This window comes from Trematomus bernacchii, unplaced genomic scaffold, assembly GCF_902827165.1.
Source record: "Trematomus bernacchii unplaced genomic scaffold, fTreBer1.1, whole genome shotgun sequence".
NCBI classification, from domain to species: Eukaryota; Metazoa; Chordata; class Actinopteri; order Perciformes; family Nototheniidae; genus Trematomus; species Trematomus bernacchii.
Window position 1 is genome coordinate 458,544 of NW_022987669.1, and position 72,089 is coordinate 530,632.

General features: G+C 42.9%; 2 protein-coding genes across 2 annotated transcripts in view; both read left to right on the top strand.

The window, feature by feature from the left end:
* The first annotated feature begins 1,069 nt into the window (after positions 1-1,069).
* On the top strand, positions 1,070-55,979 carry lrrc6 (leucine rich repeat containing 6). Its single transcript, XM_034135990.1, has 12 exons — positions 1,070-1,101; positions 2,109-2,276; positions 2,552-2,629; positions 3,171-3,343; positions 3,615-3,820; positions 4,313-4,477; positions 23,132-23,209; positions 27,333-27,398; positions 28,916-28,985; positions 33,259-33,354; positions 35,575-35,666; positions 55,637-55,979. The coding sequence occupies exons 1-12, from the start codon at positions 1,092-1,094 to the stop codon at positions 55,767-55,769; spliced, it is 1,335 nt and encodes a 444-aa protein (XP_033991881.1). The 5' UTR covers positions 1,070-1,091; the 3' UTR covers positions 55,770-55,979.
* Positions 55,980-70,376: 14,397 nt separating this feature from the next.
* LOC117487292 overlaps positions 70,377-72,089 on the top strand; it is a 14,486-nt gene continuing 12,773 nt past the window's right edge. Inside the window, exon 1 of the mRNA XM_034135982.1 lies at positions 70,377-70,398. The gene's annotated coding sequence lies outside the window, so the exon portion shown is untranslated. The remainder of the gene's footprint in view (positions 70,399-72,089) is intronic.

The following is a 72,089-nucleotide window of genomic DNA, read 5'->3' on the forward strand; positions in this document are numbered from 1 at the left end:
TAAATTGAGAGATAGAGGGGAAGACATTGCCTGAAAACGTCTGCAGGCTCGGGTTTCGAACCCACCTACTAGCTACTGTAGTGACAACTCCTGTCATTTATTGCATCTCTGCGTGAATGATTAGATCATTTTACCTGAATTAAATCAAATTAAATGATGTTGATGGTTAAATTAGCTTCACATGTAGGCCTACTGAGTTCTGAACTTGCCATTTAGATCTATAAAGGCCTTGGGGCTATGTTGTTTGATTTAATTAAACACAATATATGCACTCCACTATGCTGTTGTAGTATTTACTGTATCTGAAGCTCTTAATATGATTGCTCAGGGGGCGTGTGGCGTAGTGGGTTATCCGTAGGTGTTCGGATCAGGTCACAGGTTCAAACCCCACTGCAGTCAGCATGTCGTTGTGTCCCTGAGACACTTCATTCCAAATTGCTCCTGTGGGGATTGCCCACAGTATTGAGTATGTAAATTGCTTTGGATAAAAGTATGTAACATGTAATATTTCAAGCCATCTTTTTCCCGGCCCCTTGCTTTGGATCATTTTCATCAACCGGCCCCCATTCCAAACTAATTGAATAGCCCTGGTGTACAGTATACAGTTACAGTATTGTACACCTAGGCCTACACACACCTGTAACCCACACACACACCCACACACACACACACACACACACACACACACACACACACACACACACACACACACACACACACACACACACACATATATATATATATTCTATAAAGAAAACTAAATTCTATAAAAAGTCAAAATTCTATAAAGAAAACTAAATTCTATAAAAATAAAAAAATTATATAAAAAAAAACAATTCTACATAAAGTCGAAATTCTATAAAACAAACTAAATGTTATTACAAGAAAACTAAATTCTTGTATGAAGAACTTTTATTTTGATATCCGGTCCACACTCCAGCACAGTAGGGGGCAGTAATGCACCTTACACTTAGTAATGCGCCTGCCATGAAATCTGAAGAAGAAGAAGGAGTTGTTGTATTTCCCACCGTACCCGAACGCAGCACCAGTTCGGTTTCCAAGGCAACGCCAGACAACAGACAGAGCGCAAGATGGTTCACAGTGAGTTAAAACATATAATATATATATATATAGATATATATATCAACAAATTAAAACAGCATTTAACTTTTAAACTGCATTTAAACGTTTGTATATATGATTTGTAGATGATACGTGTTACTTTATATGTGTTTATAGCGAGATAGCAGTGTAGTTTTGAAAGTTAGTGACGATGAGAACACAGTTAATGTCAATTATGAGTCTTTTTTTAGATAGCTTCATGCTAACAGTCACAGATAATGTTAATGTTGGGTCACTAATGATCTTAATTTCAATCCAACATCAGTCATAGTTTATATGTATTATTTAAGGAAGCTCTTTTTAGAAGTAGTAGCAGTTATTAAAGATACAGTTTGTAGCTAAGTCCAGCTAACAACACAGGAGCTACTGCTACAAACACTTAGCATGCTAGTTTGAATGAGTTTATAATTTGTATTTTCATTATTTATTTATATCACGTGTATTTGTATTTAGTGGAAAAAGAGGTGGGAGAAGTACTCAGATCTGGTACTTGAGTAAAAGTAGAAGTACTCAGGTCTTGTTCTTGAGTAAAAGTGGAAGTACTCAGATCTTATACTTGAGTAAAAGTAGAAGTACTCAGATCTTATACTTGAGTGAAAGTAGAAGTACTCAGATCTTGTACTTGAGTAAAAGTAGAAGTACCAGAGTGTAGGAATACTCTGTTACAGTAAAAGTCCTGCATTCAAAATGTCGCTCAAGTGAAAGTAGAAAAGTATTATCATCAAAATATAGTGAAAGTAGCGACAGTAAAAGTAGTCATTGTGCAGATTGGTCCATTTCAGAATAATATATATGATATGTTTTATAATGATTGATCATGAAAGTGTTGGACTATCAAATAAACACCATGAAGGGCTACAGCTAACACAATTGAAGTATATATGATGCTAATATAGAACCACAGTGACTCCTCTGTCCCTGCTGGTGTTCTGTTGAGTTTTATTCTAGTTTTTATAAACGTTTATTATACATTTTGTGTCCGTCAGTCACAGAGGATCTGATTCGCCGCCGGGCCGAACACAACGAGTGTGAGATCTTCTCTCTGGAGGAAGTGACTCTCCACCAGCAGCACCTGGAGAGGATCGAACACATCGAGCGCTGGTGCAAAGAGCTGAAGATCCTCTACCTGCAGAACAACCTCATCCCCACGATCGGTGAGTCTCTTTCTAGACATCTGGGTTGGAAACGTGCTCCAAATGTTTAAAAAGAGATGCATGACAATGAAAGATAGTCCCGAACGTCTACATAGAGGTTCAAGGTGTTAGAAAAGAGAGGAGATTGGGTTCAAATGTAAGTATTTCAGTTCAAATATTGACGTTTCTGATAAATAACCTATCCGTGTTAACAGGGAATTCTACAAATCCCACGGTCATGTTTGTATCTTGTTATCTTTTCAATATCTTACTTAACATCTTATTTTTTCCTCTAGAGAATGTGGGTCGCCTGAAGAAACTGGAGTACTTGAATCTGGCCTTGAACAACATTGAAGTCATTGAAAACCTTGAAGGTCAGTTTGTTGTGTTTTTGTGTGTATTTGATAATACGTTAAAGCTATAAACTCTGTTTTGTGTGTGTGTGTGTGTGTGTGTGTGTGTGTGTTGTTTTTAATTGCACAATATCTCCTGTAGTGTTAGTTATTAATTATACCCTAATTTGCACCGTCTGTACCTGTGTGTGTGTGTGTGTGTGTGTGTGTGTGTGTGTGTGTGTGTGTGTGTGTGTGTGTGTGTGTGTGTGTGTGTGTGTGTGTGTGTGTGTGTGTGTGTGTGTGTGTGTGTGACCTTCAGGGCCACCGTAGGAATACTAATATACCAATAATACTTTCCACGTTGTGACATGTTGTGCTTACTGTGTGTGAGACACTGTATATAATTGTGTGTGTGTGTGTGTGTGTGTGTGTGTGTGTGTGTGTGTGTGTGTGTGTGTGTGTGTGTGTGTGTGTGTGTGTGTGTGTGTGTGTGTGTGTGTGTGTGTGTGTGTGTGTGTGTGTGTGTGTGTGTGTGTGTGTGTGTGTGTGTGTGTGTGTGTGTGTGTGTGTGTGTGTGTAGGCTGTGAGAGCCTCCAGAAGCTGGACCTGACGGTGAACTTCGTGGGTCTCCTGAGCAGCGTGGAGTCTCTGAAACACAACGTTCACCTGGCTGACCTCTACCTGGTGGGAAACCCCTGCTCAGAGTTCCAGGGGTACAGGAAGTACGTGGTGGCAACTCTACCCCAACTACAGGTGATCTATCTATCTATCTATCTATCTATCTATCTATCTATCTATCTATCTATCTATCTATCTATCTATCTATCTATCTATCTATCTATCTATCCGTCTATCTATCTATCCGTCTATCTATCTCTCTCTCTCTCTATCTATCTATATATCTATCTCTCTATCTAATATATATAACATACATCAGACAGTATATAAATAAACATCACTTGATTCTGGATCTAGTTTCCAGACTGAAGTATCGTTTAATGTAAGTATTCATTCGTCCTTTCAGCGTCTGGACGGGACGGAGATCAGCCGCTCGGAGAGGATTCGATCCCTTCAGGGTCTGGAGGAGGTGAGGAAGGAGGTGAGGAAGCAGGAGACAGAGTACCTGAAGAGGAGAGCCAAGGAGAGGGAGGAGGCAGGAGAGGAGGCAGGGAACAAGGAGAGGAAACCAGGCTTCGACGGACGCTGGTACACCGACATCAACAACACAGAGTGAGCAACAATCAAACATCATCAGCTCGGTAGAACATTTTAAAGGGATGAAGAGAGAGGAGGGTTGCATTCTGGGAAACGTAGGATCCAGGGACTAAATATCAGCAAATTATAAATAAGAGTTATTTTACTATTAACGCCCAATGTCACATATGTGTCACTTTTTAGATCTTTGATACTAGGGGGGGTTTACTTGACAGAAATGTGTTCTAGGTTATTCTATTTCTATTTAGTCTAAATTATGTTCCCCTTAATTTCCCCAAAAGTAGAAAGGGGTCCGGGTTCTTATGGGTTGATTTATGGAAGTAACAACAAGTAAAACTGCTGTATTTAATATAGAAACTAAGGGGAAGTTGGGAGAACCTCATATCTTTTGAAATCATTTGAAAAGAGAAAAGCTATAGAAGCAAATTTATAAAATAAGTCTCAACATCCAATACGTTCGTATAATCTCTGTGTTTAGGTTTCTAAATAGGTTCCTTCTCTCTGTAGTCTGATTTTGGAGGAGAACCAGGAGAACCAGGAGAACCAGGAGAACCAGGAGGTGGATGAGGAGCAGCAGGAGAATGATTTCTGGAACAAGCCGTGTTCCTTCACCCCTGAATCTCGCCTGCAGGCTCACCGCCACCTGGAAGACAAGAAGAGGGCAAAGGAGAAGTGAGTGTTCTCCTTATCAGATGCTTTCATCTTTAAATGTAATGAGTTTGGACACTCTCACAAAACACAGCCTATGAAATACCATCAGTCTGTTATTTTAATTCAACAGAATGACCTCAAGCCTCAGATACTAAATTCCTGGCACTGCAGTTCATCTTTTGGCCACTAGATGTCGCTGCAACATCACAATGAGAGGCTCAGTTTCAACCGAACAGACTGATGAGTGTTTTAGGAGAGTTACAGTTAGTTTGCACGATGTGTAAAATAATAATATCTAGAGAGAAAATCTGCATCAAAGTGAGAAACCACCGGGCTCTGTTTGAAGTTATTCATTATATATCATATTGGAAAGTCACAAAGAGAGACAAGATGACTACAAAGAGACAACATAAATATCAAATAGAGATCATAGAGAGACGCAAAACGTTTATACAAGGACAAAAAGACCACGAAGAGACACAATAATATCAAAAAAGAAGCACAAGAGCTGCAAAATGTTTAAAAAGTGATGCAAAAACAACCACAACCAGAAATACAAGATGTTTACAAGTAGGAGCTAAATGGAAAAAAGACCACGAAAATAACATGAAAGTACATAAAATGACCACAAGAGATGCAACACGTCTACATTTAAACATCAAAATGTTGAAAAAGAGACATTAATTCACCAAAGGAGATGCAAGACGACCAAAACCTTCTACCAGAAGATGCAAAATGTTTAAAAAGAGACTTCAAATGACCACAAGAGCTGCAACACGTCTACAGTTACGGTGCGTCCACACGGCAGCGTCGCGTGCTTCAACGGAGACGCTTCCCGTTCACTTTGGGGTGACGTCACGCTTTACCCAACTGCATTGTGGTTCCGTCGCATTGCTTTGCCTCCGTTGCTCGCTTCGAAAGTTGAGAAAAGTCGACGGAAGCACCAGCCAATCAAATCATATGCCAGTACAAGCGCTAGCCAATCAAACCGCGTGCTTGTGTGTCCGGGGCGGGAGATTGATGTGATTGGTTGTTGGTCGCACGCCAGACACGCCCACCGGCAAGCTTCAACGCGACGCTGCCGTGTGGACGTACCGTCAGATGCAAAACGACCAAAGACTTCTACAAGAAGACGGGAAACAGCTTCAGATGATAAGCGTTGAATCCATACTGTTATCATTAAAGTAGGTCTTTATCAAATCAGCAGTGACGTTTGAAGCTTTAACGCCATCAGTCCAACTCAACGACTGCTCTGACGTCTGCTCTTATGAGGTCATAAAAGCAGTACGTCAATTCCTCCTGACGCTGTGATTGGCTGAAGCTAAAACGTGTGCCTCCTTCTCCACCAATCACAGAGCAGACTCATCCGTGTCCCCTGGTCTCCCAGCTGTGTGCGTCACTCTTTAGTATCCCCTGGTCTCCCAGCTGTGTGCGTCACTCTTTAGTGTCCCCTGGTCTCCCAGCTGTGTGTGTCACTCTTTAGTGTCCCCTGGTCTCCCAGCTGTGTGCGTCACTCTTTAGTGTCCCCTGGTCTCCCAGCTGTGTGCGTCACTCTTTAGTGTCCCCTGGTCACCCAGCTGTGTGCGTCACTCTTTAGTGTCCCCTGATCTCCCAGCTGTGTGCGTCACTCTTTAGTGTCCCCTGGTCTCCCAGCTGTGTGCATCACTCTTTAGTGTCCCCTGGTCTCCCAGCTGTGTGCGTCACTCTTTAGTGTCCCCTGGTCTCCCAGCTGTGTGCGTCACTCTTTAGTGTCCCCTGGTCACCCAGCTGTGTGCGTCACTCTTTAGTGTCCCCTGGTCTCCCAGCTGTGTGCGTCACTCTTTAGTGTCCCCTGGTCTCCCAGCTGTGTGCATCACTCTTTAGTGTCCCCTGGTCTCCCAGCTGTGTGCGTCACTCTTTAGTGTCCCCTGGTCTCCAGCTGTGTGCGTCACTCTTTAGTGTCCCCTGGTCTCCCAGCTGTGTGCGTCACTCTTTAGTGTCCCCTGGTCTCCCAGCTGTGTGCGTCACTCTTTAGTGTCCCCTGGTCTCCCAGCTGTGTGCGTCACTCTTTAGTGTCCCCTGGTCTCCCAGCTGTGTGCGTCACTCTTTAGTGTCCCCTGGTCTCGCAGCTGTGTGCGTCACTCTTTAGTGTCCCCTGGTCTCCCAGCTGTGTGCGTCACTCTTTAGTGTCCCCTGCTCTCCCAGCTGTGTGCGTAACTCTTTCGTGTCCCCTGGTCTCCCAGCTGTGTGCGTCACTCTTTTTCTCCCCTGGTCTCCCAGCTATGTGCGTCACTCTTTAGTGTCCCCTGGTCTCCCAGCTGTGTGCGTCACTCTTTAGTGTCCCCTGGTCTCCCAGCTGTGTGCGTCACTCTTTAGTGTCCCCTGGTCTCCCAGCTGTGTGCGTCACTCTTTTTCTCCCCTGGTCTCCCAGCTGTGTGCGTCACTCTTTAGTGTCCCCTGGTCTCCCAGCTGTGTGCGTCACTCTTTAGTGTCCCCTGGTCTCCCAGCTGTGTGCGTCACTCTTTAGTGTCCCCTGGTCTCCCAGCTGTGTGCGTCACTCTTTAGTGTCCCCTGGTCTCCCAGCTGTGTGCGTCACTCTTTAGTGTCCCCTGGTCTCCCAGCTGTGTGCGTCACTCTTTAGTGTCCCCTTGTCTCCCAGCTGTGTGCGTCACTCTTTAGTGTCCCCTGGTCTCCCAGCTGTGTGCGTCACTCTTTAGTGTCCCCTGGTCTCCCAGCTGTGTGCGTCACTCTTTAGTGTCCCCTTGTCTCCCAGCTGTGTGCGTCACTCTTTAGTGTCCCCTGGTCTCCCAGCTGTGTGCGTCACTCTTTAGTGTCCCCTGGTCTCTGTTGTGTTTTGAGCTTCTTGCAGTGTTTGGTTTCTGCAGCTTTTAGTAAACGCTGCGCATGTCTCCTCAAGTTGCTGAATGTTCTCTAAAAGCTCCACGTGTCGTCAAGTTGCTGGAGATGTTTCTTCATGTGGAACCTTTGTGTTTTTATATCTGCATCCTTTCTGAAGCTGCAGCACGTTTCTCCTGATGGAAGAGGTTAGCTCCCGTTGGACACCGTATAAATCATCCGATATAAATATCCATATTGGATCTTTTCTCAAGTGTCTTCGCTGATGGTGTTCAGACCTGTGAGTGAACGTACACATGGAAGAAGTAATACAAACATCAATATAGACTTCATCCTAACACAACTGGTACATATAACTGTAAAGGTTGAATCAATGACACTCACGAGACATGAACGCAGCGTTTTCAGAGGAAGTGTTACGGGGCAGAAACGTTGCTGACGTGTCTCTCTGTTACGCGGCGTGAGAGTTTGTTGTCATTTTAATTCTCCTTAAACACGTCTGGCCGAAGGAGTCAAGGAGCATTATGTCTGATTCGACAGATATGAAGCTGTGCATTTCATTTTAGATTTGTTTCTACACTGACTGAGGTTTGCTGTGTGAAGTGAATCGTTGATATCCTGTCATTCTGTGGGTCCTCGGTGCTTTGGTATTTAAAGAGTCCTCTCCTGCTGATGTTCAGGTGTATATCAGTATGTAGTGTCTCTACTTTAAAGAGTCCTCTCCTGCTGATGTTCAGGTGTGTATCAGTATGTAGTGTCTCTACTTTAAAGAGTCCTCTCCTGTTGATGTTCAGGTGTATATCAGTATGTAGTGTCTCTACTTTAAAGAGTCCTCTCCTGCTGATGTTCAGGTGTATATCAGTATGTAGTGTCTCTACTTTAAAGAGTCCTCTCCTGCTGATGTGCAGGTGTATATCAGTATGTATTATCTCTACTTTAAAGAGTCCTCTCCTGTTGATGTTCAGGTGTATATCAGTATGTAGTGTCTCTACTTTAAAGAGTCCTCTCCTGCTGATGTTCAGGTGTATATCAGTATGTAGTGTCTCTACTTTAAAGAGTCCTCTCCTGTTGATGTTCAGGTGTATATCAGTATGTAGTGTCTCTACTTTAAAGAGTTCTTCTCCTGTTGATGTTCAGGTGTATATCAGTATGTAGTGTCTCTACTTTAAAGAGTCCTCTCCTGCTGATGTTCGGTGTATATCGTATGTAGTGTCTCTACGTTAAAGAGTCCTCTCCTGTGAGTTCGTAGTGTCTCTACTTTAAAGAGTCCTCTCCTGTTGATGTTCAGGTGTATATCAGTATGTAGTGTCTCTACTTTAAAGAGTCCTCTCCTGCTGATGTTCAGGTGTATATCAGTATGTAGTGTCTCTACTTTAAAGAGTCCTCTCCTGCTGATGTTCAGGTGTATATCAGTATGTAGTGTCTCTACTTTTAAAGAGTCCTCTCCTGCTGATGTTCAGGTGTATATCAGTATGTAGTGTCTCTACTTTAAAGAGTCCTCTCCTGCTGATGTTCAGGTGTATATCAGTATGTAGTGTCTCTACATTTAAAGAGTCCTCTCCTGCTGATGTTCAGGTGTATATCAGTATTAGTGTCTCTACTTTAAAGAGTCCTCTCCTGCTGATGTTCAGGTGTATATCAGTATGTAGTGTCTCTACTTTAAAGAAGTCCTCTCCTGCTGATGTTCAGGTGTATATCAGTATGTAGTGTCTCTACTTTAAAGAGTCCTCTCCTGCTGATGTTCAGGTGTATATCAGTATGTAGTGTCTCTACTTTAAAGAGTCCTCTCCTGTTGATGTTCAGGTGTATATCAGTATGTAGTGTCTCTACTTTAAAGAGTCCTCTACTGCTGATGTTCAGGTGTATATCAGTGTAGTGTCTACTTTAAAGAGACCTCTCCTGTTGAGGTTCAGGTGTATATCCAGCTATTAGTGTCCTCTACTTTAAAGAGTCCTACTGCTGATGTTCAGGTTATATCAGTATGTAGTGTCTCTACTTTAAAGAGTCCTCTCCTGCTGATGTTCAGGTGTATATCAGTATGTAGTGTCTCTACTTTAAAGAGTCCTCTCCTGTTGATGTTCAGTTGTATAGTCAGTATGAGTGCTCTACTTTAAAGAGTCCCTATCCTGTTGATGTTAGTGTATCAGATTAGGTCTCTACTTTAAAGAGTCCTCTCCTGCTGATGTTCAGGTGTATATCAGTATGTAGTGTCTCTACTTTAAAGAGTCCTCTCCTGTTGATGTTCAGGTGTATATCAGTATGTAGTGTCTCTACTTTAAAGAGTCCTCTCCTGCTGATGTTCAGGTGTATATCAGTATGTAGTGTCCTCTACTTTAAAGAGTTCCTCTCCTGCTGATGTTCAGGTGTATATCAGTATGTAGTGTCTCTACTTTAAAGAGTCCTCTCCTGCTGATGTTTCAGGTGTATATCAGTATGTAGTGTCTCTACTTTAAAGAGTCCTCTCCTGCTGATGTTCAGGTGTATATCAGTATGTAGTGTCTCTACTTTAAAGAGTCCTCTCCTGCTCATGTTCAGGTGTATATCAGTATGTAGTGTCTCTACTTTAAGAGTCCTCTCCTGCTGATGTTCAGGTGTATATACAGATGTAGTGTCTTACTTAAAAGTCCTCTCCTGCTGATGTTCAGGTGTATATCAGTATGTAGTGTCTCTACTTTAAGAGTCCTCTCCTGCTGATGTTCAGGTGTATATCAGTATGTATTGTCTCTACTTTAAAGAGTCTCTCCTGCTGATGTTCAGGTGTGTATCAGATGTATTGTCTCTACGTTAAAGAGTCCTCTCCTGCTGATGTCAGGTGTATATCAGTATGTAGTGTATCTACTTTAAAGAGTCCTCTCCTTGCTGATGTTCAGGTGTGTATCAGTATGTATTGTCTCTACTTTAAAGAGTCCTCTCCTGCTGATGTTCAGGTGTATATCAGTATGTAGTGTCTCTACTTTAAAGAGTCCTCTCCTGCTGATGTTCAGGTGTGTATCAGTATGTATTGTCTCTACTTTAAAGAGTCCTTTCCTGCTGATGTTCAGGTGTGTATCAGTATGTATTGTCTCTACTTTAAAGAGTCCTCTCCTGCTGATGTTCAGGTGTATATCAGTATGTAGTGTCGCTACTTTAAAGAGTCCTCTCCTGCTGATGTTCAGGTGTATATCGGTATGTAGTGTCTCTACTTTAAAGAGTCCTCTCCTGCTGATGTTCAGGTGTATATCAGTATGTAGTGTCTCTACTTTAAAGAGTCCTCTCCTGCTGATGTTCAGGTGTATATCGGTATGTAGCGTCTTTACTTTAAAGAGTCCTCTCCTGCTGATGTTCAGGTGTATATCGGTATGTATTGTCTCTACTTTAAAGAGTCCTCTCCTGCTGATGTTCAGGTGTATATCAGTATGTAGTGTCTCTACTTTAAAGAGTCCTCTCCTGCTGATGTTCAGGTGTATATCAGTATGTAGTGTCTCTACTTTAAAGAGTCCTCTCCTTCTGATGTTCAGGTGTGTATCAGTATGTATTGTCTCTACTTTAAAGAGTCCTCTCCTGCTGATGTTCAGGTGTATATCAGTATGTAGTGTCTCTACTTTAAAGAGTCCTCTCCTGCTGATGTTCAGGTGTGTATCAGTATGTATTGTCTCTACTTTAAAGAGTCCTTTCCTGCTGATGTTCAGGTGTGTATCAGTATGTATTGTCTCTACTTTAAAGAGTCCTCTCCTGCTGATGTTCAGGTGTATATCAGTATGTAGTGTCTCTACTTTAAAGAGTCCTCTCCTGCTGATGTTCAGGTGTATATCGGTATGTAGCGTCTTTACTTTAAAGAGTCCTCTCCTGCTGATGTTCAGGTGTATATCAGTATGTAGTGTCTCTACTTTAAAGAGTCCTCTCCTGCTGATGTTCAGGTGTATATCGGTATGTAGCGTCTTTACTTTAAAGAGTCCTCTCCTGCTGATGTTCAGGTGTATATCAGTATGTAGCGTCTTTACTTTAAAGAGTCCTCTCCTGCTGATGTTCAGGTGTATATCGGTATGTAGTGTCTCTACTTTAAAGAGTCCTCTCCTGCTGATGTTCAGGTTTATATCAGTATGTAGTGTCTCTACTTTTAAAGAGTCCTCTCCTGCTGATGTTCAGGTGTATATCGGTATGTAGTGTCTCTACTTTAAAGAGTCCTCTCCTGCTGATGTTCAGGTTTATATCAGTATGTAGTGTCTCTACTTTAAAGAGTCCTCTCCTGCTGATGTTCAGGTGTATATCAGTATGTAGTGTCTCTACTTTAAAGAGTCCTCTCCTGCTGATGTTCAGGTGTATATCAGTATGTAGTGTCTCTACTTTAAAGAGTCCTCTCCTGCTGATGTTCAGGTGTATATCAGTGTGTAGTGTCTCTACTTTAAAGAGTCCTCTCCTGCTGATGTTCAGGTGTATATCGGTATGTAGCGTCTTTACTTTAAAGAGTCCTCTCCTGCTGATGTTCAGGTGTATATCAGTATGTAGTGTCTCTACTTTAAGAGTTCCTCTCCTGCTGATGTTCAGGTGTATATCGGTTATGTAGCGTCTTACTTAAAGAGTCCTCTCCTGCTGATGTTCAGGTGTATATCAGGTATGTAGCGTCTTTACTTTAAAGAGTCCTCTCCTGCTGATGTTCAGGTGTATATCGGTATGTAGTGTACTCTACTTTAAAGAGTCCTCTCCTGCTGATGTTCAGGTTTATATCAGTATGTAGTGTCTCTACTTTAAAGAGTCCTCTCCTGCTGATGTTCAGGTGTATATCGGTATGTAGTGTCTCTACTTTAAAGAGTCCTCTCCTGCTGATGTTCAGGTTTATATCAGTATGTAGTGTCTCTACTTTAAAGAGTCCTCTCCTGCTGATGTTCAGGTGTATATCAGTATGTAGTGTCTCTACTTTAAAGAGTCCTCTCCTGCTGATGTTCAGGTGTATAATCAGTATGTAGTGTCTCTACTTTAAAGAGTCCTCTCCTGCTGATGTTCAGGTGTATATCAGTATGTAGTGTCTCTACTTTAAAGAGTCCTACAATTAGATGGAAAACAGCTGCAAAGAGACAGAAATTACAACAAAGAGACAATTAATCACCATAAAAAAATATTTTAGTAGAGAAATGTTTTCATTGAAGTTAATTTGTTGAAGGGAATCCTGTAAAAAAAAGTTTTATTCAAAATGGCACTTTATCAAAATGCAATTGAGTGCAACTTCAACGTAACTGTATTTTTGGTTCCTATTAGATAAGATGTACTTTATTGATCCCAAATTGGGAAATGTTTGCGTTGCAGCAGCATAAAAAACAAGGCATTGCACATCATTAGAAATTAAAAGAGTAGAAATAAACATTTCAAAAATTTGAAAGATATCAAAATAGAAATTAAAAAGTAGAAAATATGCATTTGACGTGAAGATGAAACATAATAGAACATGTTGCTTACTTCCCATTGGAATTAATAAAGCATTTCGATTGTTTACATTTCTTTATATTATCTAAACACAATAGCGTTTCTAGGCAACAGCATGGTTCCATTCTTACTTCCTGTCAGCTGATGTCCTTCACTCCTTATTTGGAATGGAACCTTCAGAATGATGACATCATCTTTTGCCTTCATCTAGAATTCTGAATTCTGCATTGATCTTCTAGGAGTTTGCAGGACTTGGCTGTGACGGTGAATTCATCAGAGCATCAGAGCATCAGAACACCAGAGCACCAGAGCAGCAGGCAGAAGGAATTTGTCCAGCTAGTGTCAGATCATTGCAGAAATAGGTTTTGTTGCAAGCAAACATTAGGGATACTTGCAGTGTTTTTTAGCGAGATAATCTTCACCAGTGAACTCAACTTTTGTGGGATTTTTGTGACGTTAATTCAGTCGAACAATTACATTTAGTTTGCTAAACAACAGGTCATTTCGTCACAGCAGTAGAGATGGAGATGAACAATAGAGATGAGCTGGCAGTCAAGCTCGAGATTCTGCAAAAAGAAAATCAGGAAATGAAGTTGTTGCTGGAGCAGGAGAGGACTTTAAGGGATAAGCTTGAGATTGAAGGCGCTAAAAAGAAGGAAGCGATGCTCAAAGCATATACAGCAGCTTTGCAGTTTAAGCACAATGTGAAAGTGAAAGCCCAGGAAATTGAGCAGAACATCTTGCGCGTCAACAATGAGGACCTGAACATGAAATACAGAAACCTCCAGAGGTCACACAAGAAGGTCGAAGCCGAGATGGCTGCCTTGAGAAAGGCAAACCAGGAACTCAAACAACTGAAAGAACCCTGTGTTGAGGAGCAAGGTGTAGAGATGGCTGCTTTGCGTGAGACAAATCAGGAACTCCAACAACAGAAGCAGCGTTGTGTGGAGGAGAAGGATAAAGAGATAGCTGCCTTGCTGAAGGAAAACAAAACACTGAAACAAGAGAAGGAGCGTTGTGTTGAGGAGAAAGATGCAAAGACGGCCGCCTTGCAAAAGACTAACCAAGAACTCAAACAACAAAAGGATCATTGTGTTGAGGACAAAGCTGTAAAGATAGCTGATTTGCGTGAGAGAAACCAGGAACTCCAACAACTGAAGGAGCGTTGTGTTAAGGAGGAGGCAAAGATGGCCGCCTTGCAAACAACAAACCAGGAACTCAAACAACAGAAGCAGCGTTGCGTTGAGGAGAAAGATGCAGAGATAGCTGCTTTGCTGAAGGAAAACCAAACACTGAAGCAAGAGAAGGAGCGTTGTGTTGAGGAGAAGGTGGACAAGAAGGAGGATGTGGAGGTGAAAGTGGAAGTGGAACCAGAAGTGAGGCATGATGTTAAAATGAATGCCCTGGAAATTGAGCAGAAAGTATTGCGCTTGAACAATGAGGACCTGAACATGAAATATGGGAAGCTCCTCAAGTTGCATGAGAAGGACAAAGTAGAGATGGCCGCCTTGGAAAAGGCAAACCAGGAATTCGAACAACAAAAGGCACGTTGTGTTGAGGAAAAGGTTGCAGAGATGGCCGCCTTGCTGAAGGAAAACCAAACACTGAAACAAGAGAAGGAACGTTGTGTGGTGGAGGAGGCGAAGGTGGACAAGAAAGAGGTTGTGGAGGTGAAAGTGGAACCAGAAGTGAGGCACAATGTGAAAATGAATGCCCTGGAAATTGAGCAGAAAGTCTTGCACGGAAACAATGAGGAACTGAACATGAAATATGGAAAGCTCCTCAAGATGCACGAGAAGGACAAAGCAGTGATGGCCACCTTGAGAAAGGCAAACCAGGATCTCAAACAACTGAAAGAACCCTGTGTTGAGGAGAAAGATGCAGAGATGGCTGCCTTGCAAAAGACAAACCAGGAACTCAAACAAGAGAAGTTGCGTTGTCTTGAGGTGAAACATTTTGAGATAGTCGTTTTGCATGAGAGAAACCACAAACTGGAACAACAGAAGGAACGTTGTGTGGAGGAGAAGGATGCAGAGATAGTCGCTTTGCATGAGAGAAACCACGAACTGGAACAACAGAAGGAACGTTGTGTGGAGGAGAAGGATGCAGAGATAGTCGCTTTGCATGAGAGAAACCACGAACTGGAACAACAGAAGGAACGTTGTGTGGAGGAGAAGGATGGAGAGATAGTCGCTTTGCATGAGAGAAACCACGAACTGGAACAACAGAAGGAACGTTGTGTGGAGGAGAAGGATGCAGAGATAGTTGCTTTGCATGATAGAAACCACAAACTGGAACAACAGAAGGAACGTTGTGTGGAGGAGAAGGATGCAGAGATAGTTGCTTTGCATGAGAGAAACCACGAACTGGAACAACAGAAGGAACGTTGTGTGGAGGAGAAGGATGCAGAGATAGTCGCTTTGCATGAGAGAAACCACGAACTGGAACAACAGAAGGAACGTTGTGTGGAGGAGAAGGATGCAGAGATAGTTGCTTTGCATGATAGAAACCACAAACTGGAACAACAGAAGGAACGTTGTGTGGAGGAGAAGGATGCAGAGATAGTTGCTTTGCATGAGAGAAACCACGAACTGGAACAACAGAAGGAACGTTGTGTGGAGGAGAAGGATGCAGAGATAGTCGCTTTGCATGAGAGAAACCACGAACTGGAACAACAGAAGGAACGTTGTGTTGAGGAAAAAGATGCAGAGATAGCCGCCTTGCTGAAGAAACAGCTGAAAAAACCACCAAAGGCACTCTGCGTGGTGAATGAGGAGCTTGTGGAGGTAAAGGTGGAGTTGGAGGTGGAACAGGAAGTGAGGGTGGATCCACCTGAGCAAACCAATGAGCCGATCCCAACAACGCAGAGGAGGACAACACCACGGTGGAGAAGATTCATCAATTCCTTTTCTTGTATCCGCCCAAACATCAACGATGACTAAAAAGGAAAACATAAGACTCAAAGGCTGCCCTGACATCGGCTTTAAAAACTTTAAAAAACAAACTCACAACATCAAAAATTAGTAAGACATTAAAACATTTCAAGTACAGTCTAAAGCTCAAAGTGAGTGAGCAACAACATATACTCACAGCCAGTCAGGATATATATTTAAACACTTAACAGTTATTAGATCTGGTTAGACATCAACAAAGGTTCCAGAAGAGACTCACAGTGATGTGCAGTTTTAGCCACTAGGGGCAAAAAAACAACCTTAATTTTAAAATAAATAAACTATTCCTTTGCTTCTAGCACCCCTAAATAAGAGGAACATTTAGTCATTACAAGTTATCAGGTTTATGTTATATCGTCATGTTTGGTTTATAGTGTTCATTTCATATTTAAGTTATATTTTTCATATTTACTTAATAGTTCATTTTTATATTTATGTTATATTTATCATGTTTAGTTAATAGTCAATTTTTATATGTATCTTATATTTTTCATATTTACTTAATAGTACATTTCTATATTTATGTTTAGTCCATTGTTTTCTTGTTAAGTTAAAGTCTTGTCAATCAATACAAAAATAATAATGATAATGATAACAATACTGACACGTTTGATTTATTTCACGTTTGTTTCTCCTGTCTAAGTTTAGCTTCTTGCTTTTAATTTCAAGTCACCAGAGATTTAGTCTGAGAATTCAACTAATAATAACAATCAATACAAAGACATTCAAATTCAAAATAACACTAGAATTCTTTCTCGTTTGTTCCTCCTGTTTTTGTCTAGTTACCTTTGTATTGAGTGACTTTAGCTCACCTGGCTCTGCCCTGATCAATACACTGACTGAAAGCTACTTCAGTACTTACTTTATTACCTTGTTTACAAAGTTTGCATTCAACAATTATCATAATAAATATAAACAAATTAAAAAACAACACTATGTATTTGATTTCTTTCAAGTTTGTTTTAGTCAACTATTTGATTTTAAATAAACAGCACCAGCAAAAGTAGATTTTTTTTACATTTCTGCTGATGTCCAGGTGTACAGTATATCAGTATGTAGTGTCTCTACTTTAAAGAGTACTCTCCTGCTGATGTTCAGGTGTATATCAGTATGTAGTGTCTGTACTTTAAAGAGTCCTCTCCTGCTGATGTTCAGGTGTATTTCAGTATGTAGTGTCTCTACTTTAAAGAGTCCTCTCCTGCTGATGTTCAGGTGTATATCAGTATGTAGTGTCTCTACTTTAAAGAGTCCTCTCCTGCTGATGTTCAGGTGTATATCAGTATGTAGTGTCTCTACTTTAAAGAGTCCTCTCCTGCTGATGTTCAGGTGTATATCAGTATGTAGTGTCTCTACTTTAAAGAGTCCTCTCCTGCTGATGTTCAGGTGTATATCAGTATGTAGTGTCTCTACTTTAAAGAGTCCTCTCCTGCTGATGTTCAGGTGTATATCAGTATGTAGTGTCTCTACTTTAAAGAGTCCTCTCCTGCTGATGTTCAGGTGTATATCAGTATGTAGTGTCTCTACTTTAAAGAGTCCTCTCCTGCTGATGTTCAGGTGTATATCAGTATGTAGTGTCTCTACTTTAAAGAGTCCTCTCCTGCTGATGTTCAGGTGTATTTCAGTATGTAGTGTCTCTACTTTAAAGAGTCCTCTCCTGCTGATGTGCAGGTGTATATCAGGATGTAGTGTCTCTACTTTAAAGAGTCCTCTCCTGCTGATGTTCAGGTGTATATCAGTATGTAGTGTCTCTACTTTAAAGAGTCCTCTCCTGCTGATGTTCAGGTGTATATCAGTATGTAGTGTCTCTACTTTAAAGAGTCCTCTCCTGCTGATGTTCAGGTGTATATCAGTATGTAGTGTCTCTACTTTAAAGAGTCCTCTCCTGCTGATGTTCAGGTGTATATCAGTATGTAGTGTCTCTACTTTAAAGAGTCCTCTCCTGCTGATGTTCAGGTGTATATCACTATGTAGTGTCTCTACTTTAAAGAGTCCTCTCCTGCTGATGTTCAGGTGTATATCAGTATGTAGTGTCTCTACTTTAAAGAGTCCTCTCCTGCTGATGTTCAGGTGTATATCAGTATGTAGTGTCTCTGCTTTAAAGAGTCCTCTCCTGCTGATGTTCAGGTGTATATCAGTATGTAGTGTCTCTACTTTAAAGAGTCCTCTCCTGCTGATGTTCAGGTGTATATCAGTATGTAGCATCTCTACTTTAAAGAGTCCTCTCCTGCTGATGTTCAGGTGTATATCAGTATGTAGTGTCTCTACTTTAAAGAGTCCTCTCCTGCTGATGTTCAGGTGTATATCAGTATGTAGTGTCTCTACTTTAAAGAGTCCTCTCCTGCTGATGTTCAGGTGTATATCAGTATGTAGTGTCTCTATGCAACCCAGTGATAGTCTTCCCAATTCATATTCCAGAGAATATTCCCAGGCTATCCAAGCGTAAAATCAAGGTGATGTGGCGTTGCCGTTTTTATCGTCTCCCTGTCAGACTGCGCTGACGTGATGCGTGCAGTCACTGGATTGTCAGGAAAGATGAATTTCCTTTGATAAGGTCAGCCGGGAGATGCAGTTTTGTTTAATGCAGAGGTGGGAAGTATTGGAGTGCAAATACTTTGTTACTGTACTTAAGTACATTTTTCTGATATCAGTACTTTACTCCACTACTTATTTTTCTGACCACTTTTTACTTTGACTTCTTACATTTTGAACTCAAATACCTGTACTTTCTACTTCTTACATGTTGAACACAAATACCTATACTCAGTGGCGGCGCCAGGGTATGGCTGGGGTAGGCTACAGCCATACCAAGAAATGGCTTAGCCCCACCTTAGCCCCACCATGAAAAGTGATGCAAATTCAATTAAATAATAAGCGAAATGCTAAATGTTGAGAACACGGATTGCGAAAATATACGGGTCGTGTCCACAGCACACAAACTGATCCTGCTGTAACAACAAGTGCACGTTACTGATGCAATATGGTTGAGACCATTCGGGCCTATGCTATAAGAGGGGTGCAAGGAATAGTCTAAGTAGTGGGGGAGTTTTATACACTAAAGGTGTGGAAATTCTCTGGCGTTATAATATCAGCGCGGCCGCGGTCAGATCAAAATGCCTCCGAATGCAATTTGAATAGACCTACAGCCAATCAGAGCAACGAAACGTTGGATCTGCGTTATGCCTTATTGATTGAGATCAATCGAAACCGCCATTCAGTATCCCCATTGGATCTTCAACGTGTACTATCATACGTCACGTTCACAGTGATCCCTTTTTATTTACTTCAAGACAAATGTGCCGTTTTATTTCATACAGTTCCATTTTGATTGAGACAGGGAAATAATCTAAACCTCACGCGTGGCGTTTCACTGTCAAGGGGGGCGATATAGCGTGTATGTAATTACATTGCAAATACTGATTTGAGCCCCACCACAGTATGGGTTAGCCCTACCATAGATTACCCAACAAAAATGCTCTGGCGCCGCCACTGCCTATACTTTCTACTTCTTACATGTTGAACACAAATACCTGTACTTTCTACTTCTTACATTTTGAACTCAAATACCTATACTTTCTACTTCTTACATGTTGAACACAAATACCTGAACTTTCTACTTCTTACATGTTGAACACAAATACCTGTACTTTCTACTTCTTACATGTTGAACACAAATACCTGTACTTTCTACTTCTTACATGTTGAACACAAATACCTGTACTTTCTACTTCTTACATGTTGAACACAAATACCTGTACTTTCTACTTCTTACATGTTGAACACAAATACATGTACTTTCTACTTCTTACATGTTGAACCCAAATACCTGTACTTTCTACTTCTTACATGTTGAACCCAAATACCTGTACTTTCTACTTCTCACATTTCCCAAACAGGCTGGTTCCTTTAGTTTGAATGTGTGTTTGGTGGCGTGATCATTATTATTTAGAGTCATTGCGTGCCTATTGATTTGAACACGATCCGTGTATCCATCATTTCCTGGTCTTCTCTAAAGAAGAGGGACCAATGAAAACGTTGTCATGTTGCCGTTGTTCAGCATGGAAACATTCATTAGCTAACAATGACATTATTGTTCTATTAATATAAAGGGAGGTCAGGTACTCTTTAAAACAGCTGCTAGTTATGGGTACTTTTTACTGAAGTACATTTCAAAGCCCATACTTCTTTACTTTTACTTGAGTAAAGAAGTTTAGTCAGTACTTCTACTTTCACCAGAGTATTTGAGTGAGTATCTGTACTTCTACTTGAGTAAAGGATGTGTGTACTTTTGCCCTCTGGAGCAGCAGACCTGCATAACTGAAACACAGCAGAGGCTTCGAGGTGGAGGAAACTGACAGCTGATAAATGTGTGCCGTTCTTTTACCTGCAGCTATGAGACACCTAAAGTGACATGGTATTAAAACGTGATTGATAGCACTGAATAATGCTAAGCTATTCCATTGGATTTTAGATAACCTAAAGTCATTGTTGAGAAAATACCTTCAATCCTAATATAACATGCTGCTGCAGTCTTACTCTAATCTCATCATTATGTGGGTAAAAAGAGCCTGTTAAATATCATATGATGGAGGATATGGCTCAGTGGCAAAAAACAGCCATTTTTGAAGAGATGAATTCATCTGGAGGGCTGGAGAGCTTCACATATTTAGACGTACCCATTTGTGATTTGCAAACCTAGAGTTTTGGACGTGGTGACGTGAAGTCATGTGACCGTGCTGTAGTTCCTTTATAGCCCAACATTAGCCACCTTTAGCTTAGCGGTGGTGACTTGAAGTCATGTGACCGTGCTGTAGTTCCTTTATAGCCCAACATTAGCCACCTTTAGCTTAGCGGTGGTGACTTGAAGTCATGTGACCGTGCTGTAGTTCCTTTATAGCCCAACATTAGCCACCTTTAGCTTAGCGGTGGTGACGTGAAGTCATGTGACCGTGCTGTAGTTCCTTTATAGCCCAACATTAGCCACCTTTAGCTTAGCGGTGGTGACGTGAAGTCATGTGACCGTGCTGTAGTTCCTTTATAGCCCAACATTAGCCACCTTTAGCTTAGCGGTGGTGACTTGAAGTCATGTGACCGTGCTGTAGTTCCTTTATAGCCCAACATTAGCCACCTTTAGCTTAGCGGTGGTGACGTGAAGTCATGTGACCGTGCTGTAGTTCCTTTATAGCCCAAAATTAGCCGCCTTTAGCTTAGCAGTGGTGACTTGAAGTCATGTGACCGTGCTGTAGTTCCTTTATAGCCCAACATTAGCCACCTTTAGCTTAGCGGTGGTGACGTGAAGTCATGTGACCGTGCTGTAGTTCCTTTATAGCCCAAAATTAGCCGCCTTTAGCTTAGCGGTGGAGACGTGGAGTCATGTGACCGTGCTGTAGTTCCTTTATAGCCCAACATTATCCACCTTTAGCTTAGCGGTGGTGACGTGAAGTCATGTGACCGTGCTGTAGTTCCTTTATAGCCCAACATTAGCCTCCTTTAGCTTAGCGGTGGTGACTTGAAGTCATGTGACCGTGCTGTAGTTCCTTTAAAGCCCAACATTTGCCGCCAGTAATACGAAATCACATGAAAATATCCCATTGCTTTTTGTAGAGGGAACCAGGGAGATTCTAACATGCGAGCAGAGGCTTTGCAGAAAGTCCTCTGTTCAGCAATAGTAGTTTTGTAGATAAACTCGGTGCAGATTTAGACCTCAGAGTCGTACATGGCTAACTGAAAGCTGTCTGAACGGATCGTCCTCAGCTCTGGACTCCACTAAAGCTGTCACTGCTGATGTCTCCATGACTCAGCTGTTTGATAGACGCCCTGTCACTCCCTCTTTGGAGAAAATAAAAAGTTAAAGAAGAAGATTTTATGGAGCAGAGACACACACTGTGACCTTGATAAGACATCAGTGTACAGCTTAGGAAGAGATGGAGGGAAAAGCTCCTGGGAGGCACAGATGATCCTTATGGTGTGGTCTTTTGAAGTGGATACTTGCCCTCTGGCTCACACACACACACACACACACACACACACACACACACACACACACACACACACACACACACACACACACACACACACACACACACACACACACACACACACACACACACTGAAAGTCTTCACATTTCACACATTGAAACCACAAATAACCACCAATTATCTGCCTCACTCGTTCACCATGGTGTTACCTTATTACATGTACAGCACTTTGGCTCGACCAAAAATCGCTTTTAAATGTGCTTTATAAATAAAACTTGATTTGATTTGATTTGATTTGATTACCTACCAATAAACTCCATAAAAGACCATCTTATTCTAAGAATCTTCATTTCTGTATAACGGAAAGTTTCCTCACAATTTCATTATTATTTAATGGTTTGTTTCAGTACATTTCCACCAAACTCTTCCCACACACTGTCACATTCTGTCTGTGATGCACGGTGCTAAACGCCTCGACCCCCAAACTCATTCATCCGCCGTTCAGTGGGCCTAATAGAGGGACATATGTGAAGTGGCATTCCATGCATGTGGCTAATGGAGTGGCTTTATAGCAGACGGTGAAGAGAACGCATTTAATCATTTGTCTGTAGAGCTGCTGGTCTGCAGGAGGATGCTCTGAGTGGCTTCACTTTTAAAATACTCCAACTCTGAGTGATGTAGTTCCACCTGGAGGAGTTTCATAATATATATTTCAGTTGGCTTGAAAACTGAAGTCTTTCCTCTAATGCTGAAAAGAGGACTTTCTGCAAAGCCTCTGTTTTCTGGTGGATAGAGAGAATCAGGGATGGTGTATATTTGAAGGTAGCATCCCCCTGGTTCCCTCCACAAAAAGCCAATGGGATTATTCCGTTAGGCTATAAAGGAACTACAGCACGGTCACATGACTTCACGTCACCACCGCTAAGCTAAAGGTGGCTAATGTTAGGCTATAAAGGAACTACAGCACGGTCACATGACTTCACGTCACCACCGCTAAGCTAATGGAGGCTAATGTTGGGCTATAAAGGAACTACAGCACGGTCACATGACTTCACGTCACCACCGCTAAGCTAAAGGTGGCTAATGTTGGGCTATAAAGGAACTACAGCAAAGGTCACATGACTTCACGTCACCACCGCTAAGCTAAAGGTGGCTAATGTTGGGCTATAAAGGAACTACAGCACGGTCACATGACTTCACGTCACCACCGCTAAGCTAAAGGAGGCTAATGTTGGGCTATATGTGTGTGTGTGTGTCTGTGTCCTACAGCACAATCCTTTATTGCATATGATATGTTGCGTCTCTCATTATGGACGCTCATCGCTCATCTACGAAAGATGGCTCTCTCCTTCACCCCAAAGACCTCATAACTCTCACACACACACACACACACACACACACACACACACACACACACACACACACACACACACACACACACACACACACACACACACACACACACACACACACACACACACACACAGTAACATCATGCTTTGCTGTTTCCCTGCAGGGGGAAAGAGAAGAAGCCGAAGCCCCCGAGGACGTTGATCACCGCTGAAGGACGAGTGATGAACGTCAACGAGCCCAAGTAAACCTTTTCTATCAACATTTGAAGTAGTTAACGATCTCAATGACTTTATTTTGGACTCAATTATAAAGCCACATCACTCTGTAATCATTACTTATTTGCAACAAAACCAAAAACATCAATTATGTTACTTTAATGCATTCGTGATAATCATCTCATGATATAAGACATTACAGTTTTCCTGGTTAAACTTGCATATACTTTGACTTGTAACCGAGTATATAACCAGTGTGTTAGAGAAGCATTAACAACACTAGTAAGATCTCATGTCAGTAGTTTTCACGTAGCAGTGTTGCAGCTGATTGACTGTGTAGAACATGGACCGATCCACTCAGTTAAAGCAGCAAACGCAGCAGAACACATTCAATCAACCGCCTCAATTTTGTTTCCCAAAGAATAAGAAAGGAAACGGCTCCAATCCAGAACGGTTTCCTCTCGCAGTTCTTCAAAACTGTCATGTGTTTTCTTTGAAAGACTCGATTACCTTTTCCATCTGACAGCGAGGCGGGGGAAAACACCAGGTGCTGTGTGATTGCTTTATAGGCGGCCTTGGTTTTTTTGATTGGTTTGCTGTATTTGGGAGTGTTTGTGGGTGTAGGTGTGGAGGGGGGGGTCCTGATAGCTTGGGGCCATCCCAGAATCCCCTCCATCATCCAGGGGTCAAGGCCTTAAACCCAGTCTGATTTAAATCTGAGCCGCAGACACACTGAGGTCAGGAATATATTCAAAGACCCAGTTCCAAACCGCCCCCCCTACACACTACCTCTCCGTTTGCATGTTCTCCAGAGAGGGTACAAGTACACACATCCTTTACTCAAGTAGAAGTACAGATACTCGTGTTTAAAAATACTCTGGTAAAAGTAGAAGTACTGACTAAACTTCTTTACTCAAGTAAAAGTAAAGAGGGCTTTGAAATGTACTTCAGTAAAAAGTACCCATAACTAGCAGCTGTTTTAAAGAGTACCTGACCTCCCTTTATATTAATAGAACAATAATGTCATTGTTAGCTAATGAATGTTTCCATGCTGAACAACGGCAACATGACAACGTTTTCATTGGTCCCTCTTCTTTAGAGAAGACCAGGAAATGATGGATACACGGATCGTGTTCAAATCAATAGGCACGCAATGACTCTAAATAATAATGATCACGCCACCAAACACACATTCAAACTAAAGGAACCAGCCTGTTTGGGAAATGTGAGAAGTAGAAAGTACAGGTATTTGTGTTCAACATGTAAGAAGTAGAAAGTACAGGTATTTGGGTTCAACATGTAAGAAGTAGAAAGTACAGGTATTTGTATTCAACATGTAAGAAGTAGAAAGTACAGGTATTTGTGTTCAACATGTAAGAAGTAGAAAGTACAGGTATTTGTGTTCAACATGTAAGAAGTAGAAAGTACAGGTATTTGTGTTCCAGAAAAATAAGTAGTGGAGTAAAGTACTGATACCAGAAAAATGTACTTAAGTACAGTAACGAAGTATTTGTACTCAACTACTTCCCACACATTAAGGTCTGTTCCAAACCAACGAGTGATGAGGGGGAGTGGGTTATCAAGCCCTAGTTCAAAGGTGTTATCATCATATGCTCAGCAGCTACAGGGTAGAAATGGCAATGAAATTCTTCTGACCTGAGCTCCTCCAACAATGCAACATATATAATAAAATACAAAATAAAAAGTAGTGCAAAAAGTCTATATACATGTCAATAGAATATGATATGTACAAGAACAGAATATGAAATAAAATAATGTACATTAAGACATATCGTCATAGAGATGTAAACAACTTCATGGTAACCTCATATTGTCTTGACTTAGGACCTGTGTTCTAGAGAAAGGTAAATGTGTGCTTTTTATTATAATGATGTGTATATTTACTGACTGTTGCAAAAACTAAGAAACTTATAAACATCAGGTTTACAAAAGGTAAAAAGAGTTCTATTTTATTTGTATTTTTTTTCCAAGAGATGCTGATTTGAAACCGTTGTTACCTGGATTCAAATAACATGCATATAGACTCTCCTTGCACTATTTATATTCTAGTTTATTTTTGTTTACTTCCACTATTTGATCTGTTTTATTGTGTTGCAATGTTGGAGGAGCCTGTGACCTCAGATGTTCATTGTCATAACTACACTATATGTACACATGACAATAAAAGCCTTAAAACTTGAAACTAAAACTTTTGAAAACCTAAAATTACGGCATTTCCTGTTTCTGCCGGAGAGAAGGGAGTTTGTTCCAAAGCTTGCCGCTATTGTATATGTACAGGGTGTATGGAATACATATTTATTACCGGGACACATAAATGAATGAATAATGATTGCCACAATTATAACAGGAGAATAAAATGGTGTTTAGGCCCCAGTAGGATAATCATTCAGGAGGGGGAAGAACCGCTCCGATGAAACCCCCGGGGTCTAAACACTGGTGGTGGTGATAAGTAGGTGGGAACGGACTGCAGGGAGAAGGTTTAGCTTGGTCCTGTAGGAGACGGGAGGCGAAAGGGGTGGAGGAGGGTTGCGTTTTGTCACCTGAAATGACAGCTGGCAGAGGGAAGAGCAGATATAAAGGGATTAGCGGGAGCTATGATCGGCTTGTGAGAATGGAGAGAGGAGTGATTGGTTAGCTGGGGAGTGACGCCCCCGATCACTTAATGAGTGTAATGTAATGTAATGTGGTGACGTGTAATCTGAATGAAGAGCTTGGTCTTCCTGATTGAACTTGCGCTGAGCTTCATTTAGCTGCAAGTGTGACTACAGACGGAGGGGGAGTGGGGAGGATGTGGTTTGGAATTGGGCCTACAGTATATATCAGGTGTGTCAAACTCAATTTCCCCTAAAACCCTAAAAATGACGAATTAACTTTGCATTCAACTTCATAGATCTAGAAATGATACTTCCATGTTGGCCGACTTCTGGTCTGTGATGCAAGGTCATCAGTTCTTCTTCAGATAACACCGTGTGTGCCAAACACACTGAGAACTGAGAACCTAGATCGAAAGTTAGAATTCTGTTTAGTTTTGTTTGTATTTCTTCCTGAACATTTCGGAATTCGGAGAAAACAAATCTGAATTCTGACTTTTTGCTCAAAACGAAAAAATAATAACTTTTGGTCAGATAAAAAAAAAAATCACAAGTCCTCTTCTCTATGCAAGAAACACCATTTATTGAAAAATGTTGTGGTTCATTAAAGTTATTCCAGTTCACCAACTTTCTTCATCACAGACTATAGTACAATGTAATGTTAGAGCTTTTGCTTTTAAGTCCTAACATATTATAAAAACGATACTTCCATGTTGGCCGACTTCTGTTCTGTGATGCAAGGTCATCAGTTCTTCTTCAGATAACACCGTGTGTGCCAAACACACTGAGAACCTAGATTGATTTGTGAAGCCCTTGAGTTTGACATGTGCTTCATATGATGCATCACTTTGCAGCAGAAGGTACAATAAGAGTCAGAACATCATGTCTGTGATGTTGATACTTCTTACCATGAATGCCTTGTGAAGTCTCCTTCTGCAGATTGATGCTACTGGGCAACAATATCTCTTAAAGGAAAGCCATTCTCTGAACTGAAGCTGCAGGTTTTTTATCTGTATGGATGTTTAGTTTGAACTTCCATCTCGTTTTGTATTTATATGTTGGGCAGAAATGCAAGTACAGAAGAAGACTGGGGACACATTAATTTTGAATTCCGAAGTAAATTATTTTCCCGAATTCTGAAAAAAAGCCAGAATTCTGAAAAAGATATAGTTTTTTCTGAGAATGTTCGAATTCAGAGAAAAAAATAGGTCAGAAAATAAAAAAATATATTTTCAAATTTCTTCCTGAAAATGTCAGAATTCAGACTTTTTGCTCAAAACAAAAAAAAGGGCTTGTGAAATATAATGTTAGAGCTTTTGTTTTTAAGTCCTAAAATATTGTGTATGAGTGATAGCCCAAGTCTTTGAGATCAGTGTCATTAAGCCAGGAACGGACACGTGTCATTAAGATGTGAAGTTTAGATGCTAACGATGCTAACGTGTTTTAGCCAGGTTGGTAGTTGAGTTGTGTTAAACTCAAAGACTGTATATACATAAAGGAATAAACTATATTTATATTTCTTTCTGTGCGTTCACAGGCTGGACTTCTCTCTAACTGAAGATGAAGTAAACAACACGATTATCTTAAACCTGGAGGTGTACAGGTACGATGAGCCCACACTGGATATTAATCAGCATGGTTTGATGGTTAATCCCCCGATAGATTATACTATATTAATGTCTATCAATATTTTGATTAATATCTTAAAATTCAAGCCTCTTTGTAGATAAAGTCCAACACATTTTGGGGGTTATTTAGCTGTTTTTATGTCTCAAATCCATATTTTCTTCATATTATTCCCATATTTGCAATTAAGAAAAAAAAACTAATATTTTCCCGATTTCTGAAAAAAAGTCGGAATCTTTTGAAGAAAAGTCGGAATCTTTTGAAGAAAAGTCGGAATGAAAAAGAAAGAATTAAAAAATGTTCCTGATAATTTCAAAATTCTGAAGAAACAATATATATTTTCCTGAAACCAATTTCGAATACTGCAAATAAAGTCGGAACATATTCCTTAGCTGTGTGTGTTTCCTTTCGGTGGGTTAACTCACACTTTTTACCTTAAATCAAAAAGGATCTAAATTAAATATCTCTTCACAACCGTCATTACTTAAAGAATTTAAAGTCCTGACAGAGTTCAAACGACTCAACTTCATGACTTAAGTAGATTACAGGTGTGTACATCTGATTCATGTAAAGCACTACTAAAATAGGATAAGACGTACTTTATTAATCCCAATTTTGGAAGTTTTTGTCTGCACTGTCTCCTTTCCCACGGCATAGGTCTACGGCCTTGGGCATCACTGCTATATCTCTCTTAAGGAGGAGCAGCTTGGGTATCACTGCTATCTCTCTTAAGGAGGAGCAGCTTGGGCATCACTGCTATATCTCTCTTAAGGAGGAGCAGCTTGGGTATCACTGCTATCTCTCTTAAGGAGGAGCAGCTTGGGTATCACTGCTATCTCTCTTAAGGAGGAGCAGCTTGGGGCATTGTTGTTGCCAGTCTATGACAGAGCACAAGCCGCCATGAGGTAGTTTACTGTTCAGGGAGAGTAGGTTCCCTGGCGCACATTCTTTCCTATGGACGAGAGCTCTAGTTAGATTCAGGGTCCATATTTGTTTAGTCTCACTGATAAAGAATGTTGATTATTACACTCTGAACTAGTTAAAACCTGGAACTACAGAAGAGTTCTTCAGAATTGGTTTGGCAACCGCTGTGTCAACTCGTGACACAGCACATGTCTTGTCAATTCTCCGGCCGAAGCTCCAAATAAACCGTCAGTGTTTGCCATCAAAGCTCCAGCTCTCCTCGTGTCTCTCTGAGTCCTGTTTCCAATTGCTTCAGAGGTTTCCCCCACACAGATGACCGTGAAGATAAAAAAATCTAGAAACTGTCTGACAAATAAAAACACTGTTGAAGGCCAGTTTTCTTTGAACACAATATAAGCAGGATGTTATTTACATCAAGTGAGCATGGAATGGAATATTCAATTACATATAAATATAAAATGTACAGTGAGAATGTTTTAAGTCCAGTTCTCTTCCAGCCAGAGGTGATTTGTTATTTAGAGTTATGGCATATTATCATTAAACTCACCTCCACCTCCATTCCTCTCACAGACACATGGACTCCTCTCTGATCGACGTGGATATTCAGACAACGTACGCCAGAGTCAACGTCAAGGGAAAGGTACGCTGTATTTGTATTTATTTAAGATAAGATAAGATAGGACTTTATTTATCCTGAAGGAAATAGTTGTGCAAGTTACAAAAATACATCAAACACAGCAGCATAATAATAAAACTGTACACTAACAGAGCCGTAAAAAGAGCAATTACATATCTACAGGAAACAGACGGTCACATCATTAATGTAAATATGAATTTAATATATATAGTATTTAGTAGTGCAAAAACCATCGTGGTAGTTACGTAACTGCACGTTATTTATTGAACATTATTAATAATAATACTAATATGGTGTGGAAGTTCTCAGTTCCCTTTACTGAAGGGTGAAGAGTTATATAGTTATATATATATATTTAAGAAGAGACAATACCCATTAATGAACATGTTGCTCTTCATGTTAACGTGCACGATGCAGACCGGTTGCATGAAGAGAAAACAAACAAAAGCAGATAAATAAAGATAGAAACGCACGATTAACTTTATGGATGAGACACTTCATTTGATATTCATCCTCAACCCTGAACTTTCCAACAAACATAAAAGCATTCATTCAGGTTTTTTAACATCTCAAAGGGCAGAGACACACATCTTAAAGGGGACCTATTATGCTATATTGGAAAAATATATTGTAGGGCCATACCTATACAAAACATGTCTGTGAAGTGTTTTGCTTCAAACACCAAACAGATGCCCCGTTGTAGCCATGCCTCATACTGCTCAAACCCCTCTTTTGAAGCCCTGTTAGAGAAACGCGGATTTTGGGTCCTTAGCTTGAAAAAAAAAAAAAAAGGAGGCGGAGCTAATGCCTGATCAGAATTCTACCGGAGATAAAGTTAAATTCTGCTGTGATAAAACCCTGTTCTAAACCACATCAAGAATTATTTCTGAAACAGTATGGAGCTCAAATGATTTTTCTCTTGCGGGTTTATCACAAGGTGAGCTCCTTTTTTTATTTCCTGCTATTTAAACACATGGTCTCCAGTACAGGTTAGCTCTGAGTGTTAGCGAGGCTTGCTAATGTAAACAAAGACAAGATTACGTCCAAAACACGTCAGGCATTGTTTCTGATAGCAACTTTCTGTGGGTCCACCATCCGATATTACGTCATATCGGACGCAAATCTGTATCTGCTCGTTGTTCCCCTGTTTTTAAAAGATTTGGGTACGGAGGAAAAGAGAGAGGGTTTTATTTTCTGACGCTGCGTGAGTTCCCCGACACACCGGGGACACATGTTTATGTAGAAAAGACATCACAAAGTGCATTTTGCATGATAGGTCCCCTTTAAGGTTGAAGGTCAGATTGTTGCACAGTAACGTTTTCCTCCATAGAGATATTTACTCTCCGTTTTCTGCTGATTCATTTCCGTTGTACTTTAAACATTAATTTAGATCCTTCAACACAGAGTCGTATCATGTTGAAAGTTCCTCTTACTGTTGACATCCCAATATCAAAGTATTAAAGGGGCCCTATTCTCCTTTTTGTGGTTAGTTCCCTCTCCTGTAGTGTCTTCTATAGGTTTTAATGCATGTAAATGGTCCTTGCTCAAGGGCACTGCGACAATAGTTGGAAAGACAACTTCTTTTTGGGGATTTAAAACAAAGCCCTCTCCTTCACCTGCACAGATTTAAAGGTCACCTACTATGCAAAATCCACTTCTTCATGTCTCTTCTACATCAACATGTGTCCCCTCTTCTTCATGTCTCTTCTACATCAACATGTGTCCCCTCTTCTTCATGTGTCTTCTACATCAACATGTGTCCCCTCTTCTTCATGTCTCTTCTACATCAACATGTGTCCCCTCTTCTTCATGTCTCTTCTACATCAACATGTGTCCCCTCTTCTTCATGTCTCTTCTACATCAACATGTGTCCCCTCTTCTTCATGTCTCTTCTTCATCAACATGTGTCCCCTCTTCTTCATGTCTCTTCTACATCAACATGTGTCCCCTCTTCTTCATGTCTCTTCTACATCAACATGTGTCCCCTCTTCTTCATGTCTCTTCTACATCAACATGTGTCCCCTCTTCTTCATGTCTCTTCTACATCAACATGTGTCCCCTCTTCTTCATGTCTCTTCTACATCAACATGTGTCCCCTCTTCTTCATGTCTCTTCTACATCAACATGTGTCCCCTCTTCTTCATGTCTCTTCTTCATCAACATGTGTCCCCTCTTCTTCATGTCTCTTCTACATCAACATGTGTCCCCTCTTCTTCATGTCTCTTCTACATCAACATGTGTCCCCTCTTCTTCATGTCTCTTCTTCATCAACATGTGTCCCCTCTTCTTCATGTCTCTTCTACATCAACATGTGTCCCCTCTTCTCCATGTCTCTTCTACATCAACATGTGTCCCCTCTTCTTCATGTCTCTTCTTCATCAACATGTGTCCCCTCTTCTTCATGTCTCTTCTACATCAACATGTGTCTCCTCTTCTTCATGTCTCTTCTACATCAACATGTGTTCCCTCTTCTTCATGTCTCTTCTACATCAACATGTGTCCCCTCTTCTTCATGTCTCTTCTACATCAACATGTGTCCCCTCTTCTTCATGTCTCTTCTACATCAACATGTGTCCCCTCTTCTTCATGTCTCTTCTACATCAACATGTGTCCCCTCTTCTTCATGTCTCTTCTTCATCAACATGTGTCCCCTCTTCTCCATGTCTCTTCTACATCAACATGTGTCCCCTCTTCTTCATGTCTCTTCTACATCAACATGTGTCCCCTCTTCTTCATGTCTCTTCTTCATCAACATGTGTCCCCTCTTCTTCATGTCTCTTCTTCATCAACATGTGTCCCCTCTTCTTCATGTCTCTTCTTCATCAACATGTGTCCCCTCTTCTTCATGTCTCTTCTTCATCAACATGTGTCCCCTCTGTGGAAAGAGATTCTGAAAGTTTCAGGAACAAAGATTCTCTCTCTTTTTGATCCATTTTTATAAAAACCTGTCTGAAAATGAGCTGATCAGATTTTGGCCACTTTATGATGTCATAACGATGTTTTGTCTTGTGTAACCATTAGCCAATCAGCAACCAAAGGGGGGCGTGGGGAGTGGCTCCTTATTTTCATCTAAAGTAACAGACAGAGAATCAGCACTTTGGAAACAGGGCTGAAACAGAGGGGATTATGGGTAATGCTGCAATGATCTGTTTGGTGTTTCAGCCAATCAGAGACAGGCTCTGTATATATCTGAGACAGTATAATAGGAGACCTTTAAAGCAATGTAGTTTGATTGTATTTGTTTATAGTGTCGTGGACAGTCCCCATTGATCAACTGTCACAGAAAACAGTAAATGGAGCAGCTTTCGCCGACATTGCTCATTTCCAGCTGTTGTCAAGATGCTAATAGATGACACCTTTTTAAAATCACAACACATCAACAGCATTAGTTATAATGAAAGGATGAAAGACAAGTAGATACAGGCTCATGGAAAACATGGGTACTTTTTCAAGCTGTTCCCGTCAGCAGAACATAAGGAACGTGTGGAGGGTTTTAATCTCCTCCAAACCGACCACAGCGACCTTTCAGCCCGATTCAAAAGCTGTTTGGCCGCGCATACATCCAAGAAGTGTTCCCTGTTTGTTTCTGGTCCTGTTTCCTCTCAGCACATTATGAACCCACAGCCCCGCAGGTCTGAAGTCCTGAATGTCACGTCAAGCTGTTAGCGTATTTATGGATGCTTGTTTTATGCCAGGGGTCAGCCTGATTGGACGGGTGGGGTGATATACGCAGCGATACATCAACTGAGGCCTTTAAAACTCCTCCTAAATATGAACTCATTTACAGCAGCAGGCGTGTTTATCAAACCTCACCTGACAGCAGCCGGAGATACAGGACAGTCAGGGTATTACAATGTGCCAGAGGTGGGACCAAGTCATTGTTTTGCAAGTCACAAGCAAGTCCGAGTCAAGTCTCAAGTCAGGATGGGCAAGTTCAAGTCAAGTAACTTTTAGGGAACCCGATTTCCACCAGGATAAATGGAGTATTCTGATTCCTCTATCTCACATTCACACGGTTTCCCCTCAAATCCCTCTCTCTCTAAAAAGCTCCACGAGTCTAACCCTATCCCCGTTATTCCTCCCGTGTGGATCGTGTTCCTACGACTTCACGGGACAGCGATTAATGTCCAGTTATTCTCGTCCCTCTGCCTCCACTCATTCTGGAAAGCGTTGCTATAAAAAGACCCGCTAATGATTAAAGTCATTAGACACAGTGGGACGGCGGGATCAGAACATTCATCTTGCTAATTAACGTTATGAATAATTTACTCTGCAGATATTTCAGATGTTGCTGCCTGCTGAAGTGAAGCCGGACAGCTCCACGGCGCTGAGGTCTCAAACCAGCGGACACTTGGTGCTCAACATGCCTCGGGTACGCATCCAGATTATAATTTAGGAGTTTTAATCCAAAGGTGTAAAGGAATGTTTACGGCCGCTAGCGCCTATACTTGGTGAAGTTATAGGTAGTTGCAATACTATTAAAGCGTTCTTCCCTTTTCTGTTTTGTTTACAAATCTGCACAATGACTACTTTTACTTTTGGTACTTTAACTGTATTTTGATGCTAATACTTTTCTACTTTAACTTGAGTAACATTCGAGTATTCCTACACTCTGGTACTTCTACTTTTACTCAAGTACAAGATCTGAGTACTTCTACTTTTACTCAAGTACAAGATCTGAGTACTTCTACTTTTACTCAAGTACAAGATCTGAGTACTTCTACTTTTACTCAAGTACAAGATCCCAGCTGTGTGCGTCACTCTTTAGTGTCCCCTGGTCTCCAGCTATGTGCGTCACTCTTTAGTGTCCCCTGGTCTCCCAGCTGTGTGCGTCACTCTTTAGTGTCCCCTGGTATCCAGCTGTGTGCGTCACTCTTTAGTGTCCCCTGGTCTCCCAGCTGTGTGCGTCACTCTTTAGTGTCCCCTGGTCTCCCAGCTGTGTACGTCACTCTTTAGTGTCCCCTGGTATCCAGCTGTGTGCGTCACTCTTTAGTGTCCCCTGGTCTCCCAGCTGTGTGCGTCACTCTTTAGTGTCCCCTGGTCTCCCAGCTGTGTGCGTCACTCTTTAGTGTCCCCTGGTCTCCCAGCTGTGTGCGTCACTCTTTAGTGTCCCCTGGTCTCCCAGCTGTGTGCGTCAATCTTTAGTGTCCCCTAGTCTCCCAGCTGTGTGCGTCACTCTTTAGTGTCCCCTGGTCTTCCAGCTGTGTGCGTCACTCTTTAGTGTCCCCTGGTCTTCCAGCTGTGTGCGTCACTCTTTAGTGTCCCCTGGTCTCCCAGCTGTGTGCGTCACTCTTTAGTGTCCCCTGGTCTCCCAGCTGTTTGCGTCACTCTTTAGTGTCCCCTGGTCTCCCAGCTGTGTGCGTCACTCTTTGGGTGTCCCCTGGTCTCCCAGCTGTGTGCGTCACTCTTTGGTGTCCCCTGGTCTCCCAGCTGTGTGCGTCACTCTTTAGTGTCCCCTGGTCTCCCAGCTGTGTGCGTCACTCTTTAGTGTCCCCTGGTCTCCCAGCTGTGTGCGTCACTCTTTAGTGTCCCCTGGTCTTCCAGCTGTGTGCGTCACTCTTTAGTGTCCCCTGGTCTCCCAGCTGTGTGCGTCACTCTTTAGTGTCCCCTGGTCTCCCAGCTGTGTGCGTCACTCTTTGGTGTCCCCTGGTCTCCCAGCTGTGTGCGTCACTCTTTGGTGTCCCCTGGTCTCCCAGCTGTGTGCGTCACTCTTTAGTGTCCCCTGGTCTCCCAGCTGTGTGCGTCACTCTTTAGTGTCCCCTGGTCTCCCAGCTGTGTGCGTCACTCTTTAGTGTCCCCTGGTCTCCCAGCTGTGTGCGTCACTCTTTAGTGTCCCCTGGTCTCCCAGCTGTGTGCGTCACTCTTTAGTGTCCCCTGGTCTCCCAGCTGTGTGCATCACTCTTTAGTGTCCCCTGGTCTCCCAGCTGTGTGCGTCACTCTTTAGTGTCCCCTGATCTCCCAGCTGTGTGCGTCACTCTTTAGTGTCCCCTGGTCTCCCAGCTGTGTGCATCACTCTTTAGTGTCCCCTGGTCTCCCGGCTGTGTGCGTCACTCTTTAGTGTCCCCTGATCTCCCGGCTGTGTGCGTCACTCTTTAGTGTCCCCTGGTCTCCCAGCTGTGTGCATCACTCTTTAGTGTCCCCTGGTCTCCCGGCTGTGTGCGTCACTCTTCGGTGTCCCCTGGTCTCCCGGCTGTGTGCGTCACTCTTTAGTGTCCCCTGGTCTCCCAGCTGTGTGCGTCACTCTTTAGTGTCCCCTGGTCTCCCAGCTGTGTGCGTCACTCTTTGGTGTCCCCTGATTGAATGAACCAAAACCTGATTATTCTCTTGAAAGCGATCCTTTAGAGATCTCTGTTGAATCTAACTGATGGATTTATTCTGTGATTGCTTTGCTCCTGCCAGCGAGGACGAGACGTTCTCTGAGCTTTAATGAAGGGTTTCTTTATGGAGTCTATAAAGAGACACAGGTGCTGATTCTGCAGACTGTTAATCCTCCGTATGGCTCCGACGCTCCACAGTCAACTTTCAGAATGAAAGCGTGGCGGCTGTTTGCAGACGCTACGAATAATAAATCACTTGTCTCCCTCTCTTTTAGGCTGAAGGTGAAATCAAAGTCACAAAGAAAGTCCCACGTCCGCCCATAGCGCCTCAACAGAAACGCAACAACTCGCAGGAGGACGATAAAAGGTAAAATATAATATTCTGCACTCATGTTATAACGTTTGGGACAATAATATGTTTCATAACAGAGTGTCTAAATCCCTTTTGAAACCTGTTTAGTCATGTCTATCAGGATTCATTATATTCTTCATTTTACTATTAAAACACTATGTTTGGTCAAAGTGAGCACATATATTCAGAGGTGTAGAGTCACTAAGTAGATTTATTTAAGTACAATTTTGAGCTACTTGTACTTTACTTGAGTATTTCCATGTTATGCTACTTAGTACTTCTACTCCACTACAGTTCAGAGGTAAATGGTGTACTTTTCCTCCACTACATGTATTTAGTACCTTTAGTTACTTCACAGATGTGGATGAATGATGTGAAATATAATCAAGTGTTAAATCAGACTTTAGTTCCACCTGGAGTAAATCCACAAGCTACCCTGCAGTATACAAAGTCATTCAAACTAGCTGCACCTTTACCAGCTTTGAGAACACTTTCATGATCAATCATTATAAAACATATCATATATATTATTCTGAAATGGACCAATCTGCACAACGACTACTTTTACTGTCGCTACTTTCACTATATTTTGATGAGAATACTTTTCTACTTTCACTTGAGTAACATTTTGAATGTAGGACCTTTGCTTGTAAAAAGAAAATCACCAATGAATTAACTGATTAATCGATAAAGTGATAATCATGCTGTTTTCAGCCTCTCTTTTCTCTGTTTTAAACTCATTTAAAGGGGACCTATCATGCTATATTGGAAACATATATTGTAGGGCCATACCTATACAAAACATGTCTGTGAAGTGTTTTGCTTTAAACACCAAACAGATCAGCCGTTGTAGCCATGCCTCATACTGCTCACACCCCTCTTTTACAGCTGTTAGAGAAACAAGGATTTTGGGTCCTTAGCTTGAAAAAAAATAAAAGAGGAGGCGGAGCTAATGCCTGATCAGAATTCTACCGGAGATAAAGTTAAATTCTGCTGTGATAAATCGCCATCCTGTTTAAACCACATCAAGGATTATTTCTGAAACAGTATGGAGCTCAAAGGCTTTTTCCCTTGCAGGTTTATCACAAGGTGAGTTCCTTTTTTTATTTCCTGCTTTTTAAACACATGCTCTCTCCAGTACAGGTTAGCTCTGAGCAGTGACGTGCGGTGAGGTTCATGGCTGGTGAGGCACTGACTCACTGAGTCAGATTTACAAATATTATATTTTGACCTTAATCGAAATATTCGGTTATTTTCAAAAGCTTTTTTACACTGTAAAAACAGTTCCGATGGTCAACAAAACTCAATTTTTTGCCCTAAATTAGTTTTTTTTCAATGTGCGTTTAAATAAGTAACACTTAAGCAACAATGAGAACATGTTTTAAGAACTCATTAATTTGTAAATTAATATCACATTTTCTGAACTTTCTTTAAAAATACGTTTTGGAAAACGTAATAAAAATGCTTTTGTCAACGCCACGGTCATGCCACGCCCTCAAACGAGAATACCGCGGTGTGAGACTTCCTGTTCCTCTTTGCAGCGGTTCTTCAGCAGTTGGACACGTGTTTGCGTTGGATCCTCCTCAAACCATCGTAAAACAAGTAAGCATACCACCTGAGTTATTAATTACTGCTTTTTAACTAGAAAGTGTTATTTACTTTTCTTGTATTCACTGTTTTGAACGAAACATCGACATTTTAATGCATGCCAGCGCCATTACTGCTGTTAAAGTTAGACTCAGCCCTGTCGTGCTCATGTAGTCTATTTCTTCGCGCAAAGTTGTTGGGCAAAGTTTGCATCAAGTGCTTACCAACGCAATTCTGTTAAAAGTGGTTAAGTTAAGAGTACGTATTAAGAATCAACTCCGCAAACTGTTCCCCTATGCCGCTCTAAGCGTTGGCCCGGGCACCGTGATGCGCCTCGGGGCTCAGAGGCTCTCCTGCCGTGCATGTTGTGCGGTAAAATACCTCCGTTAAAACTATTCCCTACTACTTTATAACCCAGCGGTTATGTAAGAGTAAGTTACTAATGCGCCTATTTGATATTAATTCCTCTGTATGTATTTCACCGTTTGTTTTACTGTGAGCAATGAATTATCTTTCAACAATCTTAGTGTACCCAATTTAAACTCATAGTCTGCAGTTACAGCATCGAGTTGTTATTATACAAAATTAAGTGCAAACTATATTTTTCATGCTTATGCAACGCTATAGATGTACATTCATGTTGGAATCTGCAGGAGAGTTAACGTTAGCTCTCAGTAGAAAGTGACGGAGGTGACTTCAGTTAAGGTGCATTCAGGCGCAATTCAGTAAAAGTGTGTATTGGGCGAGGATGCATGTATAACGTCAGCAAGATGTGTTCATTGTAGTACAGTAAAATGCAGTCTTGAGCGAGAAATGTCAATAAATACAGTTTTATTAAGGAGATGTTTTTGTCACAAACGAGCTGAGGACCAAAATGCAAAACACGGGGAAACCAGGGATAGTCTGTAACCAGCTTTATTGAAGGCAATAACTGGTAGGAGACGAAAAGGCAGGTAGTAGGCAAAGGGCTGGTCGGGGACAGGCGAGGGTTCCAGGAGAAGGCAAGACGGGAGTCGCAGGTACAGACCGGGTCAGGGAGCAGGCGTGGCAGAATAGTCCGGGTACAGGCAGGGTCAGGAATCAGGCGAGGCAGGCAGGTCAGGGACAGGCAGGGTCGGAACCGGGAGAGCAATCTGGGAAGTAATGCTGGAAAGACTGGCATGCTGCAAAGTACGATCTGGCACTGAGGTGAGAGTGAAGTGGGCCTATATACTACTGGAGCTGATGGGTGTAACAGAGTGAAAGAGAGACAGGGTGTGGCTACCAGGTGACTAAGGAATGTTAATGCAGAAAATAGGTGAGTGAGAAAGCAGACTGTGACAGAACCCCCCCCTTAATGGACGGCTCCCGACGTCCAAGACAAACCTACGGGGAAAAAAACAAATAAATAAAAAATCAACAAAAAACCTACAGACACCGGGTGGAAGGTGGGGGTATGGGAAAGGTTAATACTCATCTGAGAATGCTCTCTCGGCCTCCCCCTCCTGGAAATCCTCGTCCTCCTCGACTGAAGACGCCTCCCCCTCCTCCTCGATGAAGCCCCCGGTCCGTAGCCGACGAGTACCCCCCGGCTTAACGTGGGTCCTAGAAGGCTGCTCCGGGTAGCGCAGGTGGAAGTCCCGGATGAGTTGAGGGTTGAGGGATGTGACGAGCAGGAATCCACTGCCTCTCCTCAGGACCATAGCCCTCCCAGTCCACCAAATACTGAACCCCTCTTCCTCTGCGTCGGGAACGAAGTATACGACGAAGGGTATAGGTCGGACCCCCATCGATCATCCTAGGGGGTGGTGGTGGGGGAGCGGCGGGAATCATAGGACTCTCCCGGACAGGTTTAATCCTAGACACGTGGAAGGTGGGATGGATCTTCATGTTCCGGGGCAAACTCAGTCGAACTGCTGCAGGGTTAATGACCTTGACGATCTCAAAGGGTCCAATAAATCTGGGCGCTAACTTTTTAGACTCCACCCGAAGGGGAATGTTTTGAGTGGAAAGCCACACCCTCTGGCCTAGCTGGTACACAGGTGCCTTGGTGCGTCGGCGGTTCACTGATGTGGCGTACCGGTTAGCAGACTGAAGCAGAGTAGTTCGAGCCCGCCTCCAAGTCCTCCGACAACGTCTGATGAAGGCCTGGACAGACGGACAGGTAACCTCTTTCTCCAATGCAGAGAACAAAGGGGGTTGAAACCCGTATGCACACTGAAAAGGGGAAAGACCAGTAGCGGAACTGATGAGTGTGTTGTGGGCATACTCCACCCACAGGAGTTGTTTAGACCAGGTCGTAGGATGATCGGAAGCCATGCAGCGGAGAGTGGTCTCCATCTCCTGATTCTTCCTTTCAGTCTGACCATTGGCCTGTGGATGGAAACCGGAGGTGAGACTGACCGTCGCCCCGATCAGTTCACAAAACTCCCTCCAAAACACAGAGGTGAACTGGGGCCCCCGGTCGGAAACCACATCAGTCGCCAGTCCGTGAAGGCGAAAAACGTGGAGAAGCATAAGTTCAGCCGTCTCCTTAGCTGACGGGATCTTAGGCAGGGGTACGAAGTGAGCCATTTTACTGAACCGATCCACCACCGTCAAGATGGCAGTATGTCCGTGGGACGGTGGAAGACCAGTCACAAAGTCCAACGAAATATGTGACCATGGGCGACGTGGAACCGGTAATGGATGAAGGAGGCCAGCTGGCGCTTGGTGAGAGGGTTTGTGCCGATTGCACACAGGACAGGCGTTCACAAACTCCCGGGTGTCAGCCTCCAGCGTAGCCCACCAGAACCGCTGCAAGACCATCCCTCTGGTACGTTGAATCCCAGGGTGGCAGGAAAGTCTGGAGCTGTGAGCCCACTGAAGCACCTCAGCCCTCAAAACCTGAGGCACAAACAAACGGTTAAGAGGACAAGAACTAGGACCGGGTTGGTCCACCAACGCAGTCTTAACCCTCTCCTCAATCTCCCAAGCGAGAACACCGATCACTCGAGGAGCAGGAAGAATAGTGTCCGGGATACCGCAGGTGTCTCCCTCCCTCCCGAACTGCCGGGACAAAGCGTCGGCCTTCACGTTGCGGGAGCCCGGGCGGTAGGAGAGGAAAAAATTAAACCGGGTGAAAAATAACGACCACCTGGCTTGCCGGGAATTCAGTCTTTGTGCCGACCTGATGTATTCCAGGTTCTTATGGTCGGTCCAAACCTGAAATGGCAGTTCTGTCCCCTCAAGCCAGTGTCGCCACTCCTCCAACGCCAACTTGACTGCTAGAAGCTCCCGGTTCCCCACGTCGTAGTTTCTCTCCGCCGGACTCAATCTCCTCGAAAAGAAAGCACAGGGGTGGAGCTTCTGATTCTCACCAGAGCGTTGTGACAGGATGGCCCCCACCCCTACGTCAGAAGCATCCACCTCCACCACCAACTGACCAGCAGGGTCTGGTACCTGTAGGATAGGAGCCGACGTAAACCGGCGCTTGAGGTCCTGAAAAGCCTCCTCTGCTGCATGGGACCATCTAAACGTTACCTTAGACGAGGTCAGGGCGGTGAGCGGGGCGGCCACGGTACTGTAGCCACGGATGAACCGTCTGTAAAAGTTAGCGAATCCTAGGAAACGCTGCAGCTCCTTCCGGGAATCAGGAACCCGCCACGAGGTAACCGCTGAAACTTTGGAGGGATCCATCTCCACACTTCCTTGACCCACGATGTAGCCAAGAAAGGCGACCGAAGAAGTGTGAAACTCGCACTTCTCCGTCTTGACAAACAGCGAGTTCTCCAGAAGTCTCTGGAGGACTGTCTGGACGTGATGGATGTGTTCCTTGAGGGTCTTTGAAAAAATCAAAATGTCGTCCAAATAAACAAAAACATAACGATCCAACATGTCCCGGAGTACGTCGTTCACCAACGCTTGGAAAACTGCAGGGGCGTTGGTAAGTCCAAATGGCATCACCAGGTACTCGTAGTGTCCTGAAGAGGTGTTGAAGGCGGTCTTCCATTCATCTCCCTCACGGATTCGTACCAGGTGATATGCGTTTCGTAAATCCAGCTTGGTAAAGATTGTTGCTCCCTGTAGTAACTCGAATGCTGACGAGATGAGTGGCAGGGGATAACGATTCTTTACCGTGACGTCATTCAGACCCCGATAGTCAATGCAGGGTCTCAGGGTCTTATCCTTCTTCGCCACAAAAAAAAACCCTGCTCCTGCGGGTGACGTGGAAGGACGAATAATTCCCGCAGCCAGAGAGTCATTGACGTACGTCTCCATGGACTTCCTCTCCGGTGCCGAAAGTGAGTACAACCGCCCCTTGGGTGGGACTGCGCCCGGATGTAGCTCAATAGCACAGTCATAGGGCCGATGAGGTGGGAGAGATGTTGCCTTAGTCTTGCTAAAAACCTCCTTAAAGTCCAAATACTCCGCCGGAACCCCTGTGACATCCGGAACCAGGTTAATATCCACAGATAGTTGAGGTGCAGCGGCCTGCTTGAGGCAAACCTGATGACAGGAAGAACTCCACCCTAGGATGGACCCAGTTGACCAGTCAATGTTCGGGTTGTGGCGGCGGAGCCATGGATAACCCAAAATCAGAGGAATCTTGGGGGACCGTAGCACATGAAACTGGATTGTCTCATGGTGGTTCCCCGACATGAGCATATGGACCGGTGTCGTCTGGTGAGTCACCGTTCCCAGCAGGTGACCGTCCAAAGCATTAGCCGGTACCGGCTGGGGCAACTGAATCTGTTGAATGCCCAGCTGTAGTGCGAGCTCCTCATCAATGATGCTGACATCTGATCCGGAGTCGATAAACACAGCCAGAGCCTGAGGTGTGCCTCTCAGGAGAAGTCGAGCATGGCACAAAGGTCTTCCATTGGGGATCAGCTCAGAGGTTCGGCCCACCAGTATACTCCCCATTACTGATGGGCTCTGCCTTTTCCCGGACAACGGGAAACAAAATGTCCAGCCTGACCACAGTAAAGGCATAAATTCCCTCTTCGACGTAACTCCCTCTCCTCAGAGCTAAGACTGGTACGACCCACTTGCATGGGCTCGACCTCCCCGTACCGTGAGTCAGAGTAGGGATGGGAATTCTCCGCCGAAACCGGAAGTTGAAATCTCCCGGAAACCGGAAGTTGTTGTCGCGAGCGGCGGCCCGCCGCTCGTGTCTGTTGCTCTTCTCTTCGTGTCTGAATTCGTCTGTCGATCCGAGAGGTGAGCTCGATCAACCCATCCAAGGAAGCAGGGAGATCATAGGAAACCAGCTCATCTCTCATATAATCCGCTAAGCCTCTCAGATATGCGTCACATTGCGCCGGCTCGTTCCAGCTACTACGGCGGCTGCTGGTGCGGAAGTCAATAGCGTAATTCACCACCGTGCCGGAACCCTGGCTCAAGCTCAGCAGACCTCCGGCAGCATCGGGACCCAGACGAACGGAACCGAACACCTTCCGCATCTCCGCGGAAAAAGCAGCAAAAGAGGCGCAGGCTGGAGTCTGCTGCTCCCACTCTGCAGTACCCCATAAGCGGGCTTTCCCCGTCAAATGATTAACGGTGAAAAGCTACGCGAGCCGCCTCGGAGGCAAAGGTGTGTGGCTGCAGTGAAAACAATATGGAACAGTTTGTGAGAAAAGGACTGCATCCCTCAGGCTCACCAGCGTAGCGTTCCGGAGTTCCCACACGAGGCTCCGGAGCGTATCCAGTCGATCCAGAGGCTGGAGTGAACATCGGAAGCTGCAGGCGGAGGGACGGTAGCAGCCATGCTAGCGGCTAGCTGTTGTACGGTGGCGGCCATCTGTTGCATCTGGGAGGCCAGGTAAACCAGCGCTTGTTCCTGGGTTGAGGTTGCCTGGTGGGTCTCGGTAGCTAAGGTAGCTATTGTGACCTCCTGTCTTTGGATGGCTTCCTCAACCCTCTCAAAGCGGTCTCTAGGAGACCCGGTGTTTGCTTGGTCCATTTCTGGCCAGATCGTTCTGTCACAAACGAGCTGAGGACCAAAATGCAAAACACGGGGAAACCAGGGATAGTCTGTAACCAGCTTTATTGAAGGCAATAACTGGTAGGAGACGAAAAGGCAGGTAGTAGGCAAAGGGCTGGTCGGGGACAGGCGAGGGTTCCAGGAGAAGGCAAGACGGGAGTCGCAGGTACAGACCGGGTCAGGGAGCAGGCGTGGCAGAATAGTCCGGGTACAGGCAGGGTCAGGAATCAGGCGAGGCAGGCAGGTCAGGGACAGGCAGGGTCGGAAACCGGGAGAGAGCAATCTGGGAAGTAATGCTGGAAAGGACTGGCATGCTGCAAAGTACGATCTGGCACTGAGGTGAGAGTGAAGTGGGCCTATATACTACTGGAGCTGATGGGTGTAACAGAGTGAAAGAGAGACAGGGTGTGGCTACCAGGTGACTAAGGAATGTTAATGCAGAAAATAGGTGAGTGAGAAAGCAGACTGTGACAGATTTACTACAACATAAAGTAGATATTAGACAGTATGCAAACGAGATAAAGGAGTGTATTGAAGTAATTAGGATCTGCTGTGTAGAGAATCATGGAATTGTACTGGTATCTAACAATACCATCCTTAATAAATGCCATCCTTATAAATGTATATAAATACAATACCGTTTTAAATGATACTTGTGTTTTAATGTTTGATTCCATTAATTGAATTAAATATATTTTAATGAATTCTACTGAAATGATTGTTACATTGTCATCATGTAACTATTTTGTTCTTTCATTTGCCTCACCAGAAAACAGTCACACCTCCTCTTGAAGACATTTTGCCTCCTGCTATGGACTTCAGGTTCACATTAGGTAAGCCCTTGAGTGTGTCAGACTAGTTGTTGTTTCAGAGGTTAATTCAAGACGTGTTATGTTTACATACTAATATAATGAGCATCAGGTAAACGTACCCATTTCTATTTTTTGAATCACAGATGGGATGGAGATGTAAACTATGCAGCACGAGTGTCACCACTCAAAGTGATATTTTAAAACATTATCGACTCCATCGTGGAACCTTTGGACAGAAACGTGCCTTGCCCTGCATTCATGTAGACTGGCCTGCGCTCTCACTTATCAAGATAAAAGTTGAAATAATCGTCTGTTCTTTTTATTCTAGGACCCATGTGCCACTTTATATAAATCTCTGAGCATGAGGTGGGGTTAAAAAGAAGTAGTTGGACATTTTATGAACTATATCAATATCATGACTATTTGGTTCATTTTCTTGCAAACCAGCCTTTTCTTTGATGGCTTAAACCCCTTGTAATGCATGTGAATAGCACCTCTGTTACCGTCTGTTAACAGCTAATGTAAACTGGCTCGTTATGTTTTCAAGACGGATTTGATTTTTGTTGTTGAGGAAAACACATGGTGTGTCCTGATTTGTACTCAATTTAGTGTTTTATTTGTATTTACAGGGAACAGCAGAGGTCGAAGTGCACCAGGCTCGTGATGCACAGCATGAAGTGATACGTTGCCCAAGAGCCAGATGCAGTTATAACCATCAAGTAATAACCATGTGTCTCCATGTATGTTAATGTGTTGTGCTTTTAAACAAACTTGTTACTCTTTATGACAACTGTTTTGAAATAATCACATTTTAATAAAATGTATTAACATGTCCATAATGTTCCCTTTTTTAATTTATTTGTTTAATCTGCAATGTTTCAATGCTATCAAATATTTAAAGGGTTGGATTGAAATCAGGAAGAGTTTGTCGTATATAGGTTCCGGCAACTCAATTGTGTTTTATAATTTACTTATTCTCGTGTGGTTCTTAGCAGATTGTTATTTGCATTGGTTACACTTAATATCTGGGCTTTTAATTGTAGGCTCATCTCATCTTTTCATATGCAGAAAAAATCACATTAGTGAGTTTACCCAACTCCTATAATTGCTTGGAACCACTTGACACATATTTTTTAAGTTTTAGCAAAGTAACACATTCTTGAGTAGAGGAAAACTAAAAAAAGTACATTTGTGACCCGCTCTATCGAAATCAGTCGGAAGTCGCAACGGCTCATTTCAAAATAAACGTGGATTTGCGTAAAAAACAATTTTTTCGGGGTTCGGGTGTTTTGTTTGATTTTAAATAAACAAAGTCTTGGCTTTCAGAATATGAAACTTTTATTTACAAAATCACACGATAAATACATTTGTGAAGCTTGTGAAGGGAAGATGACAGGCACCTCTCGCTCGCAATCTGCTCTTCCGTAGCGCGGCTTCCCCTCCCTCCGGCTGACATTATGAATGTAAGGCATATAGTAATCATAGATAACACGGCAGGGTCCGTTACAGTTTGTTTTCATCTGATTTCAAATAAACAAAGTCTTGGCTTTCAGAATATTAAACTTGTTTCGGCAAATTCAGATGATAAATACAACTTTGAAGCTTGTAACGGCATAATTACAAGCGGAGAACGGAGTAATTTAACGTTACAGCAGGCATAACAACAGCCGGTGTTTCTCGTGAGTGTTTTCCCCGGGAAACAAACACAATATACACAAACGCAAAAATACACAAACACACACACACACACACACTCGCGAGCTTCCCCCAGACCAGTAATCCAAACGAAAATATTTCCCCTCCGGACTATTTTGATCATTTGCTCCGCTAATCAATCAGATCGATGGATTCCAGAGAAGAGGAAACTTTAAAGGCCTTTTTCTCAAAATGATGACTCGGTGACAGTCATTACATCATGTGACATATTTTGCTTAATATTTGGAGAACAAAAACAATCTTGATATCATTAGAAAGCTAGGAATCTCCTCTTTCCAACAGTGTATACAACTCAAAATGTGTCTTCGGGTCAATGCGACTGATTTCGATAGAGCAGGTCACATTTCACCAACTCAAAGATTGCAAAAGTTGACTAAACTCTTAAAATTGCTTGGAATCACTTGACACATATTTTTTAAGTTTTACCAAAGCAACAGTTTTACAGTGTAGTCTGATGCTTCGATTCATTTTTAAACAGACCGTTCAACAAAAGGATACCCAAAATCTAAATATTGGATTGTTCTTTCTAAGTAAGATCCCATTTTCATTACAATGTGGTCTTACCTTGACTTGAAGATGAAGTCCATGCTATCCTTCTGGACAACAATCTCTATTACTTTTTTGTAAAAGTCCTCCTTATCTTCCTGTAGTTTCAAAAGTCTAGTTTGTTGTTACGTCTACCGTCTCTGCGTAGAATTACAGTAGCAACAAGAACCTGTGGGCTCACGTGCGCCCCCTTCAGTGCGGCAGAGGTTATGGCTGCCTCCCCTGGTGCTTTTTTCATTGCCGTTGTATGATGAGACCAGCGAGCCTAAATATCATATATAAGTGAAATAAGTTATTTAGAGACTATGGATGTCGAGGATAAATGTAATAAAGGGATCTACAAACATTACATTGGTGACCTACAGTGAGATGGTAACAGGCATGCGCTTAGGACCCGCTTTCCAGACAGTTTCTGTGGGGTCACGCATTCTGAGGTGAGGCAGAGCTCATCTGTGCCTCACCTCACCCCACAGTAACTGGTTTGAGCGCGCTCACAAAATAAGTGGCCGCGCTAAATTAGTGCCCGCGCTCCAGCAAGTTACTGTGGGCTTACGAGAGGCAGAACTCGTCCCTGCCTCACTTCTCATTGCTCCCGTAGCGGAGCTCGGCAAATTTGCTGATTTTGACTATAAAAAGCGATTGGAATCATACATAAATCACACTTACAACACAGATCACTGGAGACATTTTATTATTATTACTATTTAGTTTTTCTTTAGTTGTTTTTCCGTTACATTGGAGTATGACAGGTGAGGCTCTGCCTCCCCTGCCTCCCCTGACTGCACGTCGCTGGCTCTGAGTGTTAGCGATGCTTGCTAATGTAAACAAAGACGAGATCAAGTCCAAAACACGTCAGGCATTGTTTCTGATTGCAACTTTCTGTGGGTCCGCTGCCGATTTGACGTCAGATCGGCAGCAAATCTGTATCCGCTCGTTGTTCCCCTGTTTTTAAAAGATTTGGGTACGGAGGAAAAGAGAGAGGGTTTTATTTTCTGACGCTGCGTGAGTTCCCCGACGCACCGGGGACACATATTTATGAATAAAAGACATCACAAAGTGCATTGTGCATGATAGGTCCCCTTTAAATAAACATATGTTATGGTTTTGAACTAACAAGACATATAAACCACCTTTTGAAACTGGTATTGACATTTTTCACAGTTCTGACATTTTTCAAATAACCTAGAAAATGATGGAAATTGCAATCCTACTGTATGTAAAAAACAGTAACTTTGTATATTAATGAGGCGTAAAGAGAACCTCGCTGCAGGCGTGTGTGTGTGTGTGTGTGTGTGTGTGTGTGTGTGTGTGTGTGTGTGTGTGTGTGTGTGTGTGTGTGTGTGTGTGTGGTGTGTGTGTGTGTGTGTGTGTGTGTGTGTGTGTGTGTGAGGTGTGTGTGTGTGTGTGTGTGTGTGTGTGTGTGTGTGTGTGTTTGGCCTTGGATACACACACATTGAAGTGTGTGTTATCAGGTCCCTGTTGTGGGATACAGGATTGTGATGGAGGGGAAGACTGAAGCTGGGAAGAGCTCCACAGGAAACACCATTCTGTGAATCAGAACTTAAAATAAATCCCTTGCACCGTACACTACAATCTTCAATACAGCAAAACAGCTTTGAGATGAAGTTTATATGAGGATTCAACAGTGAAAAGTTGGTTTATTTCAAAGCCAAACAGAGACAGAGAGCTTCAATTCAAAGTGCTGACTAGTCTGTACGTTTTTGTGCCATTTAGAAAAACAGAGGGCATTTCTTGTAAATGCTGAAGGGAGGAGGGAGCAGGGTTTACTGAGGGCAGGTATCTAGATGCAATCAGTTAAATGATGTGGGACTTTCAAGGGTTAGAATGATTTCAGTCAATCATTGAATAAGAGGTGCAATACAATCATATCACATGAATGTGAAAACCTAGCGGGGAAAGAAATGGCTGTAAAATAATAAAGATCGTACCTTTAATCACTATGTTTCTTTTTTAACACGTTGACAAAGATCAGGCTGTTGTAATAGTGTGGATCAGTGCCACACTTTTACAACAGTTGAAGGAGCAGTCAAACTGTATATTTGTTGGAGCAGAACTTTCCCCGAAGAGATGCTCAGTATAAGACAATAATAAGTAATCAGTATATTAGTTCTATAATACTTAGTTTAACACAGTATATGTATATAGTGCAGGGGTGTCCAAACTACGGCCCGCGGCCCTCTGTAAATAAACCCCATGTCAAATAAATGTTCTAACAAATCTTAGTTAATATAAAAGCTCAATAACTTATTTACTACAAGCTTGAAATAGACCCTTCCTGTTTCCCCTTATTATAAACAATCTGAGGCTTCTGTTTTAAGGAATGAGCTGCTAACTAAATAATTGTAACCCTATGTAGGCTGTTGTCTTGCTTATTATTAAGTATCAAGCATAATTCCTATACATTTCATTGATTTTGCTGACTTATAACTGAACGTATGAGGCAATAAACCTCACCTCTAGTGAGTGGTCCAGCCCTTTGAATGTTTTTCTGTATGTGGCCCTCAGTGAAGTAAGTTTGGAGACCCCTGATATAGTGTAATGTGAGGGTGTGCACACGGTCAGAACAGTGTTTCCACAATGTGTGTGTAACTACATGTGGAGGATAGTAGTGGTAAGTAGTGCTAATGCTGGTTTGTGTGTGTGTGTGTGTGTGTGTGTGTGTGTGTGTGTGTGTGAGTTTGTTTGGCCTTGGATACACACACATTGAAGTGTGTGTTATCAGGTTCCTGTTGTGTATTAAACACTGAGCATGATTCACTTTATCAGCAGAGTGACGATAGCGCTCTCTAGCTAACGACCAAAACACCAGATAACCTTCAGCAGGAAGACACACACTGTTTATTATTCACACACACACACACACACAACACACACACACACACACACACACACACACACACACACACACACACACACACAACACACACACACACACACACACACACACACACACACACACACAGAGAGACAACACACAGTATATTATGTATCTCACACACAGTAGGCACAACATGTCACATGACACAACGTGGAAAAGTATTATTGGTATATTAGTATTTCTACGGTGGCCCTGAAGGTCAAACCCAGTTCACAAAACATTAAAAAAACTGCTTTTTCGTTCTATGTTGTGAAATGTCATGCTTTGTGTAACGTGGTAAGACTTCAATGACCTCAATAAGCTGCAGTTTATCAGAACACAGTTTCCTCTCCTTGCCTGGAGGTACGTTTGTCTCCTCATCATCATCTTCATCATCTTCATCATCATCATTTCCATTTTTACGACCGCGCTCCTTGCCCTTCAGCCGGCCATCAAACACGTAAAGACCCTCAAATTAAACATTCAATAAAAATGCTAAGCTGCTCCTGCTCCACGGCAAGGTGACGGGGGGGACGGGTGATATCATGATTCGGACATGATTAGGGTGCAACCTTTGACCCCGGGCTAACACACACACACACACACACACACACACACACACACACACACACCACACACACACACACCACACACACACACACACACACACACACACACTGTGCATGTATAATCCAGTCATTTCATATCTAGGATTCTGCAAAACAAGTACGTATACTTTTGTCACTTTAAGTAGGTTTTGAATGCAGGAGCTTACCCAAAGTATTTATTAGTATTAAGTGAAAGATCTGAGTACTTCTTCCACCTCTGAATCTCTTGTAATATCTTTCTGTAATGTTGCTGCAGAGACAGAGAGCACAAGGTGAATATAGGAGCTGATATATATATATATTTATTTATGATGTGCAGACTATAAATATGACTCGGCGGGATATTTGCATTCCGGCTCTGGTGTTAAATTACATCCGGACGTATATATCAAGCTCCTCTGGAGGTGTGAAGTAACAAATGACCAGATGTCAGAGACAGTATGTCCAATCGCTCTCAGGAACATAAATCCACTTTGGTTTCCCCCGTAGATGTTTGCAGGAATATGTGATGAAAGCACACTGCGAAGAGATGGGGAGGATTAAAGAAAGTACATTTCAAATTCCTGTTCAAATGTGTGCAAGATCAGAGAGAAATGCAGATCATTTTAGTACCAAAATGTATCGTTGAAAACCAATATTTTCAACTGTACAAAATATAAAATAAGTGCATAGAAATGAGCCCTTATCCTTAACGTATTTTGTAAAGCCCGCGTCACACTGTCCCGAAATTGACACCAGATGACACACGATAAAGGAAATGTTCAAATTCGGCTCTGATCGTAACAACATCGGGGCCGTTCGTGAGGGCATCTTAAGCCATCGTATGACCGTCGGTGGAGTTTCTCAGGCTCGGGCAGCAACTTCGTGAGCAGTGGAAAAATCTTTTGCATGCCAAAAATTGCCGAAGGACCTTGCGAAGGTTCATTTTCGAGTTGAATTCGTGTGTCCATTTTGTAAGGCCAGCGTGAGGGCATCTTGTCAAATCGTGTCATCTTCGTCTTAACTTCCTGTGATCATCAGTGCCATCGGGCATTTTTCGCCTCACAAAGACAATACGAAGGAAACAAGAAGCTGCCCGATTGTCTTAGGAAGGCAACACGACTACGTGAAGCCCTCGCAATGCCGTCGTGTAGCCATCGTATTACAGTACGATGACATCGAGAGGGGACCACGGTGTGCAATGTCTTATTTAGGACAGTTTGAAACGCGAGGGTCGTGGTTGGCTCGTGCACGGTCCGTGATCGGCCCGTGCAAGGTTCGTGATGAAGAGCCGGCCCCCAGTCTGACTTGATACCGCCCCGTGATAAATAAATGCAATTATTGTGAAGCCAGCTGCAATGGATCATTGATCCACCAGGGGGTGCAGTGGGGTTCCACACTGGAGCTCATGTGAAATCAACTTCGATACAGTAAGCTGGATGTACAGTATGTCTGGTACTAATGTATAGCGGATCTTTGTTAAGATCCATATGTCACGGATAGGATCATAGTCTGTGCTAAATAAGACATGTAATCATTTACAAAACATCACCATGTTGTTATTTAACAAAATAATGTTGTTTAGTCGAAAAAAAACGAACGAGAGGAAATGCAGCTCTCCCGATTTTTAATCCTAATTTAATCATCATCTTCACCACGATCATTTATGTTTATGTTCGCCGAATTGACATGAAATCACTGACAAATATGAATATTCTGTATTCAACTTCATTAAAACGATCAGGATCCCTGGGTGTTATTTTTCCCCACAATGACCAAGTCGCTGCAAATTATCCCGTTTATTACATGGCCTCATTCTCAACAAAGTAACGACATGACTCCCAATCTTAATTGAAATGCTTTTATGGATTTAGAAAATGTTTTTATTGATTTAAAAAATAGTTTTTTTTTCAATTTAAATTGACATGCATCCGCTAAGAGAAATAGTCACTAGACACTTGACACAGTGGCTTTAGGCAAAGCAGAAAAAGAAACACTCAACCGAGAGATGAGTTATTATTACAACGTGACTTCACTATTATTTAACAACTGTTTTATTGGGTTCTTTTATTTGGGGTTAAGTATAGGTGAATTGCACTAATGTGGGAAGATCGTGATGTCTCCTCCGATCTGCTTTATGATCTTCTTTCTCCCGCTGTGTAGATTGGGGAACCGCCGTCCTCTGTCTTCAATGTTCGACATCGCGTGAAACAGAGGATTTCGACATTCTGTATTCCTTGCTTACTTCCTTAAACCTTTTCTCCTCCTTATCTCTTCATGACTTTTTATTTAATGCTTTATAACAGCTGTAATAGTTCGTTTAGAAATCCTAGAAACACTTTTACGGCAGCTCTCAATTTACGGTAACTCCTTCTGACGTCATAGCTACCCACGTATAATATATAAACAAAGTCTTGGCTTTCAGAATATGAAACTTTATTTCCAAAATCACACGATAAATACATTTGTGAAGCTTGTAAAGGGAAGATGACAGGCACCTCTCACTCGCAATCTGCTCCTCCGCAGCGCCGCACCCCTCCCTCCGGCTGAAATTATGAATGTACAGTAAGGCATATAGTAATCATAGATAACACGGCAGGGTCCGTTACAGTTTGTTTTCATCTGATTTCAAATAAACAAAGTCTTGGCTTTCAGAATATTAAACTTGTTTCGGCAAATTTAGATGATAAATACAACTATGAAAGCTTGTAACGGCATAATTACAAGCGGAGAACAGAGTAATTTAACGTTACACAGCAGGCATAACACACAGCCGGTGTTTATTTTATTATTATATATAGTCGTATTCATTTGTTTTAAAGCTCAATAAGGAAGATTTAAACTTTCACACACGTTGGACCGGCGAAAAACTCTGCCCGTTCCCTCGGCCCCCACCACGTTGAATAAACAGAAGGCTGCTTTTGTGGAGGAAGTTACAGCGCTACGTACAGGCTCGGCATATGTACTGCAGCTTTTTCCAGCGGTATCCATAAATCTCTTAATTTTGACCTCAAAGTGCACCAGATTGATGCATTTAACTTCAATATAAAGAAAAACATCTTCTGTTAATAACATTATAAATAGTAACATAGCTGAACATGGTATTGCACATTTAGCTTTCAGTGTTACTGACCTGAGATGTTTTTATTACATGAATTAAGGTGACTGAGGCTTTTAACATAGACTTTTCAGTGTCCCACATACCGTTCACCATCCCCCACCCCCCTACTGTATGTTGATTTTGACTTTGTTTGCCTACATGTAAATGGGTGGCATTTAGTACCTACCCCCCTCTGAGTGAATACCTGTTGTATCACCGTAGTCCAGCTGGGACAGGAATAAGCCAGAGACCAACCTTTTACGGGATGAAATTGAAAAACAACATTTAAGTCTGTAAAGGAAGCCAAGAGTGAATTTCAATTTCTTTGTTAAAACTTCAATATGGTGTTTAAAGTTCAGATTACTGTCCAACCAAAAGCCCAGATATTTGTAGGTATCAACAAACTCAACAGAAACGCCATCAAGGGTGTCAATGGAGAGGCAAGAGGAGGACGCTGACTTGGGAGCAAAAAGCATTGCTTTGGTTTTCTTACTGTTCATAGCAGTTTGGAATCAAGAAGTGCATGCTGCAGCGTGATACAATCTGATTTTAAATTGGAAACGGCCATCTGCAGTGTGACTAAGCATGAAATTCCTAACTCAGGGTAGCCGCCTATGGTTTTGCACGCTACCTCGGCTCCTGCTGAGGTGTGGTGTCACAGCGCTGTATTTATGCTGATGTGCCATCTCCCAACGCCCCCGTGGAAAATGACCAAGAACTCAGAAAATACAGAATAACCTCGGAATGTTAGGGCTCATTCAGAAATGTACGAATGTTAAAACACAGGCAGTGAGTAGTGGGTTGTAAGGAGCAGAAGATTGGGTCAGTGTTGGCAGAGCGTCTCCCATCCCATTCAAATTCAAATTCTTGACTGAAAGAGCCTACAGTACATGTAAATAGATAGCATTGCCTATGCGCATTTGAAAATAATTAGTACCACCCCCCTCTGAGTGACTACGTGTTGAGTTCACATCACCATTCTCCCATATGCTACAAATGGCTGTCTAGCCCTGTTTGTTTTTTGACCTTTCAGATGTTGTTGTATAGCCCTCTGGCAGGGGTTAAATTGGGCCGGGGCTGTCCCGGGCTAAGCCATAGGACGATGCTCTGATGTCATCACCCTCGCACATTGTCATATGTTTACAAAAAACGATGTTAACACTTTCTCATTCTTAATATATGCTATATTAGGGTCGATATGTGTTGAATTTACTTTAAAATAGCAGATCACTGTGACCGGATATAGTTTTTTCGGCTTAGTGAACGTGTGTCTCTTCCTCCGCGGCTCCTCCGTGCAGAGAGTTTGCAGCGGTGTGTGTCAGCAACGTGCAGTCAGGGGATGCACGGATTGGCCATCGGGAGAGTCGGGACCTATCCCGGTGGGCCGCTGGCCAGCTGTGAGTTCTCGAGAATCACAGAACGGCCGGACGCCAACGGCCCGGTTCGCTTACGGCCGGCAACACCCCCCCCCCCACCCCCCGTTGACAATTCACGAGCGTCTAACAGAGCCCCCCCACATATCAAATCCCAATTTAACCCCTGGCCTCTGGAGCAGAAATGAAAGAGTTTTAAAAATGTTTACGTTTTGGTACGTTTTTAGGGAAATGTTGTAATATTGCAACGTTGGCCTTAGGTGGGAGCAGAATTATTGAACAACTAAGGGTTAATTTGCAGGATTGATTGCTTACTTAGCCCTATATCAGTATATTGCATGAATAATAATCACACATCACTCATATTTGTTATGAATAATCATTTATAATTTATTAAATAGTAAGTCGCTTTGGATAAAAGCGTCAGCTAAATGCAATTTATGAAAGCCTCACTCAGGATTATTTTACCAAGTGTTTTTATTGCTCTTGGGGCATTAAAAACAAGATTTTAACTTTAGTTTTTTATATAATATCTGCATTTTCTCTTTTCAAAAACTAAGTCTTAGTTTGGCCATAGTTATTTAATATATAAAGACTATATATTATTGAATTACAAGATTAGATATACTTTATTTGATCTAAAATATTGATGTGTTCAAATGCTCTTCTATACAAAACTGAAAGTCCATGAAAGTTGTCTTCCTGTTTTTGTGAATGAAGCACCATCTCCTGGTTAAATCCTGAAATTGAAAATCTGGCAACGCCCTCTTGGAAAATAGTGGGAGGGCTTAACATTCCCAGATACTGGTCTTTGGCAGGTCTTAGGCAGGTAACTGGCAGCTAGTAGGCAGGAAGCAGTAAGCTGGAGTCTGAAATAAGATGCTCCATCTGTATATTGATTGTTGTGCTTTTATTTAGGTTGTAATGTGTGCATATGTATACATGTGTCTGTTAATTGTGTAGGATATACATATTGGTATACATATTTTATATATATTTGTATTTTTTATTCCTCTGGATTGTGGGAAACGGTATTTCGATCTCTCTGTACACACAAACTGAAAGATTGACAATAAAGTTGACTTTTACTTGTCTCGTTCATGGTATGCACGACTTAATGTCTAATAATTATTTACAAAAGATGTCTCTATAAACACACCGTACCCGAAAAGGAGCAGGGAGAAGAAAATAATCTTATATTACCTGCCCCTTCCTCAAAGAAAATTAATAAATAGAAATCCTTCGTATTTTCTTATTCACAGCCAATCGTAACAGTATCGTATAAGAGAAACACAAAAACGTACAAAAAAATACTTAGTTCCCACTTGACGGTTAACGGAAAGAAAAACAACAAAACAAAAAAATCACATGAAGAAGGAAAAGTGCATCTGAGTCCGACTGGAGTAGTTTGACTTTGATATATTTTCTCCTCTTGTTCACAGGAAGTTAAATAAAGTTCCTGAGCGTCTGGAAGTCGACCCGAGCAAACACACAGCGGTCGATCTGAACATCGTGCGGAGCCTCAAACATCAGGAAGCTCCGCCTCCAGAAGTTGAAAAAACGCTGCTTTTCTGACGGGTTTTGGGACGCCCCCGACGTTCCCCCCCGCTGATTTAAGAATTTAATATGATGGATACCACTGATTCTGCACATTAACTGCATTTATATTCTCCTTTATGAGGTTAAAAGACTGGATCTGACGCCCCTTCTCACCTGAAGTCTGTCAAAAGTTGATTGTCAAGAAAAGTGCTATAAAAATACAATTTATTATTATTATTATAGTGATTTATTGTCGTGTAAACATTTCTTTATACACCTGAACATCAGCAGGAGAGGACTCTTTAAAGTAGAGACACTACATACTGATATACACCTGAACATCAGCAGGAGAGGACTCTTTAAAAGTAGAGAACACTACATACTGATATACACCTGAAACATCAGCAGGAGAGGACTCTTTAAAGTAGAGACACTACATACTGATATACACCTGAACATCAGCAGGAGAGGACTCTTTAAAGTAGAGACGCTACATACTGATATACACCTGAACATCAGCAGGAGAGGACTCTTTAAAGTAGAGACACTACATACTGATATACACTGTTGTAGCAAACACTGTGGATGGTGGCTTAAAGCCCACCTCCGCTACGCGCCGTTCGTTATATTTAATAAAGAAGGAATTCAAAATACCGGAATAAAGGTTATAACAATAATCTGATTTTACTGGTAAAAAACAAAACACTTATACAAGTTTACAGAGTACTCCGGACTTCCAGTTCTACCGCCGTGCAATACAGGTATCGGGACCAGCCAGTCAGAAACAGGAAGTATTTTACATGCATAAACAACAGTATTCATATACATTTTTCGGGGCGGAGATGTGTTAACTCTTCCTTCCCATTTTACTCCGAAGCGAATCAGAGAGTCCGTGGGGAGGAGCTGTGTGAGCTGCTCACTCCCCCAGGTGTTTTTACTGGTTGGATTCACTTCTGGTCGGGTCCAACACAGCGAATCAGAGTTCTGGGAAAAAAGTATGTTTCTTCTGAGATCTTCGGAAGTACACAAGGACAGAGTCAATCTTTATCTCTGCACCTGTATTCACTCTTTCCCAGACAACCAAACATTGTACACAGATATATTGATGCCCAGAAAGAACCTTGAAAAGAATATGTGTGTGTGTGTGTGCTGGTGGGAGGAGGTGTATGTGTGTGTAACAGGATCTCTGGGTCAGTGAGTTGTAAGTGAGAATACAATATGTATATATGTGATTACTTAAAACAGTTCAAACAATACATGTTCACTAAAATACAATTCAAAATAATACATGTTTACTTCAATACAGTTTAGAATCATATCTGTCATATACTTTAATCCCTCTTTTGATCTCACCTCACGAGATCAACATATAGCATTTGAAACATAACCACTGTCATTATTTTCTACTGTGTCTGTCCCAACATTTATATAAATCCATCAGAAGCTGGGATATAGAGCACTTTAAACCTTTAGGAAAAGTCCACTACAACAATTTCTTATGACAGTGGAGGGAGACCAAAATATGTTTAAAAAAGTTCGTCCTTGTCGGCTGAGTCATCGTACTCTTCCCCCTCCGACGCGTAAGCCAACAAGGGCATTTGGTACGAAGGGGAAGGGGCAGCTTTTCCCTCAATGGTGGAACTGATGAGTCTAACACACAATGAGCGGATACAAGGCACACAACAACAACCACATGTCACTAAAATGGCAATAAAAGTAGCCACAGAAATTAAAAGAGACATTATTAAACTTTTCCATTTACCAAACATGTTTGTCATCCATTCCTCCATAGGATTGTTGATCCCTGATTGTTCATGCATGGTTTTGGATAGTGTTACGAACTCAGACACTTAGGATGTAGGACCCAATTGCACGACCCGGGAGACAGAGGTAAAGTATTAGTAAGATACTTTATTTTCCAAAATACAGCAATGAACAACAAAAAAGGTAACTATCAAATCTCTAACCGAGATGACAAAAATAGAGGAACAAAAATGAAAGCGCTCACGTAGTGAGGAATCAAACTTTACAAGAGTACAAAGAGCATAGACCTGACCATAGCAAGAGACAATACGAACTGACAAAGAACACTTGGGAGACAGGGGAATATAAGCACAGGGTAACTAGACACAGGTGGACCAATCAGGGGCGGGGCTGCTGACATTGATGAGCACAGGAGACACAGGTGAAAATAATCAGAAGCCTGGAATGAGAGAAAGCAAACGTAAATAACATGCATCTCTCTAGCATTTCTGTTCGGTGCACAACAGTACCCCCCCCTCTAGGGCCAACTCCTGATGGCCCAGGCTGATTGTAAAAATCGTGGATAAGCGTCTTGTCTACGATAAATGACGCAGCTACCCAGCTTCTAGCCTCAGGACCGTAACCCTTCCAGTCTACCAGGAATTGCTTCCCCCTCCCCCTATTACGGACCTCCAGTAGCTTACAGACCTTGTAAACCTCACCCCCTTCAAAGAACTCGGGCGGTGGAGGGGGCTTGGAGGCGGGAACAAGTGTGCTCTCGCACACCGGCTTGATTTTACTGACGTGAAACGTCGGATGTACTCTCATAGTTCTGGGGAGTTGCAAGCGTACAGACAACCGGGTTGATGACTCTGGACACCGGGAAAGGACCCACAAATCTCGGAGCCAGTTTCTTTGAGGCGACATGGAGTGGTAAGTCCTTAGTGGAAAGCCAAACATTTTGGCCTGGGTCTGTAGGAGGGAGCGACCCTGCGATGGACGGCTGCAACAGCCTTCATCCGAGCCTGAACTTCGGGAGAAGAGCCTGGCGAGCACCAGCCCAAAACTCGTCGACAACGTCTGATTCATGGCATGAGCCGATGGAAACCCTCACCTCTTCCTCGTTGTAGGGAAAAATGGAGGCTGGAAACCATTGACACAATGGAATGGGAGAGAGACCTGTGGCTGCCGTAGGAAGAGTATTGTGGGCAAACTCGAACCCATGTGAGGTGGTCACTTCCAGGTAGTCTGGTTCCGGGAGACGAAGACAACGTAGCGTAGTCTCTTAGTTCCTGGTTCAGACGCTCGACTGTCCATTTGACTGAGGATGATATCCTGATGACAAGCTGACGGTGGCACCTATGAGTCGACAAAAACTCCTTCCAGAAAACGGAAATGAAATTGTGGACCCCTGTCGGAAACAATGTCATCAGGGAATCCATGGATCCTGAATATGTGATTCATCATGACCTCTGCGGTGACTTTGGCCAGAGGGAAGCTTGGTCAATGGGATGAAGTGAGCCATCTTTGAAAAAATCGATCCACCACTGTTAGGACCGTAGTCTTGCCTCTGGATGAAGGAAATCCTGTCACAAAATCCATTGAAATGTGTGACCAAGGACGTTGGGGAATCGGCCAGGGGGCTGGAGCAAGCCCATCTTGACTTGTGATGAGGTCTTATTACACGCACACACCGGACAAGCCGCTACGTACTCTGCCACATCTTGCTTCATGGCTGGCCACCAGAAACGTTGTTGTATCCTGAACATTGTCCTTGTTACCCCCCGGATGGCACGAAAGCACAGATGAGTGAGCCCAGTGGATGACCTTGGAGTGAAGAGCCTCAGGAACAAACAGGCAGATTGTTGGGACACTCGCTAGGTGCTGGATTTCTTGACATTCGCCTTTTTTACGTCCGACTCCACTTGCCAGGAAAAGGCTCCGATCACACGGGTTAAGTGGAAGGATGGTCTTGGGCTCTACCGCAAGTGGTTCCGGATCATAAAGACGAGACAAAGCATCGGGTTTTTGATTCTGAGACCCGGGACGAAAAGAGAGGGTGAAATTGAACCTACTAAAGAATAGTGTCCACCTGGCCTGAACGGGAGTTGAGACGCTTAGCCTTTCTTATATATTCCAGATTCTTGTGATCTGTCCAGGACTAAAAACGGCTGCTCTGCACCCTCTAACCAGTGTCTCCATTCCTCGAGGGCAGCTTTTACAGCTAACAGTTCCTTTTCCCCACGTCGTAATTCCGCTCTGCCGTTGTCAGTTTCCGCGACAGGTAAGCACATGGATGCATCTTGTTGTCTTCTGCAGAACGTTGAGACAGTACTGTCTCCAATTCCCTCATTGGAAGCATCAACCTCGACCATAAACTGGCGCTGGGGATCTGGAATGGTGAGTATGGGGGCTGATGTGAATCTCTCTCTGAGACGTTGGAAAGCGAAGTCCGCCTGGGGAGTCCACTTGAAAGGAACCTTAGGAGAAGTCAGAACATGTAGAGGGGCAGCAACAGAACTGAAATTCCTAATAAACTTCCTATAGAAGTTAGCAAACCCTAGAAACTGTTGGACCTTCTTCCTGGAGTCTGGTGTAGGCCACTGGGATACTGCACTGATTTTAGCCGGATCCATTTGCATATGATTAGGTGAGGATTATGTATCCTAAGAAGGATACCTCTTTTGTGTGGAACTCACACTTCTCTGCCTTGACATATAACTGATTCTCTAGCAGTTTCTGCAAAACCTGACGGACATGGTTAACATGAGACTTAGTGTCTGGGGAGAAAATCAGAATATCATCCAGATACACAAACACTGAAATATTCAAAAATTCCCGTAAAACCTCATTCACAAGAGCTTGAAACACAGCCGGTGCATTGCATAGTCCAAAGGGCATTACTAGATACTCATAGTGACCACTCTGAGTGTTGAATCCTGTCTTCCACTCATCCCCTTTTCTTATTCTAACCAAGTGATATGCATTTCTTAAATCTAACTTGGTGAATATTTTGGCAGTTTGAAGTAGTTCAAAGGCAGATGTCATGAGTGGCAGAGGATAGCGGTTCTTCACCGTAATGTCATTTAGTGGACTGTAGTCTATGCAAGGTCTCAGAGACCCGTCTTTCTTTCCCACAAAGAAAAATCCCGCTCCGGCTGGAGAAGATGAAGGACGGATAATTCCTGATTTGAGTGAAGAGGAAATGTATTCGTCCATTGCTGCTCTCTCAGGTCTCGAAATCGAATAAAGTTTCCCCTTGGGAATGGGGGCTCCCGGTAAGAGATCAATGGGACAGTCAAAATCTCGGTGAGGAGGTAGCGACATGGCTTTGGATTTGTTAAAGGCTTCCTTTAAATCATGGTAACAGGAAGGTACCTTCTGTAGATCAGGATAGTCGGGGTGATCTATAATGATTTACGAGAGTCTGTTGGTGCATTAACAGGTTGTGAAAGTTACACCTGCCCATACAATCCTCTCCCCATTCCTTAATTTTCCCTGAACGCCAGTCAATGTGAGGATTGTGGATCTTTAGCCATGGAAACCCCAAAATAATCGGGTGCTGAGCCGACTCAAAAATATGGAATTGCATGCTCTCGGTATGGTCCTTATTCACAGTAATCTGAATGGGCTCAGTGCAATGGGTGACTGTGAACAACAAGCGGCCGTCTAAGGCACTGGCATTAATAGGATGAGATAGCGGAACAGTCTTTATTTCTAGCTGATTTACTACGCCCCAGTCCATAAGACTTTCGTCAGCCCTGAGTCAATTAACACACCCTGGTCAATGGTTTGATTGTTAATAACAAATGTTTACCTGCGTAACAGGTCGAGGAGGAAAGTCTGCGGGAAACTTGCTCACCAGCGCCCTCCTTTTGACTGGTGAGCACGATCTTTTCCCGGGCATGAAGCGAGTTGATGATCCGACTGGCCGCAGTAGAAACAACAACCCTCCCGTAGACGGCGCTGCCTCTCCTCCAGAGAAAGCCTGGTTCTTCCCAGCTGCATGGGTTCCCCGGAGTCATTCGGAAGTGTAATCCTCTGACGGTGGTGGTAACATGGGCTGGACATCCTCGGCTGGCGGCGCGACCCACCAAGATGCATTCTGGGAGCTGGGAATAACGTCTCGGTTGCGTCGACGCTCCCTCTCTCTTTCCCGAAGACCGGTTATCGATCCGGATGGCCACGGCGATGAGAGATTCCAGATCCCGGGTGTCTCCAGTGGAGCCAGCTGGTCTTTTATCGGTTCCGAAAGTCCCGTCATGAAGGCGTCACGAAGAGCCGGAACATTCCATCCGCTGTCCCGCTGCTGCTGTGTGCGAAACTCGATGGCGTAATCAACCACCTGGCGGTTGAGCTGGCGTATATGAAAAAGTTTTCTGGCTGGCCTCTGTAGCAGGCGATGAGTGGTCAAAAATACGACTCATAGTCTCTATGAAATCGGTCAATGAGTAACATAGTTCAGTTCTCTTGACCATTCTGCAGTAGCCCAGGCTGCAGCCTCTTCCCGTTAAATGAGACAACAATAAACGCCACTTTACCATGGTCCGATGAAAAGGCTCCTGGGTTGTGTTGAAAATGCAGATCGCACTGTACCAAAAAGGCTCTGCAATTAGAAGAATCTCCGGAAAATCTCTCCGGAAGGAGCCAGCCGTAAAGGGGAAGAAACAGCCTGACTTGGGAAATCAACTGGAGCATTGACAGGCAACCTCTCAGTTGTGGATGACGTCACCGGAGGAGCAGTCTGTTGGTGAGTGAAAAAATGATTCATTTGGACAGCCAGTTGTTGCATCTGTGGGGATAATGCTTCCTGAATCCCGGCCTGGCGTCCTCTTAGTTCTTTAGGCATTTCCTGGTTGACTAGGGCCAGCTGTTCCTCGTGATGAAAGATCTTCACGCCCTGTGCTGACAGCGCTGCGTGAAGCGTTCTTGGGTCGGCTGGGTCCATAATGGTCAGTTCGTTCTGTTACGAACTCAGACACTTAGGATGTAGGACCCAATTGCACGACCCGGGAGACAGAGGTAAAGTATTAGTAAGATACTTTATTTTCCAAAATACAGCAATGAACAACAAAAAGGTAACTATCAATCTCTAACCGAGATGACAAAAATAGAGGAAACAAAATGAAAGCGCTCACGTAGTGAGGAATCAAACTTTACAAGAGTACAAAGAGCATAGACCTGACCATAGCAAGAGACAAATACGAACTGACAAAGAACACTTGGGAGACAGGGGAATATAAGCAACAAGGGTAACTAGACACAGGTGGGACCAATCAGGGGCGGGGCTGACATTGATGAGCACAGGAGACACAGGTGAAAATAATCAGGAAGCCTGGAATGAGAGAAAGGCAAACGTAAATAACATGCATCTCTCCTAGCATTTCTGTCGGTGCACAACAGATAGGGTACGTAGACCCTCTAAGGCTTTAGTCACGGAACTGTCAGGCGCCGTGTTGTTGGGAATAAACGTGCAGCACATATCACCGAACATTGCGCAAACACCCCCTTTCTCCGCCAGAAGCATATCCAACGCCATTCTATTTTGTACAGCCATAAGGGAGGTAGGCCCTAACTGTTCAGAGCTAGGCCTTCTACTGCGTCCCTAGTGAGGTTCGCCAAACGTAGGACATTGTAATGTACAAAAGTTAATCCTGTCTACATTTTGTTAGGGGTAATGGGAAGAAAAGCTGAATGATAGGAATATTTTCGAACCCTGCCGCGATCTGGTCAGCTATTTGTACTCATTAGGGACCCCCCCGAGGGATTCCTATGGAGTCAATGTAAGTAGGGGAGTTACTGAAGGTCAAAGTTGACCTCTGCGTCCCTTTTGTTTAAAACGTGTCTTCGCCGTCGGTTAGCTAACTGACCGTTCGAGACGTGTTTCGCATCGAGGGGAATTAACCTGTCACCTAGTAATGTCAAACGGGGCATGGAGGCGGGTCCATTGCACAAAGTCCTATTGATGCTTCCAGAATTCTGGTATACAACCGTCGGCCGCCACAATAATAGTAAAGCCCACCCCCTGGCCCACTGACCTACCATATTACCTGCTAGAGTGCTGTTGCACCAGTCAGAGGAAACATTACCCAGATTACATTTAGGGGAGGCGCTGGTTAATTTGAAACAAGTGTATCCCCCTCTGCCTTTTCTTGGTGTAAAGGGTCCTGTTTTTGTGCCATTATCAATCGGTGGGAAAAGGCTGGCTAAGGTTGTACAGTTTGATGGGCTAGCCATTTGGGTAAGTTTTAACATGCAGTTGTAACCCCAGGTATCTGAAGGGAAGAGAGGAGCTGGGTCAGTTATCAAGTGGGGACGAGCGGTCGCGCAAGCTAAACAATCACCTACCATTTGTTCGTGAGCAGTCCCAGCAACCCATTTTAACCATAGATTATCATCAGTAAAACCTGTGGCCATTTGAATTATGTCTAGTGGTTCAATTTCGCCAACTTCGCTAGTACATTTATCTCCGCAGATGATTTTGGACATATATTGTATCCCGGCGGTAGTTGGGCGAGTTACTGCTGGTTTCGGAGTGACAACTATTTTGAACAGACCTTGGGGTGACTTTCTTCCTGCGTGTGCTGCCAAAATATATAGACCTGCATCGCCGATCTCAACCCTTCTTAGGATAATTAAGACAGGGTTGCATCTTCCTGTAGAACAGGGAGAGGTAGGATTCTTTCTAATGACTTTCATTCTACGTTTTAGTGACGCAACAATCCTTGCTGATTTGAATTTAGGCGTATATCCCCAGTCTTTTGAACCAGAGTTAACTAGTACATAAGACCAGGATTCGCATCTACATCCTTGGGTGTGAGTAATATATACGTTATCTGCCTCTTAAAGGGAGATCAGGAGGCATAACTTGTACCTGTGGACCTTTCCGTGAATGTATTGCATACTGTTGGGGTGAGGCAGACATATTTAGCGAAACCTGAGTATGATTTGTCAGAGTTGGAACATGGGGCGATTGCGCACAGATCTATGTCCACTATTCCGTCGCTACCTTCTTGGAGAGTGAAGGTTCTTTTTGGAGACATAAGGCTCGCTACTCTAGTCCCTCTTTTGGTCCTTACTATCTCTTCCTCTGGGGCAGGAGTTGGAGAAAGAACATCATTAGTTTTACAGACAATGAAAATTATCGTTACCATAATGGTAAGTAGGAGGCCCAGGCCTGCTACCATTCTCCAGTGCCCGTACATAATTATGCTGTTAGCTCCAATTCTTCTGGTATCTTTAAACCGTATATACCAATGGTCAATGCGATCGTACCTTGGTTCCCCAGAATACAAAACGTGCCCCCTGAGGGAGATTGAGACCCAGATATGCCAAAACCCTCTTGAGTACGAGGAGTATTTAAATAGACATCTACCCCTCGTCCAGATGTTGAGTAATGATAAAAGGGCCTATTTGGAAAGTAAAAACAGGAGTTACTCCCAACTTGGTTAGTGATTGATTTTAAGCGATAGGTTTTTAATGGTAAATGCGGGCCCCACATATGTCAGTAGTCTTCCACCAACTGAGATACCCGGGTTTTATTACCTATCTCACGGAGGTTTTCTAAGCGCCTCTGAAAGGTACCTCGTGTTGCTCGGAGTCTGAAGAGAGATTCCTGTGTCTTGCCCCAAAAGAACCCTTCAAACATTTCCTGGAACCTTTAACACATAGTTCTGTAGAATAAAAATAAACAAATCCCTTAAACAATGGGCAAAAAATATACAAATCCCTTAAATTATGGGATAAATCAAGTCCCCAAAATAATGGGCAAAAATATACCAATCCCCTAAACAATGGGATATAAAAGTCCCCAAAATAATGGGCAAAAATATACCAAATCCCTTAAACAATGGGATATAAAAGTAAAGTTGAAAGTTCCTCAAAAAAATTGATTATTAAACAAAGTTTCACACCGGCTATATCAATCTGTTTCAGCGGGAAGTGGAGTTCCCTGTGCCGTCTTGGTTTGCCGTGTCTTTGTCCCCCCAGCCCGCTGACGGCGGCTTCTGGGCTGCCTGCTAGAGAGATGTCGTCCGGATTCTCCTCCTCCGGCCCGCTGATGGCGGCTTCCGGGTCGATGCTGGAGAGATGTCTTCCCGATCCTCCTCCTCCGGTCCGCTGATGGCGCCTCCTGGGTCGACTGCCTTGACGAGGGCCAGATCTGTCCTGATGTCGTCTAGGGTCCTCGCAGGTGTTTTCCCGACCGCACACTGGCTCCAGTGGTACCAGTTGTCTCCCTTTCCTTCTAGGCGGACGGCATGGGAGGTCCTTTGGGTCACTCGGTAGGGGCCGGAAAACCTGGGGTTGAGCCACTTAGGCCTGATGACTTTCAGCCAGACGAACTCTGCTGTGTTGGCCTCGTGTTTCTCGGGTCATGTGGCTGTGGGACTAAGAGACACACTGAGGTTTGTACATCCACCCACACAGTTGGCAGAAGGCCCGTGGTACAGAGTTTTCTTGTTTAGCTGCTTTTCAGATTATTAAGAAACTCTGTATCCTAGTAGTGTTTTATTTAAAAGTACAGTAACTCAGAAATGATTTGAAAGCTTATACTCTTGTGAATGTACAGCATCTGTAGACATATTAATTTCACATCATGTTGGGAACACACACTACGAGCTACAACTAAAACTGCTGCTCTGTATGGGCACTTATGGTGGCATTTAAAAGAACAGGTTTCATTTCTTGTAAATGCTGAAGGGAGGGTGAATCTGGTTTGCTGTTTATAGTTATCTAAATGAACAATGAACATGCAGGTGGACTGGATATTCAAGCTGTGCTAAAAACAGAACAATAAAGGGCGTGAATCAACAAGTTCCAACGATCATTAAAGAGCTGAGAAAAAACACGACACAAGTAAAAGATTGTAAAGTGAAATGCAGAATAAATGCAACAGTTACATTTTGTATGCTACTTTATGTAGGTGTCTCTATCCAAAAATAATGCTTTTCTTGTGTGTTATGTGTAGACTGTGTAGATCTGTTGTAGGTTACATTAAAACCATTTTGAATAAAGCGACATATCAACATGTAGAAAAGTTATTTGTTTGCTATGTATAACTTTGTCATCCCGATTGTCCATAATGTCATTTTGCATTGTTGGTCTTTCTGTAAACACATCAACGTTTCTAAACATTTCTTTTACCATTTAAGGTTTTTTGGGGCAGTTTTTACTCATAACAATCTAAGGTCTAAGAATGAAAGGTTCTGTTTGTTGTAGAGTTTGTGATTTTAGATGTTGGGATGTATGAATAAAAAATACTTGACAGACTAGAAACAATGAAGACTGGATAGGAGGAAACATTCAGCAAAACATTTAAATTCTCTTGTACATATTAAGACTGTGTCATGATTTTAGATTTGTGTTTTTAGCAGTGGCGAGCCGTCAGGGCCCTCGAGGCCCTCTGTGAGGGCCTAAGATATTCTAAAAAATAATATTTGAAAAAATAAAAACATTTTTTTTTTAATATTATTTTTTATATATTTTTTTGTTATATTTTTCATTAGTTTTACCAAAATAACTTGATTTAATTGTATTTAAAATAACATTTCGAAAGAAATAAATCCTTCGAATCTGCCTGTTCAGTTTCTGTTGGAATGTGAAGGGTTAAATGCCGTCTCTGCGGTACTGTGAAGACGGGAGAGCTTGTTGGTCCCTCTGTACATTCACAGAGGGCCAGCTATAGTAACTCAATGAGAGAGTAATGTCAAATGACAGTACAATTGACCAATCATATCCTCCCTCTAAATGGGTGGGCTTTATTTTCGCGGACTTTATGACAAGTTCTGCCCGCTGTGAGGTTTATGCAAGTGGTGCAGTGATGCGTCCTAAAACCCGGAAGTAAGCTGCGCTCGGGTTCCCTCAACAGAAAAGCAATGGGATTTCTCATGGATGTAATAGCTCGAAATAAGGTCTGTGGAAAACGAACCTGTTAGATAAATGCACGTTTTGTTCAGCCGGATAATATCCACATGTCTACCCTACTTTTATTATTTTCGAATCATAAATCTAATCGATAGATTTATGATCGATAGATTTATGATTAGCATAAGTTCGCTCATGATGGCTCATGTCAGTGATAGTGATGACATCGTTGCGAAATTATTAACCGAGTCATTTTCAAGATTGAGTTACAATGATAAACTGGAGTGGCAAAGGATCAGCTGCATGACCCTGCCATCAAGTGCTTCATCCAGAAGGACAGGAGGATGGACTTTGTGTTTAAGTGAATTGATCATCAAAGGTAGGCCTAAGTCATTTTCAATGTGGGCCGCCGTGCCGACTCAATTCATTTGTAATTGTTACTTGGCTGTGGGTGCCCTGTCATGATAGGTGTTTATATAAATGGTGTTGTTTTGTGTGGTAGAGGGTCGCTGTCAATGATGCGTTTTGCACCCTGGGCTGTTGTTTTGATATTCCGCTGAAGTATACGCTGAGACGTAATAACTCTTCTTTTTTTTCGAGGGGTCAGAGGGCCTAGGTATAGAAGTCACGGCTCGCCACTGGTTTTAGTCATGGTTTTATTTGAAATTCGGTCCTTCCTGTGTCTGGACTTCCTTCCTGTGTCTGGACTTCCTTCCTGTGTCTGGACTTCCTTCCTGTGTCTGATTGTCTGATTGTGATCACCTGTTGTGTTTCTGCCTCCCCTGCCCAGCTGTGTCTTGTCCTGTGATTACCCTTCTGTGTATTTAGTCTTGTCTTCCCTTTTGCTCCATGTTCGTTCGTCGTCTTCCTTGCACCTCCATATTCGTCCCTGTTTTTTGTTTTGTCCGGATGCTTCCTCGTGCTACCAGTTTATGGATTTATGGTTTTTTCATGGTCATCGGATTTTGTTGAATAAAGCTCGCCTTTTGTTATACTTTGTACCCCTTCTCCTCATTCTGCGTTTGGGTCCTGATTCTTCCCAACCCTGACAGAACGACCGAACCGAGAATGGACCAGATGGAGACTTTGAAGTGGAGTTTATATTCACTTACACACGGCATCGCACGCGCGCACGCACGTACGTACGTACGCACGCACGCACGCACGCACGCACGCACGCACGCACGCACGCACACACACACACACACACACACACACACACACACACACACACACACACACACACACACACACACACACACACACACACACACACACACACAGGGCCCCCTGGTAGTCACACGGCTCCATAATATAACTGGCAAAAATGTAAGAATGTCATGCATCGGCCTACAGAGGGAAAATTGTTGAATCTGTTGGAATAGAGTAGAAATATCAAATATCACTACTTTTCTTCTAATTGAAATGCTGACATTACAAAATGCATGGTTTTATACTTGCAATGGCAGTGAGATCAAAACATGTGGTTTGAATGGAAGTCAATGAGGCATTTTGGCCACAAAGGGTGTCCAGAGGTAGTATCTGACACTACGTAAAAATAATAATGCAGTCAAATCAACTTTTTTGTTAATCTTTGACATATCCAAGACTCTAATAACCGCCAAAGCCCCATCCCCCTACTAATTATTATGTGGAAAATAATTGAGGTTTTGTGTTTTTGTAATAAATAATGCAAATAATGAAACTGGCATTTAAAGAGTTAAAATCCTGAAAATTATTGAATGTTTGGTAGTTTTGAGTACGTTAGAAGTTGTTTAAATGATTCATGAAAAAAAAAAAGTAGAAAGAAATATTGATGTATGATTTAATAGCAGTTTTTTGGGGCGTGTACATTTTTGCCACGAAAGTGTCGAAAGGATGAAAATTCGAAGAGGGCAGAAGGGCTAGAGACCCTGCACCGTGCTCTGATGGTGTTGTTTTATGCTTTATGAACGTGGACAACAGAGAAACATATTCTTCATGACCAAAGCTGGAATTTAAATAAAAAGGAAAGTGAAACTTATGCTCGGCTATGGGATTAGTTTTGTGTCATAAAGATAAAGGAACACTTTCTCAGAATCAAGCAAAACTAAGAGTTTAAGAGAAAAAAAAATCGAGTCAAGCAAAATAAAATAAAACTATGAGTTGCAAACAAATCATTTGTGTAATCATGTAAACTATAAGTTTTTTTGTATTGAACGTTCAAAACAAAGCACTTTGGCAAGTTACCACATACGTTTTAAAATGCTTAATAAGCACCGTAACTTTCATGATATCATTTCTCTCTGTGTGGTGTGTGTGTGTGTGTGTGTGTGTGTGTGTGTGTGTGTGTGTGTGTGTGTGTGTGTGTGTGTGTGTGTGTGTGTGTGTGTGTGTGTGTGTGTGTGTGTGTGTGTCTCTCTCTCTCTCTCTCTCTCTGTGTGTGTGTGTGTGTGTGTGTGTGTGTGTGTGTGTGTGTGTGTGTGTGTGTGTGTGTGTGTGTGTGTCTCTCTGTGTGTGGGTGTATCTCTGTGTGTGGGTGTATCTCTCTCTGTGTCTCTCTCTCTCTCTGTGTGTGTGTGTGTATCTCTTTTTATATATTGTTTTAATTATATAAAAGAGCAACCAAAGTCTGTTTACAACTTCTTCCAAAGCTTCACGCCCCACGAGGGGGCCGCGCCCCACAGTTTGAAAACCGCTGGGTTACATCATCTTCATATTGAGCAACAACTTCAGCTGAAAGTGAAACTCTCTCAGGCTGCAGTCGAGACAAGTCTCTCTGTTTCTCTCTGAAGAAGAATCCACTGATCGCTCAGGTTTTTCTCAACAAACAGCAGAATCTCTGGTGAGTTTTTTTCTTACTATTTACGATATTTAATTCGTACCAAAAACAGACAAAAACCCATTGACTTCACGACGAGGCAACAGGAAGTGTTGAATGCTGACTCCCTTCCTGCAGCTCTCTCTTGCCATGTAAGGAATTAAGGAAGACTAACACACCTTGTTCTGATACACGAACAAAGGATCATTAACTTAAACTGTGACGAGGAACCACAATCTGATTTAAAGAAATCTCAAGGTAGGAATACTCTTTAAGGAAAACCAGAACTGAGATCTCTTCTAAAGTCATGTGGTGCACTGAATTGCTTCTTCTTTTTTTTGTTGTTTACTATTTACGATATTTCATTCTTACCAAAAACAGAAAAAACATTGACTTTGAATCAGGCAACAGGAAGTGTTGAATGCTGACTCCCTTCCTGCAGCTCTCTCTTGTACGGAGCCCCTAAAGCAGGGGTGGGGAACCTTTTTCCTCTCAAGGGCCATTTAATTTTGTCAACATCCTCCGAGGGCCGTACAAATTATTGACCTCTGCTTAAAAATACTAAAATCACAGCCCATTCATTTCACCTTTCTTTCATGATGTGCAAAGAAAAAGCAACCTCTCAATCCAGATATCTCACCATGACTCGCGCATGCACGTGCACGGTGTGGCATGACCACCACAACAGAAAGACATGGACACAAGATGTGTGCAAATTTATTTAGTTTCCTATCCATGTGGACATGATTTAAGTGGGGGGTGGGACCTAACCTCCTCTAGGGGGTCCGGGGGGCATGCTCCCCTGGGAAGATTTTTTTTTAAATGTTGAAGTTGAAAGCATCAATCTGGTGCACTTTGAGAGCAACATTAGGAGCTCTATGGATACATCTCTCAACACCCATATGAAACACAACTGTAAGCAGATTTTCTTTATGGATATTTTACAAATCACTCTCCTTTCAAACTGTATTCTTGTTTATTATTCTTGTTTAACTTTTTTTTACTGTCATATAGTATTTTATACCTGTTTACTTAATTCTCTTATTTTTGTATAACTATAATGATCATATAAAGATGTGCCTTTACCTCACTGGTTGGAGAAAAAGCTTCTTATATTCGTTAGCATAGCTAGCTAACCAGATGCTAATAACAACAAAGTTATTGACTGTATGATCAGTATGACAGATGAACAGATCTCCTCTGGGCTTTCAACTAAAGACACAGCCACGCAGAAACTGCAGCATGTGTACGGCTCCTTATGGGTACTGACATTTGTGAAGTCCCAGCCCGGAGCGGTGTTCTGGTGCTCTCCGTCACCCCTAGATTCCACCGGGTCCGTCTGCGCCGCGGTTTTGGTCCGGCCTCCTCCGGCGTCATACCCTACCAGGCGCGTTTCAGGAGCATTTCAGAAGCGGAGCGTCTTGCCTGCCGGCTCGCAGTTTTTGTTGATTTGGGCATATTTCCTGGACAGGCTACTTTGTACAGACAAAGTTAATAATAACTGTAATATTCCAGTTATAAACGACATGAATCAAAGATGTGTTGCTGTATTTTAGTGGTAAAAAATTCATCATCAGCATTTCTCCTCCTACTTGAAAGACTACGGAGGGATAGGGCCTGCACAATTAGTTTGTGTGTGTGTATATATATAAAAATATATATATGCTATATATGCTCTGAACGTTCCACTTCCTGCCTGCCCGACCTTACGTTATGGCTGCGCCGCGCCAAAAATAGGTAACGCGCCGCGTGTGGTGGAATAGCACCCATTGACTAGAGTGGCCGCGATCGCCGTGAGCACCGCGGCGCAGCCGTAACGCGCCCGTAACGCGCCCGTAACGCGCCCGTAACGCGCCGCAGACGGACCCGGTGGAATCTAGGGGTCAGAACTGCACCCCTGTCAGACGGGACATAGACCACCTGATGACACGTTAGGCTCGTGTTGTGTT

Excerpts from the sequence above, each read along its gene's own strand:
- lrrc6 (XM_034135990.1), top strand. Across the intron at positions 2,277-2,551 it reads CAACCTCATCCCCACGATCG|AGAATGTGGGTCGCCTGAAG; the intron begins GTGAGTCTCTTT and ends TTTTTCCTCTAG. Across the intron at positions 3,344-3,614 it reads CAACTCTACCCCAACTACAG|CGTCTGGACGGGACGGAGAT; the intron begins GTGATCTATCTA and ends TCGTCCTTTCAG.